General features: G+C 41.6%; 3 protein-coding genes across 5 annotated transcripts; 1 reads left to right on the plus strand and 2 right to left on the minus strand.

Annotated features, from left to right (window-relative positions):
* Positions 1–34,873: 34,873 nt before the first annotated feature.
* On the minus strand, positions 34,874–36,738 carry sdhaf3 (succinate dehydrogenase complex assembly factor 3). The gene is made up of 2 exons (XM_026156273.1): positions 36,428–36,738; positions 34,874–35,649 (listed from the first exon to the last, which is right to left on the minus strand). Exons 1-2 carry the CDS (start codon positions 36,602–36,604, stop codon positions 35,455–35,457), a joined length of 372 nt encoding a protein of 123 aa, XP_026012058.1. The 5' UTR covers positions 36,605–36,738; the 3' UTR covers positions 34,874–35,454.
* Positions 36,739–42,996: 6,258 nt separating this feature from the next.
* On the minus strand, positions 42,997–45,714 carry rpa3 (replication protein A3). Its single transcript, XM_026156598.1, has 4 exons — positions 45,551–45,714; positions 45,342–45,416; positions 43,257–43,368; positions 42,997–43,176 (listed from the first exon to the last, which is right to left on the minus strand). The coding sequence occupies exons 1-4, from the start codon at positions 45,647–45,649 to the stop codon at positions 43,094–43,096; spliced, it is 369 nt and encodes a 122-aa protein (XP_026012383.1). The 5' UTR covers positions 45,650–45,714; the 3' UTR covers positions 42,997–43,093.
* Positions 45,715–45,791: 77 nt separating this feature from the next.
* umad1 (UBAP1-MVB12-associated (UMA) domain containing 1) lies at positions 45,792–56,423 on the plus strand. 3 transcript variants are annotated; one of them, XM_026156596.1, is made up of 5 exons: positions 45,792–45,971; positions 48,530–48,618; positions 52,914–52,999; positions 53,407–53,571; positions 54,614–56,423. In XM_026156596.1, exons 2-5 carry the CDS (start codon positions 48,537–48,539, stop codon positions 54,665–54,667), a joined length of 387 nt encoding a protein of 128 aa, XP_026012381.1. In that variant the 5' UTR covers positions 45,792–45,971; positions 48,530–48,536; the 3' UTR covers positions 54,668–56,423. The 3 variants fall into 3 exon arrangements, with proteins under 3 accessions (XP_026012381.1, XP_026012379.1, XP_026012380.1); XM_026156594.1 differs by having other exon boundaries at positions 53,407–54,681; XM_026156595.1 differs by lacking the exon at positions 45,792–45,971 and adding an exon at positions 46,003–46,169 and having other exon boundaries at positions 53,407–54,681.
* Positions 56,424–67,341: the final 10,918 nt, after the last annotated feature.

The following is a 67,341-nucleotide window of genomic DNA, read 5'->3' on the forward strand; positions in this document are numbered from 1 at the left end:
CTCATTAAATCATATCCTCCTACAGGAATTCACATCAAAATACTTTTAGGCCTATTTGTGTAGTTCTGGCATGCAGTATGGTAATGCTTTTAATCTAGTGTTTCTTGACAAAGAGAGACCATTAAAGTACTTAATGTCATTAAAATTAAAGTGTGGTATTTTTGGGATACAGCATCTTTAGCCTCAAACTGGCAGTGTAATTTCTGCCACTATCACGATTATATCAAGCATATATAAACCACTTTAAGCCTTTCCATCACATTGCCAGACCAGCCTTTATCTTTTAGTAAAAAACAACCTGTTGCTGGTCAGAGTACACAGTATAGTATCACTTAATGCATGTGACACTTTTGTGCTTCATTTTGCTTTGCATCACATTTTGTAAAGCTGTCTTAGCTGTCAGGTGTAATCTGGCTCTTTAGTTTTTGATAAGACAGAAATAATAAATTTCTATCTGTGAGATTTTCACTCCGGCTTGATGTTGTTTCATCAGTTCAACATCATTTCAAAGGTCCTAAAGTGTTAGCATTTTCCCTGTGTCAGGTCTCCTATGGTTATGGTTAATGGGTGCTGCACATTCAACCTGCTCCTGAACATGTACAGAGGTTCAGTGTAAGTTTGTTTCAACTGGGAGCATCGCTTTAGCATTTTTTTTATTAGTGATGTGCTTTTTAACATATTCAACCTGTTTCCCAGATGCTAGTAAACACAGAATGAAGCTGTGTTGTAAAACACAAAAAAGCACATCTACAATAAAATGGAGGATAATGTGTTATGATAATGTACTTTTCAAAAATTAATCGATGCTAAAGTGATACTCCCAGTACCAAACCTCTCATAGAATGTTACTAACAGAAGTATGGGAAAACTCCAGAATCCATTCTTGCTGACTTCTGGTGATATAGCAGTGTTTACATCAGAGGTCAGGGTTTATATCAGGGAGCTAGATCACTGAAACTCCCCTTTCTATCAGTGTAAAGGAGCTAAACAACATTTAATCCCTGATAAATCCTGTCTGATTCTGCCCCCCAGGGCTTGTGTTTTGAAACCCCTGGTTTACAGGTAAGGAGAATAAATGGACACACACATTTATACAGTGATTTTAATAAGTCAGTGAGTAAGCACTCAGAAATGTTAATGTGTGTTAATACCTATGTCCATGTAACGATGTGTTTTACTGTTATCGTAGTGCTAGCCTAAAGTTACTGCACAAAGGTAATAGAGTGGTTACTATTTCAATGATGATATGACACAAATTTTAGCTTCTGTCATCGCTCATTGAGTTACTAGTTATTTAGGTTACTGCTGTAACTAGTAGTGCAGCAGCCACAGATTTCCAATAACAGTCCCAATTAGCTTCAATGCATCAATTTTTAATATCTGCAAATACCAGTGATTCATTTAAACTGAATCATGTTTATATTGACCCAGCGTTAGGGTAAAAGTAAAATAAAATTCCAGCTGTCTGAATAAAGTCTGGCCTCTGATCCTGCATGAGAAGTGTCTGGATACCCTTTGGGCCCTCTTTTCTGTGGGCACACTTGGCGCCCCTAAGAGCAAGCAAGCGTTAAAGTTACATTAACATTTATATTATCTACTTCCAGAGCCAGGGGAGCAGGCAGACTGTTACAGCAGCTCCTACTCAATACTGAGTTTCAATTTTTAATTAATTTATTTTTTTTGGACATACTGTGCATTTCTGTTTCTTCTGGTTTGCTTGTACACACACTGGAGTGGAGCTTTTTCTGAATCTGGACCACTTTGTTTTTGTTTTCTTTTTTATGGTCCTTGTACTCAGACACCGTGTGAGCAGCCATGCTTCAGTTGTTTACACCAGAGATCAGCTGGTAGCTCTCCGTGCTGCATGTTTCCTTGGGTAGAAAGAGACGTGGGACCCACGTCTGTCACAGGGCGGCCCGGAGGCTGGCATGAGGGAAAGGACCCAAAAGCAGATTCAGTAAACTCAGCAATGACTTCACGGTAAGAAAAGAGGAGGGTATCTCCAAACACAGCATGCCCAGGCCCTTTTCTGATCTCTGGGAATTTGAATCATGTCTCTGCCACACCAAATACAATAAAATGCTGGACTTAATACATGCCAAGACCAAGGAGGCATACAGTTCATCACCTCTAACTCCCCCTGGGGACTCAGATCACGGATGATCTGATATCCTCGTGTTGGTGTTGTTCCCAGACCATCATGAAAATGTTGTTCCAGGTTCAACATTGCAAGTGACCAACCACATTGTTGTGACGTTATTTTTTTGCGCGCCAAGCCATTCGTGCATTTATGAAATTCCAATGTTGCAAGGACAATATCAATTCTGCTTACTGTTTATTAAAGGGTTACGGTTAGGGTCCGTTGATCGGCGGACAGAGGCGGTTTCACGCAGCTTTAGTACAGTTTTTTGTTTTACGCCGGTTTTTCCCGAAGTCGCAAAAGTATGACGTCACAACATTCTGATTGGTCACTTGCAATGTTGATCCTGGAACAACATTTAGTATGATGATCTGGGAACAACACCAACACGAGGATATCAGATCAACCTCAGATCACAACCTGCTTCATCCCCAGCCAATGTATACACCCCTTGTACGCAGAGAACCAGCTGTGACATGCAAAGTGAAGAGATGGTCTGAAGAGACTGAAGAAGCTCCGAGGGACTGCTTCAGCTCCACTGTGTGGAAAGAGCTTTGTGCTCCTCACGGGCAAGGACATTCACAGTATAACAGATTGCATCCATGGCTACATTAACTTCATTAACACTGTGCCCCTCTGCAGTAACAAGCACTGGATTAGCCATGAAAAAAGACGAAGAGAGTCTTTAGATCAGGAAATAAGGAGGAGCCAAGAGCTCTGCAGAAGAAACCAAGAAGAAGATCGGGGACGGAACTAAAAAGATCTACAGGAAGAAGATGGAGGACCAACTGCTGCAGAACAACATCAGTGGGATTTTGAAGAGGCTTAAAAAGACTCCATCCTACAGGCCCGCTCCCTCACCATCATCCTGTCCCTTTCAACACGTGAGGTTGGAATGATAAAGGTGTGAAAGGGTGCAGGTCCAGATGGCATCAGCTCCAGGCTCCTGAGATGCTGCACAGATACATGTTCAACATGTTCAACATGGTCCTGAAGCTGGGGAAAGACCTCCTGTGTGGTACCTGTACCAAAGTCTACATATCCAAAGGACCTGCACAGCTACAGGCTGATGTCTGATGAAGACCCTCGAGAGGCTGGTCCTAAATCATCTCCGCTCCCTGTTGAGGTCTTCGTTGGATTCGTTGTAGTTCGCCTACCAGCCTGGCATCAGGGTGGATGATGACATCATCTACCTCCTGTACCAAGGTCTGACCCACCTGGAGAAGCCTGGAAGCACTGTGAGGATCATGTTCTTTGACTTCTCCAGTTCTTTAACACTATCCAGCCTGGACTTCTGAGGGACAAGCTAGAGCTGTTAGGAGTGCCTTGAGGCAACCATTGTTATGATTTGGCACTGTATAAATGACACAGGGCTGTGGCTCTGACAGGCTGGAGTGCAGTACAGGGGCCCAGCAGGGAACTGTGCTCATAGCTTTCCTGTTCACCCTAAACAGTGCAGACTTACACAGGTGAGGACGACTCAGAGGACAAAGAGTGGATTCAGGACTTTGTGGACTGGTACCAGCGGAACCGTCTCATGATCTCCATCATCCTGGGAAAACCAAGAAGCTGGTGGTGGATTTCTGCTGGTGCAGACCCACCACACCAACACCAGTGAACATCAAGGCACCTGACACTGAGATAGTGAACTCTTATAAGCACCTCAGTGTTCACCTGAACATTAAGCTGGATTGGAGTCACAACACTGATGCTTTTAAGAGAGGTCAGAGCAGACTCTACCTGCTGAAGAGACTGAGATATTTTAGAGTGCAGGGGCGCTCCTAACGACCTTATTTGACTCTGTGGTGGCGTCAGCCATCTTCTATGGTGTTTTATGTTGGAACACCAGCTTATCTACAGCTGAGAGAAAGTGATTCTATAAGCTCATCAGGAAGGCCAGCTCTGTTTTAGGATGCCTCCTCAACCCGGTGCAGGTGGTAGGAAAGAGAAGAACTCTGGCAATACATCACTCTTGGACAATGTCCCCCACCCCATGCACAAAGCTGTTGCAGACTGCTGGATCCTAGGTTCATAAAGGAGCGTTATCGCAGGTCCTTCCTCCAAGCAGCTGTTAGACTTTATAACCATCACTGCTCCCAACAAACACAATAAGTTGTTTACATCCCTGCTGTTGCACAGTTTTTCCAGTTTTCTGTAAATAGCTTGTCATTGTTGTTTTGAAGCACAAATATACAGCACTTTTTGTACATCTTTTTTAATGATCTCACTCAGCTCATTTCTTTGAATCTGAGTAGGCTATTTTTAATAAATGCACCGGGGTTTTTTTTCTTATGTTGTAAAGTTGCCCTGCAGAGTCTATTATTTTTTTGTGTTTTATTTTTTCTTTACTTTTGTGTGAATCTGCATGCCCCATCTGTCTGTCACTTTGCTGCTGTAACACCTGAATTTCCTCACTAAAGAACAATAAAGGATGTTCTATTCTATTCTATTCTATTCTATTCTATTCTATTCTATTCTATTCTAGCAAAAGACTGCCAGACTCTTGGAAATACTGTAAATGATCAGTGACTTAGTTAACAATGATAATTAACAGTCCTCAACTTTAAACACTACCTCTCTGTCTGTGTGTCTATGCTGAACCATTTATAGTCAGTGTAGCACTGCCTACGCTATGGGAGCAACCAATATGATACCACAGATGCAGTGTTTGCTTTCAACAAACAATGCTCTACTGAACACACTTTGACAGATGATTGTTTTTCAGCTTCTTCTCTAGAATGTACTTAAAGGAAGGCAAGTGTTTGTCCTTTTGTGTCCTGGTTTGCCCTTAGGTACAGTGAATGATATTAAAGGCATTAAATGTTGTCATTTGGGGAAGACAAGAAGCAGAAGTACTTTCAAGAGGTTAAAAGCACCTTAACCCTGCAATCAGAGAACTCAGAGTTTGTTTTTTTAAAAAGCATCTGAAACCGCTCAAGTTTAGAAAGAAGCTTTACATGCTAGGTGTTATAAATAACTAGTATTCAAATAGTTCAGTGGCTTTTATACCAACCCTGAGATAAATTGGCACCATGAGCAGGATGCACTGTGCCTTTGGCCTGTGGCAGCTGGGATAGCTTCCAACCCCCCAATGCGACCCTGAATTGAATAAGCAGAAGACAGATTCAGTTAAAGTCAATTAAATTTTATTTACTGTATATACTTTATTTACTGTATATATCACAACAACACAGAAGAAAGAAAAAAAAACCAATAATCAGATGACCAAGCGCTATGACCAAGTGCTTATGTTAATAATAACTGTAAGCTGTAACACCTGCAAACTGTAACTTTAGGCAAAGCTAAAATGCCACTAAGTTGGACACCAAATCTTTTCAAAACATAATTTAAAATGAAGGCTATAAAAGCAGTTTTCTCTCTCATATGCACAATTTGTGCACAAAAACTCCCCACCCCCCACTTGCTCTCATACACACTCCAGCTCTTTGCACTCCCTACATCAGGGGCGTCACACTTAAATGAGCCGTGGGCCACTGCTGACACTGTCATCTCATGTGAGGGCCACTTTAGTGTTCAAGTAGTACAAAAAAACCCAAACAAACAAGAAAACACCCACAAATATTTCCAAAAATGTCGTGTTTTGTTTGTTTTTTAAAATTTCAAATATTGTATAGCAAGACAAAACCGCAAATGTGAATGCAAATTATTTTTCTCACTCTTAGCTAACTGAAGCCTTTCATTGAACTACCAAATAAACACATTGGTCCTCTCTTTCTGACACATGGCAGCACTTCTGCTATCACTGTATTCATATTTAACAAAATAAAAATGCAGACATAAGTGTGCACGTTAGTTTTTGACTCTCTTACTGAACGAACACAGCCAATCCCTCAGCATGTTTGTACTCTATGCTCAGCAGCCTAAGCAGAGAAGCCCAGACCTCCCTCTCCCCAGCCACCTCCTCCAGCTTATCTGGGGGAATACCAAGGCGTTCCCAGGCCAGCCGAGTGATATAATCTCTCCAGCGTGTCCTGGGTCTGCCCCGGGGCCTCCTCCCGGTGGGACATGCCTGGAACACCTCACCCAGGAGGCGCCCAGGGGGCATCCTTGTCAGATGCCCGAACCACCTCAGCTGGCTCCTTTCGATGTGGAGCTGCAGCGGCTCTACTCTGAGCCCCTCCCGGATGGCTGAACTTCTCACCTTATCTCTAAGGGAGAGGCCAGCCACCCTTCGGAGGAAGCTCATTTCCTCCGCTTGTATCCGCGATCTCGTTCTTTCGGTCACTACCCACAGCTCGTGGCCATAGGTGAGGGTAGGGACGTAGATCGACCGGTAAATTGAGAGCTTCGCTTTTACACTCAGCTCCCTCTTCACCACGACGGACCGGTACAGTGTCCGCATTACTGCAGCCGCAGCCCCAATCCGTCTGTCGATCTCCGGCTCCCTTCTCCCATCACTTGCGAACAAGACCCCAAGATACTTGAACTCCTCCACTTGGGGCAGGAACTCATCCCCAACCTGGAGTGGGAACTCCACCCTTTTCCGGCTGAGAACCATGGCCTCAGATTTGGAGGTGCTGATCCTCATTCCTGCTGCTTCACACTCGGCTGCGAACCATTCCAGTGTGAGCTGGAGGCCCTCACCCGATGAAGCCAACAGAACCACATCCTCCGCGAAAAGCAGAGATCAGATTCTGAGGCCACCGAAGTGAAAGCCCTCCACCACTTGGCTGCGCCTAGAAATCCTGTCCATAAAAATTATGAACGGACCTCATCAACAACAGGGGCTCTGCCACCAAGGAGTTGTTTAACTGCCTCAGTGACCTCGCCTCCGGAAATTGGCGGGTCATTCCCCTCATCCCCAGACTCTGCTTCCTCCTCGGAAGACGTGTCAGTGGGATTAAGGAGGTCCTCGAAGTATTCCTTCCACCGCCTGACAATTTTCTCAGTCGAAGTCATCAGCTCTCTGCCAGCACTATACACAGTGCAGGTAGACCACTGCTTTCCCCTCCCGAGATGCCTGACGGTTTACCAGTCTTTTTTTTTTGCAAGTCTTTTTCCATGGCCTCTCCGAACTCCTCCCACATCCGAGTTTTTGCTTCTGCCACTGCCCGAGCCGCATTCGGCTTAGCCTGTCGATACCTGTCAGCTGCCTCCAGAGTCCCACAGGCTAACCAAGCCCGATAGGGCTCCTTCTTCAGCCTGGTGGTTCCCTTCACCTCTGGTGTCCACTATTTGGTTCGGGGGTTACCACCACGGCAGGCACCAAACACCTTGCGGCCGCAGCTCAATGCAGCAGCTTCGGCAATGGAGACGCTGAACATGGTCCATTCGGACTCAATGTCCCCAGTCTCCCTCGGAATGCTGTTGAAGCTCTGCCGGAGGTGTGCGTTGAAGATCTCGCGGACTGGGGCCTCTGTTAGATGTTCCCAGCACACCCTCACTACATGTTTAGGTGCACCAGGTCTGTCCAGCGTCCTCCCCCGCCACCTGGTCCAACTCACCACAGGTGGTGATCAGTTGACAGCTCAGCCCCTCTCTTTACCCGAGTGTCCAGAACATATGGTCGCAGGTCTGCTGATATGATTACAAAATTGATCATTGACCTGCGGCCTAGAGCGTCCTGGTGCCACGTGCACTTATGGACACTCTTATGTTCGAACAAGGTGTTTGTTATGGCCAAACTGTGGCCCGAACCTAAGGCGCAGGGAACAAACCCTCTCATTCACCGGGAAAAACCCCAACGTACCGGCAGCAAGCCGAGGGCATATTAGAATACCCAACCCAGCCTGCCGCCTCTCACCAGGGGCAACTCCAGACTGAGACAGAGTCCAGCCCCTCTCCAGGAGACTGGTTCCAGAGCCCAAGCCATGCATAGAGGTGAGCCCGATTATATCTAGCCGGTACCTCTCAACCTCACGCACTAACTCAGGCTCCTTCCCCACCAGAGAGGTGACATTCCATGTCCCAATTGCCAGTCTTGGCAGCTGGGGATAAGTCCGCCAGGGCCTCCGCCCCTGGCCGCCGGCCGGCACACAATGCACCCGACCCCTATGGCACCTCCTGCGGGTGGTGGGCCTGCAGGAGGATGGGCCCATGTCCCCTTTTCGGGCTGTGCCCGGCCGGGCCCCATGGACTAAGGCCCGACCACCAGACGCTCGCCCTCAGGCACCCTCCCCGGGCCTGGCTCCAGGGCGGGGCCCCGGTAACCCTATCCCGGGCAGGGTAAACTGTTCCCTCGATGTTTTTCACATAAGGGTCTTCTGAATCGCTCTTTGTCTGGTCCCTCACCCAGGACCAATTTGCCATAGGAGACCCTGCCAGGGGCAAAAGCCCCCAGACAACATAGCCCCTGGGATCCCTGGGACACACAAACCCCTCCACCACGATAAGGTAGCGATTCACGGAGAGGTATTAAATAATGTTTTACTTTTTAAAGAACGTATTTTAACACTGAATTCAACAACAAACAAATTCTTCCTAACAAAAAAGTCACTTCAATGACCAAATTGCATTATATTTCTTTACATCGATATTTGGGCCACAAGTAGAGTCGATCTCCCACCTCTGACTTATCTCCCTGAATCGCTAATTCTGCCTCCTCCCCCTCCAGTCCTGCACCAGCTGCTGCAGAGCTTGTGGTGGCAAACATATAGGTAAGTTTTGTGCATTTCACTGCATCCACCTAAAGGCCTTTTTACCTTTTTTCATTGAGCTTTCCTGCACCCTCATTTGGATTGTCCATAACCACTCCTGTCCAACTCTGGTCAGCTCAAGTGGCAAAATTTGATAACCTTAGTTAAAAAGGGGAGGGGGGACGAGCCGAAGAGGGCTGAGAGATTTCATTGGATTAGCCCAATGTCCTTCAAGAAAATCAACCAGGCCAAGGCCAGTCCAGCCCTGTTGTAGTAGAATTGTCTTGGTGTTCCAGCAGTAGGCCTGTGCTACACAGACCTATCAATACTGTTATTTACTGTAATGACATGTATTCTCTACTGTTGTAAAATTGGGAAATGATCAAACAAAAAAAGGTTTTCAGGGAATACTGTTAAACGTTCAGTTTGTATGCTGTCTGTCGGAACAAAACCCAGAGTGTAATGAAGGTGAGGGTTGGCTTTTTTACATTTGGAGAGAATCCAAGTGAGTCTAATAAGAGATTACATCCAGTGTTGAGGTTGTCATTTTCAGCAACTACATGGATGTTAAAAGCATAATTATTTTGTCTGAGCTGATCACTAAATCAGACAAAGTCTGAGAAATCAGAGATTTCGGCAAGGCTTAGAGTTAGGCTTTTAAATGAATAAAAATTCTGTCTGGGTCTAAGGTTGAGTGCCACTCCCCGCCCACGGCCTTTCCTTCCAGGATAATGAAAGTTAGTTTAAATTAATCATCACCTGCAAGTCACATTAACATGATCATCCTGCTGTAACCAGCTGTCTTTAAGTAAAAGTAAGTCAATATGTTGATCAATTATTAAATCACTATCAACAGAGATTTTCAAGAGAGAGACAGTCACATTTTCAAGGGCTTTAATTAGTAATTAATCAATCAGTAATCAACTCACCTGTTTGTCATTTGGTGCTCAGTTGGCACACTTTAAATACAGAGGATGCTCCTACAGTCATGGCTTTAGTGTTAAACTGGTTATGGTTAATATTCACCTCTGTCTGCTTACATGTTTTTTTGTTGTTCCCTTTCTGCTCCCTCATTCTCTCTTCCATCCAGGAGCCTGATCCGTTTGTCTCGTGAAGGATTCTGTTGAGAGAGTTTGGAAAGGAGTCTGTTTCATGGTTGTGCTTTGAGAATAACTCTACAAGACCACCTGTTTGCATTATTGTATATAGAGGCTCTGGATTGTTTTCCCTATTTGATAGACACTGTAAATAGTACCTGCACTTCACTGTAAATAAATTCACTGAACTGGCAACCTGAGTCTCACCTTTGAGTCCTGCTCAGTGGTTATGACGCCTTTCTTATTGTTACTTGGAGCTGGACTGGTTTAAACAAGTTCACTTTTAACTAGCTTATTAGTTGCACAGACGTTGTAAAGGTGCTAAGACAAAGTATTCAGCAGCCAAACATCACAGGACAGCAAATTCCAACACAGATTCAGGAACAAGCATGACCCAAGCATTACTTAGGCTCACTGCTGGGTTTGCCAGCTGAATTCAAAAGGTATAACCAGGTGTTGTATGAGATGTTTGATTGATTTCCCAAAACTTGGTTTCTATAAAGTTGGTATAAAAGCTGGAATTCAGTGAGTCAATCTAACCAACATCATCATACCCATTATGAACTTCCCTTGTTTTCTATGTAAATTGCATGCACAGATAATTATGTCATTAATTAAGCAAAAATATGCCATATGATTCTTGTTTTCAGCACTTTTGACTGAGAGGCAGTTAATGAAGAGTGGTCAGGCTTTAAAAACTTTGCAACCCTTAAATAAATGAAGGACTCAATCTAAAATGTTTCTTCTTTTAGTCAGTTGAATTATAAAAAGATTGCAAAAGGATCTAATTTTACATTTACTTAGGTTCTATTTACATTTTATGAAATATTTGAATGTAATACACCAAAATAAATCAGAAAGGAAGAAATCAGTTAATACAACACTTTAGTCATTGTTTAGTGTATCTTAAAATGCAACGGCATTTATAGGATAGATGTGATCATGACACAGGTGGAAAATATGCTACTTAAGTCATCCTTCCACCCATATAATACCTTCTGGAGCCATAATGCCTGTTGAAGGAAGCTGCCGGAGCTGCTCAGAGGAATTACAGAGCCCTTCAAAGGGGTGCAGCTAACAATCAAACAATGCATTCATAAATATTTTCACAACATGGAGTCTGAATAGTAGTGTGGTTTTTTTGTTTGCTCGTTTGTTTGTTGGGGGGGGGGGGGGGGGTTGTTTTTAATTGCACAAGTCTTGAACAATTTAGACGTTGGCTAATCAAAACTGCTTACTCTGACAGGAGCTCATATTTGTTGGTATAAACATGTAACATTAATAGAAAAACAAAGTATTTTCTATTTCCTGTGACTTTCATCTGTAAAGCATACAGTTTATTGCATGCAATAGCTACTGTTTTATAAAATAAATCTGATTAGTAACATCGAATGTTGCTACTGTAGGTCGTTTAACACAGTGGGTTTTGAAGTTTGCCAATTCATGGTTTTCATCAGTTTTTGGTCTACTGTTGCATATTTTCAGGTACTTTGACACATTGGCATCTGCTGTGATGCTTACACCTATGACTAAGTCTTACAGGTGTTAGCTTTATTTTGACACCAAGATAGTTTACAGAGTTTAATTGCAGAGAAATAATCAATTCATTTTAACCTCCTAGGACCTGCCGTCCACATATGTGGACATCACATTTTGGGACGTCTAGACCAAAATACTTAATTTTTCTCTACAAGCTCCTGATATTCACTTACGAGGACATTATACTGCCACTGTTCTATCAAAAGTTGAAACAAATGTCCTCATATGTGGATCTCATTTTTTTCATAAACAAAAATTAGTTTAAAAAAAAAAGGTAATTCTTTGTTTTTACACTCTTTAGGTCCCAATCAACCCAAATAGCAAAGAAAAATTAAAAATGAATGCCATGAAAGAGTTTGGGTCTTAGGAGGTTAAGCATGTCTTTTTTTTCAAGCAGAAAACCCATGGGTTTAAGAGGTTAACAAGAACATGCTGCTAAACATGTCCTTCCGGGTCTGATTGGGGATGAGACCTGAGAAAACTACAGTCTGGCATTGTTTTGACAATACCGATCGAGTTTAAATTTTTGTGACCTCCATATGACGTAACCAGATGTCATTACTGCTAATGTGAATTATTATTAGTTGCGATGTCATTGCTGCAGATCCTAGTGGTGTGGATTAGTGAGTCAATGTCTTGTTCAGTCCTGGCATACACCCTGATGTCATCCATGCAGAGGGGGTGGCTTATAATTGCACCATTTCCGTAGTCGGTATAGGTAGGCAGTCTTGTTAATGATCTGCCTGACGGGGTTAAGGTCTATGTAGAATTTTCATTTTACAAAATCTACATTTATCCTTCGATAGCATACTGATGGTATCTGAGATTAACAACCACTTTCATTAGGTAGATAACTCACCAGTTTTATTAAACCATCGTTTTGTGCACACTGTATTTGCTTAGCGCCCTCGTCTTGGGTCCACTTACTCTGCTTGTCCACCACTTTTATATCCATCACGAGTTTGTCCATCTATATCTAGAAGTCCCACAGTATCTTAGCTCAGGCATTCTCAACCCTGGAGGGCTTATCCCATTTTGACATCAGCGCTTCATCAACACAGATGATGTGCTAGTCATCATCTTTGACTAGCACAGATCTTCCTGCACACTACGCCAGCCACTTGGTTAAGGCGTCCCATGTATGCCCTGTCTGCTGCATCTTGCACCCTGTCTCTATTGATTTTGTGGTTACAGCTCATTCCTGGTGGCCATGATTGGTGCCTATGTGCTGTCTATCAGTCCAGCTTTGTGCACCCATTGGTAGGATTTCTCGATGTAAGCCACTTCTTCTATCTGCCAGTGGTGCATACTGTGTTGGCGCCTGTGCTTCCATGATTGCTCTTCTTCTTTCTCAGGTTTCTGCTGTCTGAGGTATTCACTAAGGACATGATCAGTTGGGGCCATCTTCCCAATGTTCTCATGGATCTTTGTTTCATCCTCAATAGGGGTTCTGACACTCATTAGCCCCAGCCTCCTTCCTTGTGCTTAGCATACAGTCTTGGTATGCTTTGGTGTGATTTGGAGTGATGCACTCCATGCATGGTAGGGAACTTCCTTGTCTTGATGTCAGGGGCTTCCATCTCCTCCTTTGGCCAGCTTAGTATCCAGGCAGATCTTGTTCATCCCATTCACCTGACTCCTCAGGACTTCCCTTACCCTCTCCAGATATTTGGTGGTTGCAGCTTTGCCTCTTCATAGTCCCATTTGCCTGTGGGGTTTCCAGTCACTTGTAGCTGTCCTCAATATCTGCAATGTTGCCTTCTGGCAGTGCAATCCCCCCACTTCTGACTACCTTCCCTCTCTTTGTTAACATCCAACTACACTCCTCTAGTCCGAATGACATTCCAAAGTCTTTGCTGTAGATCCTAGTACTGTGGATCAGTGAGTTGATGTCTTGTTCACTCCTGGCATACAACTTGATGTCATCCATAGCCACTCTTGTTAATGACCTAGCTTCTCCATCATCAAATCCCGAAGTTGATGGGAACTTGTGGAACTGGCTTGAAGCTGGCCTCTAGTGTTGCTTGCCACATCTCCATTGGATTCCTGATTAAATGAAGGCTCTTAGGGTCTGTGTTGTCTTCGTATAGCTTTGAATAATTACACAGTATCCACTTGTGTTTTGCGAGCGTCTGCTCCAAACATTTTATTATTTCATTCACAAGTCAGTCTTCTTTTATAGAGGCATTCATGAGCCCTCTCAAATACAGCGCCCCCTACTGGCAAAACCCCATTGGCACATGAACATCCACACATCACCACATCTCCTTTTCTCTGACAACATAGGTCCCACGAATCAACATATACACATATTTGTATTACAACAATATTTTTTTTTCTCTCAACACCATCAGAACATAAGATAAAAACAAATCCAGTCATAGCTTTGCAGATTAAGCCATATTTTTCCTCCTGAAATGTCTCTTTAGTCTTCAGCAAGTTACGACGGTTCCTTCTGAACACATGACCTTCTTCAGTTCTTACGTCATATGATCTCGGACCTGCTTCCTGAAGAACAACGGCTTTCCTGCTCCATGCATTCTGATCTTGGATTCTCACTACATCATCCTTTGCAAGCAATCCAAGTGCTCTTGTTCCCTTGTCGTATTGCAGTTTTTGCTTCCATTTCAGATGCTCTTGCTTTTTTATAATTTCTTCACTCTGCTTGCTTTCTGCATAGCAGGGCAAAGTTGTGTGTAGCTTACGATTCATCAGCAATTCTGCAGGGGATAAACCACAGTCAAGAGGAGCAGTCCTGTAGCTCAGCATAGCTAAATAAGGATCTGATTGACTGTCTGTAGCCTTCTTCAGAAGCTGCTTGATGATATGCACTCCTTTTTCAGCCTTGCCATTTGCCTGTGGATGTTGAGGACTTGATGTGACATGTTTAAAGCCGTATTCTCTTGCGAAATTCTGCCATTCTTTGCAATTATAGCAAGGACCATTGTCACTAATGACAGTTTCAGGTATTCCATGCCTGGAAAAGATAGACTTCACATGTGTGATCACATTATTAGCAGTTGTACTTGTAAGCAGAGCAATCTCAGGAAAGTTAGAGTAATAATCTATCACCAACAGATAGTCTTTCCCATTAAAATGAAATAAATCTGTTCCGACTTTCCTCCAAGGCGCTGTAGGAAGTTCAGGAATCATCATGGGTTCTCTTGCCTGTCTGCTCTGAAACTTGTTACATGTTTCACACTTTCCGATCATGGTCTCAATGTCTTTATTAATACCAGGCCAGTACACAGTGTCTCTAGCCCTCCTTTTACACTTTTCTATTCCCAGGTGTCCCTCATGTATTCTTTGAAGTATCAGCTGTCTCAGACTATGTGGTATCACAATCCTATTGCCTCTCAACAGCAGTCCATTTACCACATTGAGCTCCGATCTAACATGATAATACTTTGAACAAGACCCTTTGGGCCAGTCCCCTTGGATATTTTCGATCACCGTTTGCAGCTCCCTGTCTGCAGCTGTCTCCTCACATATTTGTTTTATCTTTGCGTCAGACACTGGCAGAGACTCCACTATCATATTAACATGATCGTCTACTTCTTTCTCAGTGGAGCTTGCGTGACACACCTCTGATGCTCGCGACAGTGCATCCGCTAAAGCTAAATGCTTTCCTGGTGTGTATATCAAGTCAAAGCTGTACCTTTGCAGTTTCATCATGAGACGTTGAATCCTCGGTGACATCTCATCTATTCGAGAGTGGAGCTGCTGGCACTAAGAACAAAGGGACAGACCGGCATGCGACACAACATCCCGGCCGAGCTAAAGAGGAGCTACAGAGGCTGCAAAGCTGGAGCGAGGAGAGCGGATCACCGGAGGCGATTCAAACCATCAATCCCGACAGTGATCATGGGCAACGTGAACTCGTTACAGAATAAGATTGATGAACTGTGCGCTCTGAACAACCACAGACTATACCGTGAGTGCAGCTTGTTTATCTTCACGGAGACGTGGCTAACCGAGCTAACACCGCAGGCTAACGTAGACCTATGCGGTTTCACACCCGTGAGAGCCGATAGGGACACGCAGGCCAGCGGAAAAAGCAGAGGTGGGGGACTCATTGTCTACGTTAACAACAGATACTGTAACCCTGGACACGTCTCCGTTAAAGTTTCGGTATGCCGTCCGGACCTGGAGCTGCTAGCTGTTAGCTTGCGGCCATATTATCTACCTCGGGAGTTCAGTCATGTGATCTGTGTGTGTGTTTAAATCCCTCCGAGGGCCGACCCAACAGCTGCCTGTGAGAAAATACACACAGTCACAGCAAGACTTCAGACACAAAACCCCGAGGCTTTCATTATTATATCTGGAGACTTTAACCATGCCACACTGGACTCTACTCTGGCTGCTTTTCACCAGTTTGTGAATTGTCCCACAAGGAGCAACAGGACAATTGACCTATTGTATGCTAATGTGAGAGATGCATACAGAGCCACCCCCCTCCCCCCACTAGGGAAGTCAGACCACAACCTGGTTTACCTACAGCCACAATACACACCCCTCGTCCAAAGGCAGCCTGTCACAACGCGCTCCATCCGGAGATGGACCCCAGAAAAGGAGGATGCTCTGAGAGACTGCTATGACACCACAGACTGGGATGTGCTCCTGAGCCCACATGGTGAGGACATAGAGGGGGCGACACACTGTCCTACAGACTACCTCAACTTTTGTGTGGACACAGTCGCCCCTGCTAAGACGGTACGGTGTTATCCTAATAACAAACCGTGGGTAACACAGGAAGTCAAAGCTGTCCTCAACATGAAGAAGAAGGCTTTCAGGAGCAAAGTGAAGGAGGAGATGAAAGCAGCACAGCGGGAGGTGAAAGGCTGCCTGAGGGAAGCAAAGGACACCTACAGGAGGAAGGTGGAGCAGGAGTTGGAGAGGAACAATATGAGGGAGGTCTGGAATGGTGTGAAAACCATCACAGGCCACAACACCAAGAAAAGCACAGTGGGGGGGACTGTGGAGAAGGCAAACGAACTCAACAACTTCTTCAACAGGTTTGACCAGCCCACAACCCCCCCACCCTCACCCTCACCCTCACCTTCACTACAGAGTCCTCTCCCCACTCTCCTGCCTCCCTCGCTTCCCCCCCTTCCTGACACCATGACACCCCCCTCCTCCAATCCCTCTCTCAGCAGCAAGACATCTCCCCCCCTCCCCTCCTCCCAAACATCTCCCAGTGTCACAGTGGATCAGGTCAGGAGACAACTGAGGAAGCTTCGCCCCAGAAAGGCAGCAGGCCCAGACAAGGTGTGTCCTAGGATGCTAAAGGCGTGTGCTGCTGAACTTGGGGAGCCGCTACAACGAGTCTTCAACCTCAGTCTGCGACTGGGGAGAGTGCCCGCCCTATGGAAGACATCCTGCATCGTCCCGGTCCCTAAAAAGAACCGGCCCAATGAGCTGAATGACTTCCGACCGGTGGCACTGACGTCAGATCTTATGAAGACTCTAGAGCGGCTCTTCCTCAACCTCCTCCGACCACAGGTACAACATGCCCAGGACCCACTACAGTTTGCATACAAGGCGGGTGTCGGAGTGGAGGATGCCATCCTGTACCTCCTACACAGAGCCCACTCACACCTGGATGGGGGAAAAGGCACGGTCAGGATCCTGTTTCTTGACTTTTCCAGTGCCTTTAATACCATCCAGCCCTGTATGCTTCAGGAAAAACTGAACAGGATGGAGGTGGACCCCTGCCTGGTGGCCTGGATCTCCGACTACCTCACCGACAGACCACAGTACGTCAGGCTGAAGGACATCACGTCTGACACTGTGGTCAGCAGCACAGGAGCACCACAGGGAACTGTGCTGTCCCCTCTTCTCTTCACCCTGTACACCTCTGACTTCTGCTACAACTCTGAATTATGCCACATTCAGAAGTTTGCAGATGACACGGCCATCATGGGGTGTATCTGGGATGATCAGGAAGAGGAGTACAGAAGTCTGGTGAGGAACTTTGTCGCATGGAGTCACACAAACCACCTGCAACTCAACACCTCAAAGACTAAGGAACTGGTTGTGGACTTCGGGAGGTCTAGAGCAGGTCCACTGCCGGTTCAGATAGAGGGGGAGGAGGTGGAGGTGGTCAACAAGTACAAGTACCTCGGGCTGTGGGTGGACAATAAACTGGACTGGTCATGCAACACAGAGCACCTGTATAAAAAAGCCCAAAGCCGACTGTACTTCCTCAGGAGGCTGAGGTCTTTTAACATCTGCAGGAAGCTCCTGAGGATGTTTTACCAGTCGGTGGTTGCTGGAGTACTTTTCTATGCTGTGGTGTGCTGGGGGAGCAGCACAGCAAAGAGGGACTCATCCAGGCTGGAGAAACTGATCAGGAGGGCTAGCTCTGTGGTCGGCATGAAGCTGGACACTCTGGTGACAGTGGCAGAGAAAAGGACACTAAAGAAACTGATGGACATTATGAACAATGCTGGGCATCCTCTGCACACGGCCATTAACAACCAGAGGAGTCTGTTCAGTGACAGGTTGCTTCTCCCCAAGACAAGAACTAACAGACTTAAAAACTCCTTTGTCCCACACGCCATCAGACTGTTTAACTTCTCTCTGGAGGGGAGAGGGAGGGGAAACAGGAGGACAAAGGAGGGGGGAACAACTAAGCTGTAGTGCCTCTGCACCTCACTGTGCAATACCTTGTGCAATACTCTTTGTAAATAGTCAACAGTGCAATAGACTCAATACTTGAAATGTGCAATTCACTTGTATTTTTATTTTTTATTCCTATTTATTCTATTTATCCCCTTTGTATATTTTATTTATATTTGTCTCTGTATTTATATATGTATGTGTGTGTGTGTGTGTGTGTGTGTGTGTGTGTGTGTGTATGTGTGTGTATATATATATATATATATATATATAACAATTCTGTAACTGTAACTTCGGTCGTTTCTGTGCTTTTTTTGGAAATCGAATTTCCCAGAGGAACCCACCCGAGGGATTAATAAAGTTCTATCTTATCTTATCTCGTTCAGATGTTTCTTAATGATTGACACCAAAGGACGATGATCTGTCTCAACTGTAAAGGTAGGAAGACCATAAACATAACAGTGAAAAATATCAAGTCCATATGCCAGTCCGAGACATTCTTTCTCAATCTGAGCATATCTGACCAGATATGCTCAGATTGAGATATGCCAAATGGCATTCTGAGGAATCTATACCTGCCAAAAGGTGTATTGAAAGTACAGTATTATGGATCTAGAAGCATAAGCAACTGGTTTCCAACTCCCTTCTTCAGCCTGAAGTAAAACAGCTCCAAGCCCATCCTTTGAGGCATCTGTTGAGATTTTCAGACTCTTAGTTGGATCATAATATGCAAGCACTGGGCGCGTTGTCAGTGTGGTTTTTAAATCATTCCATTCATTCATCCATTCATGCCTCGCTGACCATTTAAATTCTATGGAATCACGAAGTAACTCCCTTAGTGCTGATGTTCTCACTGACAAGTTAGGTATGAATTTTCCTACAAAGTTTATCATTCCCTCACCCTGAGCACACCTCTCTTATCTGTCGGGCGTGGCATTGTTGCGATGGCTTTTACTTTTCTTTCATCTGGCTCAATACCTCCAGCAGAGAATTTGTCTCCCAGAAATGTTATTTCCTTCACACCAAAATGACACTTGTCACGATTTAGCTTTAATCCATTCTCCCTCATCCGCTGCAGCACCTTCACCAGTCTTTCATTATGTTCTTGTAGGGTGGAGCCCCATATAACCACATCATCAACATAACAGCAAACACCTTGTAAACCCTCTAACATGTTGTCCATGGCACGATGAAAAATCTCAGATGCTGAGATTATGCCAAATGGCATTCTGAGGAATCTATACCTGCCAAAAGGTGTATTGAAAGTACAGTATTTTGAACTTTTCTCATCCAGCTTTATTTGCCAAAAACCCTGTGCTGCATCTAGCTTTGAGAAGTATTTGGCGCCCGCCATTTCACTTGCAACCTCTTCACGCTTTGGTATCTGGTAGTGCTCACGTTTTATGGCTTGATTTAAATCGCCAGGGTCCATGCATATTCTCAAATCATTGTTTTTATTCCTTTTATCCACACACACCATTGAGTTTACCCACGCAGTCGGTTCTTCCACTTTTGTAATGACCTGCAACTGTAACATCCTGTTAAGTTCTTTCTTCAAACGGTCCTTCAGTGGAGCGGGGACTCTACGTGGTGCATGGATCACTGGCTTTGCATCCTCTTTCAGCTGGATACTGTAATTGCATGGTAGACATCCCAAACCTTTGAAGATATCCTCATAATGCTGTACAATGGAGTCAACTGCTCCTCGCTGTCCACTTTCTGTTTCTGGACAGCTGATGTGATACACTCTTTCTACTAGGTTCAATCTTTTGGATGTCACGCCACCCAGCAGTGATTCACGACCTTCTGGAACAACATTAAACAATACATCATAATCTTTATGTTTTATTGTCACTTTAAGCCTGCATTAACCACTGCTCTCAATATACTGTACTTTCCATTGTAGTCTTTTAGAGGTACTCTTTTCTTTATTATTTTGGGCTTTGGTTTCATGGCATGGATCTCTGTCATGCTGATTAGGTTCGCCTGCGCAACTGTATCAATCCTTAGTGCCACCAAAGCTCCTTGTATTGGGAGTGAAACAATCCACGTGTCTTCATAATCTGAGCATCGCTCACTGTCCTCTGCTTCGTTATGCTCACTTTTTACATCCTCAAGTGACACTATGCCCACAAAGAAAGTCTCGCTTAAGTCAGTCTCTTCAACTACATGCACTGATTTGGGTTTGGCTTCCGACAGACATTGTTTGGCAAAATGATTTTTTCCATCGCATTTCAAACATCTTTTGCCATAAGCTGGACACTGTCTAGGTTCATGTCTGCTACCACATCGCTTACAGGAGTACACTGTATCCTCTTTGCTGGGCTTCTGCGACATATTCTTCCTCATTTTTTTTTAACCACAGCTATTCTTGCACCATCATGTACTGCAGCGACGCTCGTCTCATTAAATGTCTTTGCATGCTGCAGGGCTAACTCACTTGCATGACACAGTCTTTCTGCTTCAACCAGAGTTAGCTTGGAATCTCTGAGCAGCCGTTCTCTAGTCCGTTTATCATGGATCCCATACACAATTTGATCACGAACCATAGAATCTTTCAGCTCTCCAAAATCACATGACTGTGCCTTCAGCTTCAAATCAGTCACAAAGCAATCAAAAGTCTCTTCTGGTTGCTGCATCCGAGATTGGAAAACATACCTTTCATATACTGTGTTCTTCTGTGGTGAACAGTGTGCATCAAACTTTTCAACCACTCTGTCATACTTATTCCTGTCACCAACTTCCTCAAACTCAAACGTGTTGAAGACTTCAATGGCTTGCGGACCAGCTACCGTGAGCAGCAATGCAATTTTCCTGGCATCGGGTTTAGAGTCCAGTCCCATGGCAGCCATGTACAGCTCAAACTGCTGCTTAAAACACCGCCAGTTGCTGTCCACATTCCCCACCAGTTTCAGTCCTTCCGGAGGCTTCAAACTTTCCATCTCAAACAGAACTTTGAGCTACTATCGCTTCCGCTCTCCCACTTTTACTCCTGGTACCATGTGTTGTCTTCGTATAGCTTTGAATAATTACACAGCATCCACTTGTGTTTTGCGAGCGTCTGCTCCAAACATTTTTATTATCTCATTCACAAGTCAGTCTTCTTTTATAGAGGCATTCATGAGCCCTCTCAAATACAGCGCCCCCTACTGGCAAAACCCCATTAGCACATGAACACCCACACATCACCACAGGGTCTTGTACAGTTATGTGAGGCAATAATGATATTTGTGTGAGGCAGGCATTTAGATAAAAGCTAAGACAGGGGGGGCAATCTCAGTCCACGAGGGCCGGTGTCCCTGCAGGTTGTAGATGTGTCCTCGAACCAACACAGCTGATTTAAATGGCTAAATTAGCTCCTCAACATGTCCTGAAGTTCTCCAGAGGCCTGGTAACGAACTAATCGTGTGATTCAGGTGTGTTGACCCAAGGTGAGATCTAGAACCTGCAGGGACACCGGCCCTCGTGGACTGAGATTGCCCACCCCTGAGCTAGGAGAATACAATATCAGTAGGTGATATTGAGAAATCCCCCACAGTGGCTGGACAGAACTGGACTGAAAAACAGCCCAGAGGCACTAATCATGGCTCTAAGCAGAACATCCATATTTTCTACAAGATCCATACTGCAAAGCTCTTTACCTTAAAATATGAAGTCCCTCAAGGTGACTGTTTTTGTGATAAAGTCATCAACATTTCTTTCAATAAAAAAAAAATTTTTCAGTAAATAAATGTTTGGCCTTGAGTTTCATCGTTTTGTGTCTTTGAGTTTCCATCTTGTTTTATTAAAGCTTATTTCTACATGTAATCTCAGCGGAATTTAATATATTTTTACTTTGAAAACAACTTAGAAGTACCTTTGACTGAATAGTTTGTTTCTGACACAACGTTTTTTTCTTTAAAAATTTCCAAAGCAAGACTCAAGGTTATGTGGTCTTTATAACATGACAGCGTTCAGGGATTTGTTCATTGAATATAAGTTTGACATGTTGACTATGCAGGAATAGCACGCTTCAAGGTTACACTGGCAATATTGTGTTATTGAAATTGGTAGTTACTGAAGGTGAAAAATTCTCCATTACACTTTTAATCCCACTGTGTCAGCAGTCGCCTACTTGTGTGAGGATCAGAGTGGTGGAAGAGAGTCTTGTAGCTGCAGATGCATTGATAGAACAGATGTAATTCAAACCACTGTACCCACCACCTATTGCTCTGCGTTCTTCTTACTCTTAGGGATATAAGGCAGTGTTTTTTTACACAATATTTTTGTGTAGGAAACTATAGGAGCCTTTATTGGGCTACCAAAACAGATCACTGACACCTTAGTTGTAGCACTTAACATCAAGAAAACTATAATGATGCTATTTGATATAGATATGCATCCAGAAAGTGTTCACATCATCCATATTTTGTGATTCTGCACACAATACCCCATGCTGGCAGAGTGAAAAAGGTTTGCTGGAAATTCTTGTAAATTTATTAAACATAAAAACAAAAAATACATAGACGAGTTTTCAAAGACTTTGCCATAAAATTGAGCTCTGGTGCAGCCTGTTTCCACTGATCACCTGTCATCTTTTTCTACAATTTGATTGGAGTCCACATGTGGTAAATTCAGCTGACTGGATATGATTTGGTCCCATAGTTGACAGTGCATGTCATACAAATGTACAATGACTTATCTGCAGATCTCTGAGACAGAATTATATTGATGCACAGATCTGAGAAATGTACAGAAAATTTCCTGGTTTCAATGACTTTTTGTAAATGTTCACAAAATCACACATTGCACAAGCGTATTGGTAACCAAGTGTGAAAAAGAAATCTTCCCTGTAAAAGTTACATGTAACAGAATAATAAACAAACTAAATCCAATCTATCCCTTCATTATATCTAGACGTGTCTAGGTTGGGGTGTGACTTATCTAAAAATAGCTCAACATTGAGAAGCAGGTGAATGGGATTAATGAGCTTCTGAGAACAGAACATACTTATAATTGCAGCTCAGTTTTATTCATAGTGATTTATTAAAAGAAAAGGAGGGGGATCCTTGTGTAGCTCGTCTCATTTCAGTGGAAGCTTCTTTTATTCCATAAAGAATAAAAACATATATAAAAACAGAGGGGCTGTCCTCTTTCTTCCTTAAAAAAACGTAGATAAGAAGCAGACGTTGAAAGGTAATATGAGCTGTAAAATTTCAAACGCATCCCACACTACCAAAATTTGCATATTTTGCATTTCCATGTATGACAGTAAAAAACTGAAGATATTCACAAGAAAAAAACTAAATTCATTACACACTGTTGTGTGGCCTTAATTATATTTGAAAGCTTTCAGTTGTTCAGCAGCACAGTGGCGGTTACCACTGAGTGGAAAAAGATGTACCACCTTTCACAACTGGGATAAGGTCAAGAACTGTCAACCAAACTGCTTTACAACTACATGTCCAATGAAAATCTGAAAAAGTGTTCAACTTTCTTAATATGTCCATATTATGTTTCTTTGGACTAGAAGAGCTGTCATGACAAAACTCAATTGATGAGCATTTACGTCTTTACAGTGTACCAAAGCAGTAAAGCCACACAACCTGCAAAGAGGAGCTAGCTTGTTGGGGATGGCAACTGATAGTGCGGTCAAGCTGAGGGCTTTCTATGCATGAATCCAAGCGATGAATTGTAATGAAAAGAATTTTATCATTCATTTAACTTAGTAATGACATTTTGTGAACTCTTTGTTAAAGACCCCTTTTAATCTATTAATAAAATACATAAAATTAAAAGCAGTTAGAAATTAATTTTGACTTATTAATTTTAATCACCTTCATCATCATGTGTGAAGTACAGAACATGGAATTAGAAAATATTGGCCTTGAGTTTCATCAAGTATATTTTAATATACTTCTAGATGTAGGCCAGTGTTGATGGAGGACACCTGGTCCTCACAGGACTACCACTACAAATCAATGAAAATATTTGAAATGAGCTCAATCTTAAACATATGCAGCAGTAATTTTCCATTCAGCAATGATGTGGAAGATTTTTCTGCAGAGTTATTTTTACTTTTGATATCAGTTTCATCTGTAGTGAGGTATTCTCATGATGTTCTATTGATTCTTTTCTTAAAGGAAGAGTTTGAAAAAAATGCATCCAACACTTCTCATTTTTAGCTAACAGTAAATAATTTTGGTAATATAGTAGATATTTAAAGATTATATAAACATATACATTTTTGTCACAGTGGACTGTTTTTTTGTATGTGTGTGTGTGTGTGTGTGTGTGTGTGTGTGTGTGTGTGTGTGTGTGTGTTAAATATTAATACAGAGTCACATGCATCAGAATAATGCATATTGTGCTCCAGTAATGAATTGTGCAATAAAACATGCATTTGTAAATTCATTTACAGATCATGTAATTCTTTTATTTATTTAAACAGGACTATGGTCATTATTTAATAATATAATTTAAAATTATATCACTAATTCAAATGTAATTGTTATCTATTAATAAATATTTCAAATCAAAAATGGAAATCACAAAAAAGATTTAAATTCATAATAAAAACTTCAAAAACCATTTTCAAATCCCAGATTTTAAAAAACCTGAATTTCAAACGACTTACAGAAATAGAAGTAACTAGTGTTGGAGTCAAATTGTTAAATGTTGTCATTGTGTTACTTAAATTTGTAAGTCTTAGTTCAAACTATAGGATCAAAGATATTATTTTGTTTCTATTACCCTCCCCAGCCTGTTGGTGGGGGAGGCTGTAGTGTTTTATAGGGGCACATCCTATGTGAGAGTTGTTTTCTTGTTTAGTAAACTTCCCGCCTTTATGACCCTTTTGGTGAGCAGGAGGTCACACAAACACACACACACACACACACACACACACATTCTCGCACAGGCATACACACACATGCACACACGTGCTTACACATACACACATGGTACCTTATCTTTTATAACCATAGGAGGGTTTTACAATGGGTGGTGCTTGTGTGTACTGTAACTGTTTTCAATAAAAGGCAGCAAGTGGAGGCCGGGGTCGAAGTGGTCTGACCAAGGGCAGAAGGGCTGCTCTGAGATCCTTGTGCAAGTAAAATCGATCGATCGCTGATTGTCTTGCTTCCTTGTCGTTAACGGAAATAAGTTTCTAAACCAGCGGGGCCTGTGGAAGCGCAGACCCAACAACTAGTGAAATGTTTTTCTGTATGCTCCATAGGCCTATAAGGCCTTAAATTCTGTAGATCAGTTCTTTTGGTTCAGTTACTAATATAAGCATTAATAAAACTCTTTAATTTAACCATTTTGCCTCCCTGTCTCCTTTCGACCCGGACACTTTTTGTTACCTTCCCTCATCCCCTGGACATTTTTAGGGAAACGAAACAGATGTATATAGTAAATTATGTAGAAATGATTATCACAGAGTACAAAAATTTAGGTTATTTAATCCCGGATGATGTTTAGGCGATGTATCCATTTACATTATTGTGTGTGTTTGTTGACAAGAACTTGAACTTCTCTGGGAAATGAGGACACACCCACATCTGTTCTGTACCATAGTAATGGAGGATGTTACAGCTTTCACATCCCTTTGAGTGAGCATTTTGGCATCTAGCATGCACACAGAAAAACCTGCCACCTGGACTTCAAACGAGGGGCGATCGTGGCTAAAGTGTTGGCAGTTCGTCTTGTAATCGGAAGGTTGCTGGCTCGAGCCCCGGCTCCGACAGTCTTGGTCGTTGTGTCCTTAGGCAAGACACTTCACCTGCCTACTGGTGGTGGTCAGAGGGCCCGGTGGCATCGGTCAGTGCGCCCCAGGGTAGCTATGGCTACAATGCAGCTGCCATGTGTGAATGGGTGGATGACTGAATGTAGTGTTAAGCGCTTTGGGGTCCTTAGGGACTAAGTAAAGCGCTATACAAATACAGGCCATTTTACCATTTCAAACAGGAGACACACCTTCACTTACTGCGTCCTCTGCTTTTACCTCTTAATCTCTTTCTCCTTTAACCCACAATTCAAATCACTCCAAAGGAGTCATGTAAAGTTATTAAGAAGGATGTTTGTAACTTCCTCACGTGTGTACTTTTACTCATTTCCTGAGTTATATTTGAGAAAATGATCTTTAAAGAGTGGGTGACTACATGTAGTGATGCTAGCGTTAGCAATTTTCGCCAACATGGCGGTCAGGTTGAATCCAGAGGCACACACTCAGAAGTTCAGCTTGAATTCCTTTTTATTCTTCAGCTATCAGTGTTGGGCAGAGTGTAACACCAAGGCTGAATGCTCCTTGTACAAGCACACACTTCTTAGTAGTATAAAATTATCAATCAGAGAGTTTCTGACATCTCTGTGGCTAGTTTGCATTGCTTTTTGAAGGACCAGAAGAGTCACGGAAATACTAATCTAATAGTTAATCAGTTATCTCATCCAAGAGCTAATCCTGTGGTTAATCCCAAAGCAAATACACTTACTTATATGATAGCTAATCCATGCGCTAACAGGAAAGAGAAATGCAGTAAGAAAATAGATTTGAAAATTAGTGAAATCGCCATTTTACATGTCAGAAATAAATCTTTGATTCTTGAATCCAGACCTGGTCCAATGTTCCACAGCCCAGACAAAAATCCCTTCAAACCCCACACTTGCCCTGCCACTACTCATCGACTCATCCAAGTGACTTCTTCAGTCTTAGCTCAATACAGGTTTTCCCAATTACACAGTACATTTGCACGATGACTAAACGAGCACCACTGACAAACAAGTTTTCTGATCATTAATATGCAAACTGTCGTGACCATTGATCAATGTCAATTGATTAATGGTCATGACAATTTACATCTTTCCCCCAGGCTGTTTGAGTTGGTTTATCTGACATTCACACCATTACTTAAAACATTAAATAATGTCCTTAAACACTGGTTGGGCCCTACCACTATTGCTTACAGGCATTGCTCAAAATGTCTGTACTTCCAAATGTAAACTACAGAGGTCCTTCGTTTATCGTGGGAGTTATGTTCCAAAAATAACCTGCGATAAGTGAAATCTGCGAAGTAGCCAACTTTATTTTTTACAATTATTATAGATGTTTTAAGGCTGTAAAACCCCTCACTACACACTTTTCTCAGACAGGCAGGAACATTTTCACACTTTTCTCCCTTGTTTAAATACTCTCAAAGTTCAAACCTTCGTAGAGAAATAAGTCCAGTATTATAGAATGAAACCAAAGGCACCCTTTGGCGGTGCAAAACGTTTCATCGACATGTGTTGTGTTTGTTGGGGAGAAAACTTACAAACATGCACTTCAGACTCACACTGCTAGCATCAAAGATTTATGTAAATTTGACAAGCATTCTGTACTATACAGGAGACACAGCACAAGATTGGTTGACAATGGTCTACAGCCAATCAGGACACTGTAAAAAAAAAAAATCGGTGAAACAGTGAGGCCGCGAAAGGTGAAACGCGTTATAGTGAGGGTCCGCTGTACTAGAGTTGGATGTCTCGAGACCGGTGTTGTCTCGAGGCCACTCTTACGTGGTCTTGCTCTTGTCTTGGTCTCGCTGTCTCGGTCTTGCTTTCTCAGATCAACATAGTGGTCGGGAGATTTGGAGTCAACCATCGGCGGAGCGGGGGGGTGACTTACTGGCCTTAAGCCCGGGTAATTTTTTACTTTTGGAGTGTAATTTGTTTCATAGTTAGATGCCTGACTGACAACTGTATAAAACAAAAACTACACACATTATTCGAAGCACAAACCGCACAGTTGTAAATTCCCCCTAATTTTCGGTATGATCCGAGGTCAGGCACTATAGGCGACTGAACACAGCACTTACACGTGTGAGTGAGGCGGGGGGGGGAAGCTGCTGCCTGCGAGTTTGCTGTAGGAGAAGCGCAGCCAGGCAGACAGAGGAGAGCTTAAGTTTGAGCAGGTACCAAAGCAAATCATTCGTACTGTACAAATAATGTAAATATGGTGTATCACAAAAGATTGATATCAAACTGATCACTTGACCCATATTACGTTACTTGCTCTTCGAGTGAATCAACAAATGGCGAAATGAAAAGCCGAACAACAACAATGCTGTTTCTTTAGAGAGTCTTAGCTTACGTGTGTGTTTATTTCATATTTTCAGTTGTTTCCCTCCACGGCTAAATAAAGCTCTCTAAACCAGTTTCAGTTATGTACTGATGAACACAACAATGGACGTAATGGGCTTCTTACAAAGAAAAAACTCAGGTAGAAGGTTTTTTATATATTATGCTTTGTATGTTGTTCAGTATATCTCTATGCAAAACAAGAGGAATTTCAACACACAGCAGTATATTCACAGTTTAAACCAGATATTTACACTTTATGGAAAAAAACACTGTTAAACATGAATTTAGAGTAAACTTGTTTTGTTTTGGATAAATAAATATTGAAATATCTTTTGAATTAATTAAATGTCAGAATAAAGAGAGACAGAGCTGTCAATTTTTTTTATCTCTTTCATCAAATTTAGGAGTACATATACACTAAGTTTATTGTTAATTAATAAGAAAACTCCAGACGATTCCATTCTGAGCTGAAGAAGCTTCTGATAGGTTAGTAGAGTCCATGTGAGTAAACTGGTGGCACAGCTGTGGATGCATATAAGGCAAAACACAGAGCCTGTTTCTGTGACATGGGAAAATCCAGAGATATCAACCAAAACACCTGGAAAAGAATTGTGGAGCTCCATAAGTGTGGCTCAATTTGAATACAATTTGGTGCCATTTGCAATTAAGAAATACAGAAAGTTTCTCTCTTTACTCTTAAAGTTAACAAATATGTTTTTATATTTATCAATCTAAAAAAATAAACATTTAGTCTGATTTGACGTTACAATTAAAAAAGTGTTTGTGTTTTTATCTGAAGAGTAATAAATATCTGGTTTCAACTGTATATTTGATGATGTTGGTGTTTGGCTTGATTGTCAGAACAAAGAGGGAGAGAGAGGAGCAGAGAGAGAGAGAGAGGAGAATGAGGACAGAACAGAGATGAACAAGAGCAGGTGAGACACACATGTTAGTCAAATGGTTGTTTGCCAAAACTCATCAGAACATGTATCTATTACCTAGTGCAGAGCTTCCCAAAATGTGGGGCCCGCCCCCTAGGGGGGGTGCAGAGCCATTGCGGGGGGGGGGGGGGGGGGGGGGGCGCAGAGCCATTGCGGGGGGGGCGGTATGAAAAGGGGGGGGACCACCTGGACACTGCTAGCACGGGGCGCCCACACAAACGCAAAGCAGGAGATGAAGCATCGCTGAATATGTTTCCAAACCAACTTCATTCTAAGCCAAAGACTAGAAAATATGGTGAAGCAAATCTTCCCTCTGGCTTCACCTGCACAAGTGCCGAGGTAGGTCTCCCTGCAGGATTGGTTTTCCCTGCGTCGGGAGCAGCGCTGGGCTGCTGGCTGTTTAAATCACGGACAAACAGGATCCCACATTCTTGATTTTTAGTTCACAAATACTTGTTGTAATGACTAACGACTCCTGACATGTTGGAGATGTTAGCTCTTTATACAGTAAAGTTACAGCGGGATACAAATAACATCAGGCTGATCCTGCCACGATTTGTTCCCTCGGTTCAAATCACAGACAAACAGGATCCCACAGCTGTTTATGTTTTTAAACCCATTTTGCACAGAGAGGCATTTTTTGAAAAATGTATTGATAGTAATGTTGAATATTATTCCACAGGAAAAAAACAACTACATGTAAAATAATCACACCGTGACGCCTCTGCCTTTGTAAATGGAGGGACAGTAACTGTGTGTTTATATTTAAGTGTTTAAAAACTGAAGATAGTCAGGTTAACAGTATTTTGTCTCTATCTGCCATTCTGCAATTCATCTCATGTAAACAATAACGTGGCCACAGCGTGACGTGAAAAAAGGAACATACCTTTGACATTGTGTGACGAACTCTGTATTCCTCGTCCACACGTAAACGCAAAAAACGGCGTTTTTAAAAAATCTCAGTTTTCGGTGATTTGAAACGCTGTTTACGTGGACGAAAGGTCCAAATGCATAGAAACAGCTGCATTTTCAAAAATACCCGTGTAGGTGCGGATATAGCGTAACAGAGTTAGTAGTTTATTTTATTACTACCTGTAATTTATTGCAGTTTACTTGTATTTGCTTAATTGTTTACTAAATGTTTGAGGTGTGAAATAAACCGCAATGAAGCAAAATATGTGTGTGTGTGGTTGGAGGATGTGCTTGTGCGTGCGCGTGCGCGTGCGGGGGGGCAACATTTTTCTTGTAAAACAAAGGGGGGCCTAGCAAAAAAAGTTTGGTAACCACTGACCTAGTATATCTTTTTAGATGCCATTTGTTACTTTTCAAATTCTATATTTATTAAGTTATGCTGGCTTGTTTGCACAACAAGGCTAAATAATTATATAAACGTTTCTCAATCTAAATATTGTACTTTGGTAGAATTAAAAAATAAGTGTTGTGGTAAATGGTAAATGGCCTGTATTTGTATAGCGCTTTACTTAGTCCCTAAGGACCCCAAAGTGCTTTACACTACATTCAGTCATTCACACACTGGTGATGGCAGCTACATTGTAGCCACAGCTGCCCTGGGGCGCACTGACAGAGGCAAGTGCAGGTCTATGATGATTTTTAGTGCCACTATCATCTAGTTCTGATTGTGGTTCTGTTTTGGTTAAGTCCTAAATAGTCCTGATTTTGAACTGTTGTAGTCCTGTTTTAATTCCGGATCAGTTCTGGGTCTGGTTGAATCGGGGTTTAGTCCCTATGTCTTGATACAGCCTTGACTTTGTTCTGCCTTGCTGCTTAATTAAAAAACTAGTTTAAGGTGTCCTGCATATGTGATATATATTTTTTCCTATATGAAGTCATTCTTTTTTTAAACAAAGCTCAAAACACAGCCTAATAAATCTTTCAGTCATTTCAAAAGCATCCGCTTTAAGAGCCGTGCTTAGAGAGTGCTTTGTAGTGAATCAGAAGAGTCAGAAGCCATTGAGCGAGAGCCGGCTCCTCACTTAATTTCCTTTCGCTGCTCAGCTCTCAGTGGCTCAGCTATGCTCCAATCCCTCCATATTGTGGCCAATCACATGCGAGGATATAGGATAATATCAGTATGTGAAAAACAGAGAGGGTGAGAGACGCAACAGTCAGGTGGAGAGTGCGTCTGTCCTCTCAGTAAGTGAGTGAGACAGTAGACAGCGGTGAGGAGGGCTGTGCGAAAGCAAAAACACATGAATATGCCTGAGACCCGTAAATGAAGCAGCATCTGGCTGCAGTTTAAAGACTTTTTGTCTCTGTCCTGGTTTCGTCTCGACTTGGTCTCGGTCTTGGTCTCGGTTTAGGCGGTCTTCACTACAAGCCTACACTGTACTTATTTTCTATAATTCTGACCCATCCAGCAATGAGCTGGTTCGCTCCTCTAGATTCAGTCATTTCAACATTCTACTTGAAGAACAAGACACCCATGAGTAAAACTGGCAACTATACAAAAAACAAAAACACAAAGAGTCCTAGAACTCCACATTTTTTATTCTTTGGCAAATCAACTGCAGTACATACTCAAATGGATCCATCTTCCCCCATCATATATTACTTGGTCAGACATACAACAAAAGCCTCGTGGAAACATTTTCTGGAATATCTAATATTTAACTTAAATCAGTTTTCCATTATTATTATTAATCACTCCTGTTCTTCCTTCTTGGCTTGTTACCAATGTCATTATTGTTGTTGCTGGTTGTTATTATAATCCTTAACACAATCCAATATTTGAATTATTAATTTTTACTACAAACAGCTATGCTAAAAGAAAAGACGATGATAGTGGCAATGACAGCTTAACATTATTGCCATTTTTTTGTGTTGCTTACATATTCCATTTAGTGTTGTTGTATTATTATATATTGTCATATTGTGTCACACACACAATAGCTGATTAATTAGAATAAAGATTCTATTCAACACTGGACACAGGTAATCACAGAGGATTGATCCCTGTAAGAGAGGAGAAGCGTATTACTCCGCTGAATTTGAACAGGTAAGTCAGGAGGATATTTTTTTAAGGAGTAAACATGGCAGATTTTCTTACTTTTGAAATTTTAAGAGCAGTGATTCTGGAAGCATGCATCCAGGTGAATGTTTGGTGGAGAGGTGAAGTGAGAAGCCAAGATGTCCTATCCTTGTTCTTTTCAGAGTCCGGAGGATTCAGGAGGGCAGGTGTAGCTGAGATATAATGTACTGAGTGAGTCACAGTGAACTTTCTCAAACTTTACTATTTAAATAGAATTTTTTTAATACTAAGGGTCCACATGTCACTGTTGTTTCCAGTGGGACACTGCTGTTAAGCATGTTGCATGTGTGGGGGTTCCCAGCCAGATTGCATGGACTCCACACTGGTAAGGCACATTCTCTGTAGCTCCTTACATTTGGTGTATTTTACTTTACTAAGTATTAGTTCTTAAGGCTAAAGGTCCCCAAAGTGCTTTTGATTACTTTGAATGAGAAAAACAGCATTCAAAACTGCCATCATTGTATCATGGACAACCCCTCCCACCCCATGCATGCCTCCATGATGGACTATCAGAGCAAACGCAGCAAAAGACTCATTGCCCCGAAATGCAGAACTGACCACCACAGGAAATCCTTCGTACGGGTGGCATTAAGACTGTACAGCTCTTCCTCACTCTGTAGCGGATTTTCCTGAGGATTAATACCAAAGTTATTCTGTTCCCATAACTATTTATTTTTCAAAATATAGTCATATAGTTACTTCGTTAGAGTTATTTGATATTATATTTTGCACTATCCTACGGTATATTACTGTATACTACTAATATATTCTTATTGTATATATTGTATATCTTATTCCTCTGTCTCTCTTGCTGCATTCAGCACGTGTATGATAAAAGAATTTCCCTTGGGATAAAGTTCTTATGTTATCTTATGAAGAGAGGCCTACTGCTGTGTGTGTCGGCTGATTTTGCTGCTGCATTTTGTCTTTTAGGTATGTGTAAAGATCCGAGTCACATATAGATTTTATGTGTATAACGAGTTCGTTCTACGGCTGCATGATAAATAGTATTTAACATTTAGAGAAAGTTCTCATAGCCATCTCCCAGGCGTAATATTATGTAGAGCTTCTTTCAATACTACTGACATTTATTTAGACTCTTCTTGTCTTCAATTGATCTTTCTGAATTAGCAATTACTTCTTCTAAACCAAATGTGTCAAACTCAAGGCCTGCAGGCCACATTTATTTTTAGTATTTAGTATTTATTTATTTATTGTCATTGTCAAGAACAATGAAATTGCGTTTGGGGCTTCCATACAACCCAAAAAAAAGAAGAAAATAATAAATACCCCTTAAAACCCAAGTGTACATATTTAACCCAGTGTGACTCCAATGCAATAAGACAATCCTTAGCAATAATGTTCGTAGAAATTCAGACAAAGACCTGAGAAACATGACAAAATACAACAATGCAACCCATACATTTATATCCGACCTAAAGTGTGTAACTGAGTTTGACACACCTGCCCCAAACCATCACTGTGTCCTTTAGACTCCATTCCTGCAAGACTGCACAAAGAAGTCCTGCCATTAACAAATGTTTCAATCTTAAATATGATCAACCTATCTTTATTAATAGGCTATGTACCACAGGTCTTCAAGCTGGCAGCAGTTAAAGCATTACTTAAAAGGCCATCAGTTAACCATTAGCTAATTATAGGCCAATCTCCAACCTTCCTTTCATATCAAACATCCTTGAAAGAGTAGTTGTCAAACAGCTAACAGATCATCTGCAGAGGTTTATTTGAAGAGTTTCAGTCAGGTTTCAGAGCTCATCACAGCACAGAAACAGCTTTAGTGAAGGTTACAAATGATCTTCTTATGGCCTCTGACAGTGGACTCATCTCTGTGCTTGTCCTGCTAGACCTTAGTGCAGCGTTCGATACTGTCGACCATAATATCCTATTAGAGCGATTAGAACATGCTGTAGGTATTACAGGTACTGCACTGCAGTGGTTTGTATCATATCTATCTAATAGATTTGTTCATGTAAATGGAGTCTTCTTCACACACTAATGTTAATTATAGAGTTCCACAGGGTTCAGTGCTAGGACCAATTCTGTTTACATAATAAATGTTTTCCTTAGGCAGCATCATCAGAAGCCATAGAATTACATTTCGTGCTATGCAGGTGACACCTAACTTTATCTATTCATGAAGCCAGATAAAATACACCAATTAGTTAAAATGCAGGAAAGACCTGGATGGCCTCTAATTTTTTGCTTCAAAATTCAGATAAAACTGAGGTTATTGTACTCTGCCATAAAAATGTTACAAATATAACATCTAACCAGATGCTTACTCTGAATGGCATTGGCTTGGCTTCCAGTAACGCTGTGAGGAAACTTGGAGTAAAAACTCATCTCACAGCCCATTGTTCGCCAGTGGTGATAGTTTCAGTAATTGTGCAAAGGTATGTTTTATAAAGCTGTGGAAACCTGCAGCCAGCTGAGACTAAAGAATTCACTTGGATAAGTGAGGAAACATTTCTCCCACTGAAAACATCCAGATGAACAGAATCAACTTTTTGGGATTAAAAAGTACGCTTGTCTTGACTGCTTGGCTGTCTCAGTCCACATCCTTGGGTTGCTTTTTCTGTGCTGTGTCACAGATGTTCAAAATATTTAAGAGATAAACAAGAAAACTGCTTAGTTTCTATTAGAGCTACCAATTTAGATAAACACAAACCTAGTGCAACTAAATTAATAGTGCTACAGCAAATGTAGTAATATTTACATAGCATTTTTCTAGTCTTACTAAGCACTCAAAGAATTCGATCCTACAAGCCACATTTTCATATTCACACAAATAGACTTTAATACATCACTTTACTCTATGCCTTTTAGCACTTGTGAAAAATCTAACATTCACACTCACAACTCTGATGAACTGGGAAGAATTTAGGATTCAGTACTTTGCCCAAGGACAATTGAGGACCAAAACACTGACCCCCCCAATGAGTAGATGACCCTACTCTAAACATGCTGGAGCACATTTACGTGGCAGACATTAAGAGCTGTCTAGAGATTTTAAAGGGCAGAAAATGCTGAAGAAATGCAGGGCAAAATGCAAACGGTCACTGGACAGCTGTACTGTGATACGGCTGGATGTGGAGTGACCATTATGCTTACATTACTAGCGTGCTAATGTACTTCAGGAGGAGCATGACATCACTTTTATTTGCACCAAAAAAGGGTCACACAAAGCAACACAGAATTAGTACACAGCATTTTAACGTAATCAAATATTCTTAAAAGACTCCTTAGAGCACCACCCTTTACCTAAAGCACTCACGAGTTTAAATTCATCATAGTCATATGTTGTTTGTTTTTGTCTTCTTTCTGTCCAAGCACTGCTCTCTGGCCTGCAGCTTCACTTCCTGTCCTCTTGTATGTCAAACTGTCTTTTGGATTTGGTGGATTCCACCATGAGTTCATACAGTTGGCTGATCTGTTCATCCTGGAAATCATTGAGCTTTTTCTGTGACAAGTGGTCTCCAAACTTTGCTGAGTTGTATCTTTCCCCAGCTGACTCCAGAACCTGAGTCTGCAGAGTGTTCTTGTAGTTCTGCAAGGGAGATTGGGGATGAAGGAAACAAACATCAGGTTTGAGCATTTAGCATCTGCTCTCCCACACACTTATTAAACATTGTGGCTGCTAGATTTCATTTATTGCCATGAAATGAAATATATGCATTAACATGAATGGAAAAAATCTTTATTGGGAATAATTATATTCAAATGATCTGAAATCCTGTCTTCCTTTTTGAATCAGTGAGAAACGTTTCATATATTTTTTATTGTTTCTTTGGATTAGGGCCTAATTTAAATCACACTAAATAACTACTAATCATCAAATCATTGCTAAAACAGCATCCAGTGGTGTAGGAAAATGAGGAAAAGAAGTAATATTAGTCAAATGACATGTATTTAAATGTTCTTGAGCAGTAACGGATATTCATGATGCACTTTTTGCTATGCTTGAGATCCTTGAGCTCAAGGTCACAGGTCATAAGTCACCAGAGGTCGAGAGGAGATCACCCAGAGTAAGTGAAATAGTTATAGCACCTTCTGGTAACTTTTTTTTTTTTAATACACGTAGAATACTGTGAGAAGACAAATTATTTCATATTTTGTCATTTTCTGTCTCTATTTTCAACAATGCGTTAACATAAGGATGATAATTTATTCTATTTGCAAATATAACCAAATGTCTATTGGACTATGAAGTAAAATGGTGAAAATCTGCAGATAAAGAAGACAGTCGGCACCTGTACCGTAATATCTGAAATATAGTGCAACAAAAGTCTAGCCGCGGCTGGCTTGACCGCCGTGACCCGCCTTACCTCCCACTCTGTCATGAAGCTCTTGACCTCCTTGGGTCCTGCACTCTTATGTCTTCTAAACTCGTCCTTCACATATTGGTCACCAAGGGCTCGGAGCTCTATGGGCAGGAAGCGGTGCAGGACCAAAATTCTCTTGTAAAGTGAACGGACTCTGGAGACGTGAGCGCACACCGCCATCAAGTGCACAGAAACCGTATCTAACACGGCAGGATTAAAGAAATAAAGGAAAACGGCGACAGACAGGACACAGTACCAGACCACAACATTCCCAAGTACAATTACTCAACTGAAGTCCGGAAATTGGTCTTCTTCGTTTAGTCAACAAAGTAGATGACTGGCGCATTTTCGCCCCCTCCTGGGTGCAGTAGACTATTTCAGCCGAAAAACCTTTTTATTGGAAAGTATTTTCATCTCTTAACTTTTAAAAATTACTTCATCAAAATGAAAACTTCATGTTTGATTATGAACGAGAGAAGCAAGCAAGATCAGCAGCCAGTGTGGCTGATTCTTTGTTGCATCATGAAAAGTCTGCTATGAGAAAACTCTTATCATCTTTCTGTAATTTGAGGATTTTTTTGTTTGTTTGTGTGCGTTTCTTTATAGGCAGTCCAAATAGACATTATTCATTCTCATTTGATCAAGTCCCAGAAACTACTTTCTTGTTGTTATTTCAGTTTTGGGCATTTAAGCTTTTATGTCTACAAACATCTATGACATGTAGTTTAGGTCCCATCTTCAATTTACAAAATATGTCTCTCTTTGAATTCCTGGCTAGAGATACAAAAGACATGATCATTTTTCAGTTTCCTCCAAATGACTCTCATTAAAATCACTGTAGTCACTGTTTAGCTTTTCTATCAGCCTCTTCAATCCACTGCAGTTCTTGATAGAGATTAAAAAAAAAAAAAAAAGTTGAATATCAGTTGACAGCTGGATTTGAAGGAACTTAGCCTCAAAGACCTGGAAATTCACTTGATTGCGATACATTTAGAGGAGTTAGAGTTTTCACTGAGTAAATATCATCAGATTGTCCTCAGTGTCTCTATTATCAAACCAAAGGCTTTAGAAAGGTAAAAATCTTCCTCACAACTGTAAATCTCTCATATAACTGAAATTTGGGGACACATGCACACATACTCTACTGCTAAGTTTTTATTGAAAATTATGCACTTTAATGTCTCATTGCACTCTGAAATGAAAAGCATAAGCAATAAGCAATTTGAGTTCAAAAAAGAAGTAATGTAATTTATAGACCAAAATATATTCTGAACTTTTGACTCATCAAAGTAGCCACTTCTTGCAGATATAACAACTGAACACACACGTGGCATTATTTCTACAATAGAAAGTTCTTCCCAAATCTGTTGCAAAGTTCCCATAAATGTGGACCTTGTAGTTTGCTTTGCTTTCACTCTGAAACTGTAAATAAAAGTCGCCACTTTCAGGGATTTAAATAAAGCTGTCAGACCAGAATATGGATCACAAGTCCCCAAAATTCATAGTTTCTCTTCATATCTTAATTTTTCCTCCATGGATAGATGAAAAGAACATTACTTTAGGGTAGGGTAGTGCGTCGGGTATGTGTCTGAAACCTATGAATAATTATACAATGCACACTAGTATTCTGAGTCTTTAATTGAGCAAATCAGACTTAGCCCTTAGCGAATACACAATACTAGGAATAACATGATTTATGGGTTTGAAGTTCAACTAAATAAAAAAAAACATAATTTGCAGTTACGTAATATTCTGAAGATGTCACTTGGATGAGTGACGAAATGTTTCTCCCACTGAAAACGTCCAGATGAACAGAATCAACCTTTGGGATTTACTGGATGATCGATCATGCATCAAGACATTAAGACTTTTACATTTGCTTGATACAAATTGAATGCAACTTAATCATTTTACATTTTATTAACTTTGAACTCAAGAGACTTCTAGTACAACACTTAATCAATATGAACACTGTAAGTATGATTTAAAAAATTAGTAAAAACACTTCTTATGATGCAGTTAAATCAGCCCAGTTTTGGACCATGTATAGCACCACTATTTTATCTAATTCAAATCTTCTATTTATATGTTACACAATTTAAAACAGCAATAACCTTAAACCAAGAGTCATATTTAATTATTTTGAAACTAAGTTTAAGTTTCCCATAACTCTGTATTTGATACGATCAGTATAAAAAGTATTTATTGTTAAGTTACAAGTAAAGTCTCAAACAACACATTTACTGCGACACATCTCATGTCAACGACCCCTCCCTCCCAACTTTAATAGCACACTGTCATACTCATCCAGTACACTTTATACACTCACACTCACCAACAGACCCACTCAAGATATCACTTTCAACAATGAGTGACGTGGGGGGGGGTGTCTTCCTGCATCCCTGTTTCATACACCCTGCCCGGGACGAAGGTCCACTGGTGGTTTGGGTGCTGCTGGACGCTGGCTGGTTATTTGAGCACTTAGTGCCCTGTTCTCAGGTTGTGCCAGGGCGGCTGGCTCTGGTTGGCTCCTTGTTATCTCTCTCACACAATTTGGCCGTGGGTGCCCTCCCTCATTTTCCTGCTGGGATTAGATGTGCAGTTGTTGCTGAGATGTACTGTTATGTTTTCAGTAGTCCTGGGGGCTGCGGATGACCCGGATCTCCTGGATCTGTCTGCCTCTGGCTCCTGGGGAGCATTATTGCAGCTTCCCATGATCATTTCCAGAAAAGGAAAAAACAAAAAACAAGGAAAAAAGAATGACAATCAAGCTGCATTAATACACTGTTGCCAAAACAATATTGCAAATTTAATACAAACAAACAATAATTCCATCCATCCATTTTCTTCCACTTATCTGTAGCCAGGTCACAAGGAGAGCAGCCTAAGCAAAGAATCCAGACCCCCTGTCCCCAGCCACCTGCTCCACTTTACCCAGGGGAACTCCAGTTTGTCCTGGGTCTCTGGGGCCTCCTCCCGGTGGAACATGCCTGGAAAACCTCACCTGGGAGGTGCCCACCCCAACTGGCTCTTTTTGACGTGGACGTGCAGCAGCTCTACTCTGAGCCAGCCAGAAGCCACCCACCCCCAGGTGAAGGAACATTTCTGCTGCTTGTATCCGCAGTCTTGTTCTTTCGATCACTACCCAAAGCATATGCCCATAGGTCTGGGTAGGGACGTAGATTAACAGGTATGGAGGTGCAAAACATTGTCCATTCTGACTCAATGTCCTAAGCCTCCCTCACTCCCTCCCTGTTGAACTTCTTTCGGAGGTGGGAGTTGAAGATTTCCTGAACTGGGGCCTCTGCTAGGCATTCCCAGCACCCTCACAATACATTTGGGTGTGCCATGTCTGTCCAGCATCCTCCCCCCCCACCTGACCCAAAAGCGTGTGAACAGAAAGCAGCTGCCAGTTTTAAACAAAAACATTAATAACACAACAGCAGCAGTGATGATGACTCTGGCAGTTTAACATGGAGCTGGAGTCTGTTTACACGCAGCAAAGAGGAGGAGCCGTTGCAGAGATGAGTGGAAGAAAAACGTGTTTCTAGCATTCTTCCTGTGATCACCATTTAAACCTTTCAACCACATTTTAACCAATTTTCACTTGATTGTCAAAACTACAAAAATCTGAATCGCTGTCCAAATACTTACGGGTTTGAGTTTGGGTGTCATACTTGACAGTACTCTCTCATTTCAGTCTCACATCAATTACATAATCCTTTCTGCATACTATCACTTACGTAACATTAACCGACTTCGTCCCTTCCTTACTCCCCATGCTGCTGCCATCCTCATCCATAGTCTTATTACTTCCCAGATCGATTATTGCAACTCCCTCTTATTTGGTCTCCCCAGTAAGTCCTTCCATAAAATTCAACTTCTTCAGAATTCTGCAGCTCGGGTCATAACTCGTACTCCCTTAAGAGACCATATTATCCCATTTCTTCAATAGCTTCACTGGTTGCCCATAGAAGCAAGGATAAACTTTAAAATCTTACATCTCATATGTAAGTGCATCCATAACCTTACCCCTCATCTCTGTGATCTGCTTCATATCACCACTGTTTCCTGCTCTCACAGATCTTCGTCTGTCACTCATCTTGTTGTTCCTTCTGCTCGTGTCATCACTGTGGGGAACAGAGCTTTCTGTCACTCTGCTCCTCGGCTCTGAAACTCACTTCCTTCAGTCTTAAGAAATATATATTTATATATATAAATATATACCCTGAAGCTCCCAGGTCTCTGGTACAGGACCTGAGCTTGAAGGATTGACCGCCCACAGGGGTGAGCGGGGAGATATATATATATATATATATATGTACACTCTTATATAAATATAGATAGAAATATAGATTTCCTTTTTAAGTCACAGCTCAAAACCTACCTGTTTAAACTGGCCTACTTGCTTTAATACTGATCTTACTTGCTGTCAAATCGGGGCCGATGGCGCGATATGGCAGCCTCGCTTCTGTGAGTCTGCCCCAGGGCAGCTGTGGCTACGACTGTGGTTTGCCTTCACCAGTGTGTGAATGTGAGTGAATGAATAGTGGAATTGTAAAGCGCTTTGAGGGCCTCGAAAAGCGCTATAAATGCAATCCATTATTATTAGAACTGTTCAGAGAACAGTTGTTCTGGAACCAAACAACCAATATGTGTTCATATTACAGGTCTTCACTTTAGCTTCTATGCTCCCATCATTTGTTGCACCCAAAAAATATTTTTCAACATAACAGAACCCGTTATTTTTAGGTACTTTTGGCCCATGCCTCTGTAACACTTCTCTGTTCAGGGTAAATTCTCTGATTATACTGTCCTCTGCTGCCAAGTACGCTCATAACAGAAGTGTTTACTGTTTTTGGCTGCTGTTGGGGGGGGGGGGGGGGGGGGGTGTAGAAAGAAGGCAAAAAAATATTTTATTTATCCTAGCCTAGCTTTGGAAATTTGTTACAACAGTAATTTTAGTAATAAGGAATGTAGAGCAATACAGAACTTTGCTAAAACTGAGACTAAATGTATCGCAGCAGCAAAACATTTAAAATGGCTATTCCACTCCTTTCCAATACAATTACCTCGACGCAATTTCTTTTCCTGTTAGCAACTGGGTTTGTTAAGCCCAGGGGTCGGCAACCTGCGGCTCCTTAGTCCTTATACTGCGGTTCCGCGTGGTTTGGGAAAATAAATTAGAAGTAATTGGCTGTATTTTATTTATGTTAGTTCTGTTTTTTTTTAACTTGTAGTTCTAAACTGGAAGATTATTGTGATATTGAAATATAAAAATAAAATTATATTCTATTATTTTTTCATCGCTCAAAATAAGCGTCACACTCGCGGAAGCCGAAACGGCGTGCCTTTATCGAGACTTTCAACCCCAGGTAGGCCAGTTATGGATCTTCGGATCCACATTATGTCAGCAGCTGTTCTTCACCGTGAACTATGTTAAAAACAAACACGCTCACGCCTCACAGAGGACAGCTTACAGTCCTGCGTAAAGATGAAGTGACTTCGTACAGCCCCGATTTGCAGACGCTGTGCGCAGAGGTTCAGGAGCAGAAGTCCCATTGTAAACATATCACGGCAGACCCGACGATGTTTCCATGAACACGCTTTTCAGCATCTCTTTACTGACCACTTTTCACACACGGTTGCTGTACGCACACAGCCGGCTGTAGCTTTTCAGCTCACAGCCCGACACACACCAACACAACAGCAGAGAGAGCACAGACTTTAAGGCGACGAGGCGTGATTGCGGGTGCAGCTCAGGTGCGTCGCCTCCCCTGCAGCGGCGCTGCAGACCACGCCCCGCCACACACATTAACCAGGTAAAATACATTTTTAGGCAGAATGTTTTTTTCTTCAATTATTTTTTTAAAGTCAGGTCAAGGCTCCAAAAGCCGATATAAGGGTGGCGGCTCACAACAGTTTTTGTTTGCTGGATCATTTTAGTTCAGCTTTCCTTTTGTTATATTTCTTTCAGTTCAAAATGTGTTAATTACATAAATAAAATGTCATTTTCTCTGTAGCACTTCATGGATTTCATAAGCAGCACACCTTAGTTGTTCACACAAAGCATAAATGTAAAAAACAATATACACAGTGTTATCTTCATTTTAGATGTCAAAAAGTATTTGCGGCTCCCAGTGTTTTCTTTTGCGTGGAAACTGGCTCCAAATGGCTCTTTGGGTGTTAAAGGTTGCTGACCCCTGGTTAAGCCATTCAGCTTCTATATTTTGTCTCTACATTTAACCTTTTTATGACTCTTAGTTCTTGTGCTGCCAAGAAAATGTATTACAAATGAATTATGAAGTGTAACGCATTCTACTCTCCGATTGGTTTGAAAGCTCAGCTAAACATAATGTGAAACTAGCTGAAACTGACAAGAGTAAAATTAGCCAGCTGAACACTTCCCATTCAAGTGTCAGTGCTGTAAATTCCAGTCTGTGCCACTGTGGACATGAAATTCTGCTGTTGCTGTCACTCTATTGTGTCTTTTAAATTTGTTTATATGTGAGTACATAAAGTATTACCCACTTATTTTACAGTTTATCATAAAAAAAGAACCTTCAGTGACATGTGATTAACAAAGGTTTTCATTTTAATGCAAATATTTTGTACCACACTATTCTCTCCAACATGTAAAATGAGACACAAAAACAATGAAGCCAATCTTCATCCACTTGCAGCCACTTCAAACGGGTAGTACTGAGGAAAGTCGTGAATGACCTTCAGGGCTTCATTATACAGCTCCAAATCTGTGGGATAAGCAGACACAGCACACTGTGAGTCACAGATCAGGAACAAAACTTTACTCAATCAGTCTAGAGAGACGTACCAAAGGGAATGCCTTTGTCCTCTCGTAGGATGTTGTATGTGGTGGTGGTTATTACTCCTTTGCTGGACACCATACCAATGACCTCCACAATGCCACTCAGCTCTTCTTCAAGCTAAGAAAAGAACCAAATAGTTATTGAAAGTTTCTGAATGAAATTTTAAACCAGCCATTTTGCCAACACTCCACCTTCATTTTGCATTAATATTTTAATCCCCCCTGTGTTTATTGAAAGTCAACAATCTCTGCTCAAGACTTTCAATTCAGTTAAATTTATTTATATTTTAATATACTTTTAAAACAATATAGATGTAGGCAGATTAATATAATAAAGCAAAGCTACATCTTTAGCAATCAAGGCTTGGTCTGTACTCATTTGTCCAGTAATCCTTAATGCTCTAATTGAATTTCATTCTTGCCTGAAATAGGACATACTTCTTTCCCCTGCTAGAGTAGGTTTCTTAACAGAAAACTCATTGTTGCAGCCATGGGCAGCCCACACTGACCCCTGTAGACTGTTTTTTGTTTTAGTCTCCTTGACTCCACTGTTCTCTTATTAGTTAGCTAACATAAACTAATGTGAGTCTATCAACTGCAACCAACTACGGGTGGGCGGATATATCGAATATGCTTGATGTATCTTAACTGATTTGTTTGTTTGTTTCAATTTTTATATGTTATAAGCACAAAAGAGCACCCTTTTTAATTTCAGTTCTTTTATTTTGTCTCGTGAATTCTTGCTTTTTTTTATTGATATGCTCTTTGTTAAATGCAGTGTTGGGCAAGTTACTTTGCAAAGGTAATTAGTAATAGTTACTTCTTTAAAAAAGTAAGTGAATTAGTAACTCAGTTACTATATTCTAAAAGTAACTAATTACTTGGTAAAGTAACTATAGCATTACTTTAAAAAAAAAAGTTTAACCCTGTGGGGTCCAGGGTATAATTGGCTGTTTCTGACTACTTTTCATTTACCTCTAAATTTCACCTTTAAAAACTGTTTATCTTGACTTGTTTGGTATCATTCTTTTCAGCACAACCTCACATGTCTGAATTTACAGTTAGTTTTTCCATTTTGGCATTCTGTATTAGCACAATAATCTAAAAATCTGACTTAAAAACATAAAATCCGAGTAGAAGAGTTACGTTTTTTTACTGTTTAACAAATCATTTTCATAACTTGAAATGCAAACAGAAATTGTACATTTTAAAAACCTATGCACAGTTTTTGCAAACAACAAAGTTAAATGCAGCTATTTACCTAAAAATGCAGCCAATGCATTTTTCTAACAACCATTTCAAACTATTCAGAACAATCAGGTATTCTGCATCAAATAAGATGGGACATAAATTATTGTTGCCTCTTCAAAATATAATTTCTGTCCACTATAAGATAAAGGCCCATATGGAAAAGAAATAGTAAAAACTTATGATTTACTCATGAAAGTGGCCACTTTCTCATTACTTTCATATATTGTTTTAGTAAGTATCCAAAACATACAAGTTTCATTATATAATTTTTCAAGGGATCTTATATCTGTTTTCACTCTTGTATGCTTTTCATACAAGTTTCACACAAGACAGATACAAACTTTATAAGATTTATATATTTTTTTTCCATATGGGCAAGCTTGCAGTTATCAGGCTTGTGATGTTCCCCACGCTCTTATTCCCATCACTGATTAAATGTGTAGTGTTGACCACGGAAAGAAACATACTGTGACTAACTACATAACTATGACAGAATAAAGTTATGAGTGCTGTATTTGGGAGGAAATCTATCTAGGAATTGATCATTAACACTGAAATCTCCCCTCATAATTACAGTCACAGCTGTATAGTTGAGCTTATCCGACACGTCGTTCAGAATACTGCAGCGACTCCCTGTGCGGGCAGGCATAAATAGAAGTGACTGTGTGATGACGATGCGGCGGCGAGCGAAGCTCCTACGCGGAGAATATGACCAACAACAACGGTACAAGCAAACAAGAGTGGTCCACAGACCAGTTGTACCACATACTTCGTACCACCAGCACCGCTCACCCTGAAACGTGTAGGCAAACTGATGCCATAAATTATGGCAGTACTCACAGGTTCGTTCAGTTCTACCGTAGCGCTCTTTCCTTCTCCATCAGACACACTGAACGTTTTTCCTGTTGGGTGAACCTGGTCAAGAAAAGCAAAACTAATACTTTATGTCCTTGCTGTTAACAGAGTGGGCCAGTGCATATATGCAGGTGTAGGTTAATCCATATTTATAATTGTTAAAAATAATTTAACTAGCACCAGCCAAAACCCACCTTTTCAACGCGCCCAACGAAGCAGACACCTCTGCCAATGTGCTGTGACAGCATAGAGCAGTTTATTCTTGGTTTAGAAGCGTCCAGTAGACTTGCCATCTTTACAGTTAGCTTCTTTCACGTTCCTGGACCTTCGACAGCGCAACACAGCGCGGGAAACGCGTAGTCCTGACCTTTAGTACAAAGGCGCAGCTCAGGCGGGCGGCTTACCCACATTACATGAAAAAACGCGGCACTTGAAATTACGGCCAAAGGGGAATACAAAACAAGCGCCTCTCATTTTTCCAAGCCATATCCGTTGTGCTCTAACATTTTCTTCCGCGGAAACGACAACGAATCATTCCGCTACATATTGCTGACAGCACGAATTTTACAAAAAAAGAACACTGATAATTTCTACGTGGACAAGGACCGCTTTAAGGTCAGTGAATTCACCGTCATAATAACTCGGGTGATCCTAAAGGGCGAAAATATGATAGAATATTCTGATATTTTTTGTAATGCTGAGCGAAGGTAACACGAACAGGAAGTAAACGAGTGGCACCAATAACTGGCAGTAAACACTAAAGGAACAAGAACTGACTTTATTAAGGCTTTCTGAATTCGACAAGTAACGATAGTAAGAGTGCCATTTTCACTTTCTATAGAGCCATGGCTGTTGTTTGGGCTCTCAAAACACGACCGAAGGGTAGACAGCGACCAGGGTCACTTTAAAAGAAATGTATCACTAATAAGTTGTGATGCATTTCTACATTCATATGCCCATGAAAACCTTAAATACGCCCGTTTGTTTAAAGTGATTCAACGTCGTTCGCCTTGGCTTTCTCTTTGACTAAATTATGTGTAGAACGGATTTGACGTTTATCGTCAGTTTTCAGAACAAAGATGTGAAGTCTCAACAAACAAGGACGTTCTGTGAACGTTTTTTTTTTAGCGAAACTCCATTCTTGATAATATCAGGCAATAGTCCTGTAGAGCACCGAGACTGTAAATATGTAGTGAGATCTCAGCAGAATACACATTTCACAAGTCGTTAGCAGACTTCTGTGAAGTTAAAGAGATGCGTCTTTCAAAATGGGATTCCACACATTGGAGATACCGAATGAAATATACTGTGGTTCACTACGCATAATGTATTTTTATTTTTGTGGTTCCAATACAATGACTGGAAAAAAATAAACTGGATTGAGACAAAACAATGGCCCAAAGATGGGATCCAGAACCGAAATACGTTACCTGCACTCACTCTTCAGCATAAAATCATTTCTTAATATATTTGTTTAATATTTTCCTGGTTGCTTCTCTAAATGTTTGCTGCAGTTCAACCAGCATAAACTTTGAACAAATGCAAGTGCAATATTTCTGTAATTTCTATTAATGAATTTATTTGTCACTAACAGATATTCACAGCACTGATCACATGAAATGTCAGCCTATAATAGTTATGGTGTAACAACACAGTGGTTTAGTAGCACAGTGTGGCTGCTCAAGTCAAAGAATGGATGTTGATAAATTATATATATTATATAAAGGCGGGTAGAAAGATATATTCTGTGTGGCAGAACATCTAGGCATGGCAGAACGATAAGTGAATGACAGAACCGGATGCATATATCGTGGCGAAGTTACGGTGTGGTGTAGTAGATGTCTTTATGAGGAAGTATTTTTAGATGACTTGCTGAAGGACTCATTTCTATCTCGTGTTCTTCCTGTCACGCGGCTCCTTGAGATCTTCTGTAAACAGTGATATACCTGATATGTATGGGATACATAGTCAGACCTCTTCAATAGCAGACCATTTGACTTCAAAGTAGAAAAAAAGAACAATATTGGTTGCATTCCAATAAGAATGGATTCTGCTTTTTGGATCAGAGCTAGTTTTAAAGCCTGCTGTGTTAGGGTGGACAGCTACAAGTAACAGGTATAGCCTAAAAGGTAGATCAACTGAAGGTTTTCAGTTTGAATCCAGTTTCAGAGGCTAAATGAAAAAGAAAAATTGTGTTTCTTAACATTGGAATGGGTGTGACAGCAGAGGATGCTGGGTATAGAGTGAGATAGGGGCAGATGATCTGTTGTTAAAATCCCTAAAAGAGGGAGCAGCCAAAAAAAAAGAAGGCGACCATTAAGCTGGGATGAGGAATACATTTTTTTACAAGTGCAAATAGTGTACTCTGTAGTGCTATTTGTTTGCTGGAATTCATAGGTGCCAACAGAGAGACATTTATCTTTAAACAAATATTAAGGATTCTGTGCTGCTGCTCTCACAGTGGTAAAAGTCACAGATAGGTACACCTTCAGGGCTGCACCAAAACACACAAAGTAAGGAACACATGACAGAATCATCAACTTGTTAAATTAGCAGCACCAAAAATAGTTAAATTTAAGCAGTTTTCCCTTAAAATGTTACCCTTGTTGTTCTGAAGGTAATGCCTGTGAACTCACATGTTGGAATTCCAGACCTGGCACATCCAAACATATTTTGAGGGTGTGCTGGGAGACCCTTTTCTAGACTAAAAATTGGTACACTACCTGACTGTGGTAGAAGTGGTAGAACTTACAGATTTAAATGTCTAGTAGCAAATTCAGTGATTTCAAACAAAGAAAAAGGGGAAACTGTCTCCTCAGTTAACTGAGTTATTCAAAGACATGGGTATATTTTTTCATGACATTATTACATTTATCACTTGCATTTGCATACCACACAAGAAACTAAAGCACAATCCTAAAACTTTTCTCAAGTTATGTAAAAACCTGAGAACATTCCTAAGGGTTCCCTGAAGCTTCTACAAAACTAACCTTCAGATAACAACCTGAAGGTTGCTGTTTCTGTTTACTGACATTTGAACTTCGAGTGAATCAGTCTGTTGTTATGCTTTCTCGACAGTAAGCATGATAAAATGAATGAATGCGAAACGTATAATGCACTGGCTCTTCATCTAACCTATTGCTTCTTCTGTTTTTGGGTTTTTCTTTACACAGGTTTATCATGTGGAGCTTGTTTGGACTGCGTAAGGACTCAAAGAAGTCAACCCCAGACAAGGAAGTAGATGGAGGATTTGTTATTGTTGGTAAGGAACATATTAAAATGAAACTATATATAAAGCTGAAGTTTACAACTTGTTTTACAAATTTTTAAGAGTTTTTCTTAGTGATGTATGGTTATCTGCACATTCACATACAGGTATGCACCTCTGACAGGAAGCACTGTAATGTTAAAATGAACTCACAACTCCAGAATGTCAAATCAAATCAAATCAAATCACTTTTATTGTCACATCACATGTGCAGGTACACTGGTACAGCACATGTGAGTGAAATTCTTGTGTGCGAGCTTCACAAGCAACAGAGTTGTGCAAATACAATAATGTAAACAAGCAAAATACAAGAATGACTACATTCATTCAAACTAATAAATATATGTCCAATATATAATAGTATATGCATTTCTGGATGAATGTGGTTGGAGTTGTGTGTTTTGTTCCTTTCAACCATCATCATACCCTGTAGCATGTACTGCATGACAAAAGACCAGTGGTGTTGTGCATTGCTCTTATGTAGAGCCTACACACAGTTTTACTGACTGGTGTCTCAAACTTAAATGAGTTGTGAGCCACTGCTGGCACTGTCACCTCTTGTGAGGGCCACTGTTCAAGTGGTACAAAAAGCAAACAAACAAGAAAACACCCACAAATATTTCCAAAAATGTTTTGTTTGTTGTTTTAAAATTTTAAATATTGTATAACAAGACAAAACTGCAAATGTGAACGCACAGAACGCACAATTTAGATAGATCTCTAAATTGCTCTTTCTCTCTAAGGTGCTATAGAAAGTTGTCTTCCACTAGCTTTAGGCTTTTCTGAAAGCTAATAGTGTCACATTTCAGTCTGGTTTCAAACCACATCATAGCACAGCACAAGCACTTTTAAAAGTTTTTAATGGTCATTTATTAATTACCGACTTGGGCAATTCTCACGCTTTTAGACCTAAGTGCTGAGACAGTTATCCTAATCTCTAGACTAGAGAGCTGTGTTGAGTCACTGCTTTTGATGGTTTAGATGTTATTTAACAGACAGAAGCTTTCTGTCAGGTTAATTGAGTTTTCTTCAACACCTGCTCGCCTCACTTGTGGGATCCCCCAAGGATCCATTTTTAAGTCCAATGCTCTTTTTAACTCTTAATACTCCATTAGTTTAAAAAAAAGAGAGAAAAAACAGAAGTGGTACCTTTTGGACTTCCTGACACTCACTCCTCTTTTAAATGTCATCCCCTATTGTTCAGTAGACCCACAAAACCCCTATACAGAAAGTTGATTCCAGCTGTCTCATTAAAACATCTAATCCCTGATCCTGTTATCCGTACCCAGATAGTGCAGGTTTCTGGAGTCAATGTGGCTGAGGCCACTTGCTCAGCCTGACTCCCTTGACGTCCAAGTGTCTTCCCTGCTTGGCCTGATATGAACAAACCAGAGTAGCCTTGCAGGTCAGATCTTATAAGTAACACCTGTTATTGCAGCTCCCGTGTCGTTTGTGGCACTTGTTAATCTGAGTTGGTTTTAGAGGCCCATACAACAGGCCCAAGGGAAAATATTACTTGGAAAGGCTTGAGCAGCGAATCAGAGCATTTGGACTAATATAGATTAATACTTAGATTTATACCTTTATTGTTCCACAAAGGGTCAAAAAGGGAATGTCGACAGTTTAGACTTTAATTGCAGGTTTTTATTAAAGCAGCTGGGCGGGAGCAATAAAATAATAAAAAGAAAAACATTAAAAAAATAATCAAATCACTTAAATTCTATTAATTTAATTAACTCACTTTAAGGTTATATGCATGTTTTGTTCTTGTCTTTGAGGGGAGAGAGGTTGGTGGTGTGGTGGCCACTTCCAGCACTGAAGATGTGTTCCACTTCACTGCTCTGTGTTAATGGGAATAATCAGTAAACCAGGTTTCCTTGATAGATTCCACATCTTCTCAAAGATGGTAACAAAGCAGGTAACAGCTTGGAAGTCTTGAGAAGCTGCAACTTCCACTTAGAAAACGATGGAAGTTCAAATCCTTCTCAGAATTATAATCCAACCCTGATGATGATCATAATGATGAAATAGGGCCAAATGCAATCTGTGAGTCCACCGTGGACAAACTCCCCTTGGCGCCTTTGTTGGAATCTCCAACGGTAAACTTCTGGAATCCAGTCCTTTGAACTGCTCATCACGCAGGGCTCCGGAGACTGACCCCCAACGCCTCCAGGCATCCCAGTTTATACTTGTTATGTGCCCCACTCGCCCCACCCTTCTCTCTCTCTCTCTAATATCTATTTAACCCATCAGTTGTTTACATAAGATTCACTAATCTTCAGCCCCACCTTATCTCTCTCTCTATCGTTCTCTGTTAACATGGAAAATTTAATTACATTTGATCATTCAGTCACATATCAATAAGATTTACTTCACATTTCATTCAGTTCAGATTTTATTAGCACGTTCTTTAGCATACTCCCTTTATGTCTAAATGCTTTAAAAATCTGTGTTTGTTAACCACAATTTACTCAACACAATATACTGAGTACAATCCCCCTTTCACTAAATCACACACTTTAAAAGTCAGACATCCAGAAATCAGCGCGTTGTGTCCTGTATGTGCTCTCATTCACTCTCTCTCTCTCTCTCACACACACACACACACACACACACACACACACACACACACACACACACACACACACACACACACACACACACACACAGCCACTCTCACATCTCTCAAGGCTGTTTCTACACAGGCTGTCAGTTAGGTCTGAGTTAGGCGTGTCTCAAAAAATCATTATTTTATTTTCTTACTTTTATTCTTATTCATCATTTTAGCCAAACTCAAACATCTTTATATTTAACTGATTATGTGCTGATCAGTACTGAGCATAATTAACTCTCAGCAAATTCACATAATTCACATCATAATTCTGTGTTTAACCCTTCCAACATTTAACACTGTTTTTCTTGTTCCAAAATATAATGATGGGTCGGCCACACAGTTCTTATCATCTCAAACTCAGACATGAGTAAAAAGGGCTGATGATGGATCAAGTCTATACACACAAAATCTAGACAACTAGAATAGACATTTCCTCTACTCAGACTACATTTCTCTACTAACAAGTTGATCAGACTTGTATTTTTTATTTGTCTTTGATTACGAATAATCATGATCTGCTTAGCTCTGTTTTAGCACTCTGACCACTTTCATCAAATTGTTATCCCCTCAGCTTTGATAGTAAAGGCAGCCAGGGGGATTTCAGTCTTTTCCAAAGTTGGCCCTTTGGAAAAGCAGCTTCACATTTGATAAACAAAGAAATGCTGCTGTTAGTGCCAGTTTCTCCCAGCTAAGGATCCAGATTCAGATGACATATACCAATTAGTTACACTACATGAATGTCTTAAAGACAAAGAGAGGATGATTTCTAATTTATAAATTAGAAGTAATTTATATAATTTATAATTAATTATAAATTCAGATAAAACTGAGGTTATTGTATTTAGACCTAAAAAATCTCAGAAACACAGTGTCTAACCAGGTATTGCATTGCCTTGGCTTCTAGTAACACTATGAGACATCTTGGAGTAGTTTGTGACCAGGATAAGTCCTTTAATTTGCTTATTAAACAAATTTGTAGGACTGCTTTCTTCCATTTGCACAATATCATCCTGTTCATGCATTTTTACCTCTAGTTTGGACTACTGTAATTCTTTTTTGTTTGTTGGTTTTTAAAGAAAAACTCTCCATATAAACTCTCTGAGCAACCTTTAGTTAATTTAAAACGATACAGCAAGAGCACTGACAGGACTCGACACAGAGGCCATATTTGTCTCATTTTGGCTTCTCTTTATTGTAGTTTTTTGAAGATTGGTGGATCTCTGTCTAGCTTTACTTTTCTGTGACGGTCTTTTTGTACCAATCACGTTACTGACCTGTAATGTGACTCTGTGCTATACACTGGTCTCCCAGTTTTGCCGACTTTTAAGACCTCTTGCTGCCATCAAATTCTGAATTCCCTTATTTGTTACCTCAAAATCAGAGGTCCAGTTTTCTGAAAATCTTCTGAACGCGTTAACTCAAGAACGAGGGAATGTATGATTTAACTTTTTAATTAATTAATTAATTTGTTTGTTTTATAATTGATACCATAGCTGTTAATTGTGTTTGCTGATTATGATGTTTCATGTTCACATGCATCTTGAAAATGAGGTAAATAAATATTTATTAATGAATAGAATATATATTTTTTTTGGGTGAGAAGCCTTATTTCTTCTTGTTTCTTCAGTATTTGTTTCTAGTAAACATTAAGCTGTCTGTCCTGTTTGATCTCCAGCCGAGACAGTTGAAGAACAGAGACAGAAGCTGCAAACCATGAACGTCACACAGCCCTCAACAAATGTCATAGTGCAAGCATCAAAGGTGAGCAGCATGCCACGATCACTCTTCAAGCCCTTTAACACTGAGCTTAAGCAGAAGCCTCATCGCTCGCCTTCTGATCATTTCACATTTACTTCCCAAGCCTCACTACTTTAGCATTGACTGCTTTATGTCTAATTGGGCACTTTGCTTTAGACTCTAATTATACTTGTAACTGCATGTTTGTGAATTACTGTTTGCGCCATTGTCTCACTGTACAGAAAACTGTGAGATGCATCTATTCAGAGCCTCCACATTAACACAAATGTCTGACACAACCCAGTAATCTAAATCTTATCCAGCAGAATAAGACATAAATTGAACTTCAGGGCAGAATTCGGGCAGAATGTTGCACAAAACTGGTTTCAACATTGTACACTCACAAGGAACATCTCTCCTTTTCTTCATAGTCGTCCTGCTCAACTCCAGATCCGCAGTATGACACAAAGTTCCCAGCAACTTCTCACAACACGGGGACAACGATGAGACCTCGAGCAGTGGAAGCACATTCGACTCTTCCAGATCTCCTCGGGGATGTCCCCTTCACTTTGGCTCCTCATGTCCTGGCCATGCAGGCAGGATTCCCCCTCATCCCTGATATATTGCTGTCCCGGGACATAAATTATAATCTAGCCAGCTTTCAATACGACTTCACTTTAGAGAATTCTATTCTTCACAACGCCTAGTTTCTTTGAACTGCAATATTCCATAGTTCACACTATGGGGAACAGAGCTGGTAGGCTGCCATAGCTGACTTTATAACATATTGAAGAGAACAAATCAAACCTCATCTAAATGACACAAAATTAAATTAATTTAAATGTAGGGTTACTGAAATATAATGAATATATGGTCAAATTGTACTGTTGATCCCAAAAAGGTCACAGTTTTATAGGAAATGAAAGGCTTTCTTAAACTCTGTGTGTTGCTCATGGTGTGCTGCTTAACTTAAACGCAGACGGACAGTTTAGGTTGTGATTGCCTAAAACATGGTAAGACATTTTTTCAAGTTACACTCTGTAGATATAATGAAGTATAGGGTTACTGTGATTAGCAAAAGGAAAACTCCAGGTTATTACAACTCTGGCCCCATTGTCAGCGCTTCAGCTATCCCTTTGAGCAGTTAAGATCATGTTTTTTTCACCTCCATGTAGCTGTTTCCAGCCCCACGGGCTAAGGCCCAGCCAGCGGCCACTCCCCGGGCCTGGCTTCAGGGTGAGAGCCCAGAAACCTCCCCCCAAGTGTAGACTTGTTCCTTGGTTTCTTTGCTTAGACAGCAAAGAAACCAATGGTTTCTGAATTGCTCTTTATTGGTCTCCTCACCCAGGAACAATTGGGAAAGCGTATCATGGCAAATTGACCCAACCACATAGCTCCTAGGATCACGACATACAAACACCTCCACCACAATAAGATGTCGCAATTTCTGCTCTAAAATGAAGAGATTCTGTGTCTATTTTGTTTTCCTTATAAACATGCAATGACCGTTTTGTTGGTCATTGCATGTTTATAAAGTTTGCTGTACTGCATAACCAGTAAAGCAAACAGTTTGGGTTTTTTTGCTATTCTGCTGTTTTTCTTTTTCTAATTTTATTTGTTTCTTCTCTTTTGTACCAGAGAATCTGTTTGAGGCACATTGGCTCATTCCGACTGTTGGAACCGCTGCTGTAGGACATTTCTTCGTTATGGTTTTTCTTCTTCAGGAAGAAAAACCATAACATAAAATGGGTACCTCCAAGCATCCATTACCAGGCCACCTGCTGGCTGGGGCTCAAAACAGATTCCTTAAAAATCAGAGCCACTACAATTTTTGAGAAACCAGCAGTCTCTCATAAAACAGACTGCTGCTGTCTATAACTATGTAAAAGTCATTATATAGGCAGACAACAAACAGACATGCAGCAGACAGCTTGCAACCATTCACGGTTGTTGTAGAGCCATAGCTACATACCTTATATCTTTAGCCTGGATTCCACTGCAATGAAAATAGAATGGCTGCTGTTAATGCGAATGTTCGCACCATCTTCCACGTGCAGAGTTCCTGCACAACTGCCTGACAATATGTGACAGTCTAAGTGAGGACTGACATTCTGTAAAGATCGAGATACACTTTGGATTCAGGTCTCAGCACATCTGCTCTGAGACCTAAACCCACTGTTACTGGTTCCTGTGCCATAAAGGGGCAACTTCTGCCTTGGTGTCTTCCAAGAACTATCCATTATTTTGACAAAGAACTGAATGTTACATAGTAGCAGAATCCACATCACTGGTAAATTTACATCCCCATAACAACTGATGTCACTGATTCCAGTTTAGTGCTCAGCAACTCTGTGGTTCCAGGCCAGTGCCAGCTGCTTGGTGTGTTTTCTGGCACTGGATCCAGCCTTTAATATCCAGTTAAGTAAATTATCTTTGGATATGCCCAGAACTGCCTTCTTGCTTCACAAGACTAATGTCCCTATTTTTCCTCATCAACATTTTTAACATGTCAAGTTTGTTGTTGTTGTTGTTGTTGTTGTTGTTTTTCTTTTTTGCTTTTTTTTTGGGGGGGGGGTTGAACATTTGCATGGTGGCCCCTGTTACAAAATTGGCCTAAGTTATGAATTCGATTTTTCCTCCAAGAAAGAACTAATTTTTGTATTTGTCTGTTTGCCAACAATTCAAACACTATGAAATGTAAACCCTCGTCATGTGAGGATGTTGAACTTGGTTGAAAAGGCACTGACTTGGTCAGTAACATGGTCACTTGAACAGATTCTGAAATTCATACCCTAGGTGCAGTTACTAAAAAATCTTGAATGACTTTCAAGACCTTTAGGTCAAGCTCTCAGTGAGCTTGACCTTAAGGTCAGAGGTCAAGTTTTCTAAAACTTCGGAAGGAAGTCACCTGGGAAATTCAAATTCATACCATGGATTCATCTAATAAAACTCTCAGATTGAGTCTCTGTGACCTTAACCTCAACGTCAGATGTCAACTTTTCTGAAATTCTCTTGGGATTTTCATTATCATGGATATTTTTACTAGGAGGCTGAGAGGTAGACCTGGCAGCCCCCAGTATTTTTAATCCAGTAAATGTACATGCTAATGGTACCTTGCCTTTCCTGAGCTAGTGCACATTTTACTCTGCAAAACATCTTGTGAGCATTGAATATATGCTATACACGGGTTAATTGTATCCCACTTTTTGCATTTAAACATTCACTGCTGTAATCAGCATTAATATATTGATACTTGTACTTCAGATGTCATGAGGATTCATGCAAGTCATGGGTGACACTCAAACGTTACCTTTAGGTAAATTCATATTAAATTATCAATATGCTGAATTCACAGATGGGTTTCTACAATGGATGTAGTTTCAACATCCTGTAAGCTTTTTAACCAGTTACTAGTGGCACTCCGTCACTGTGTGTGTGTGTGTGTTCCTGTCTAGCTATCTTTGTGAGTACCAAAATCTGCATTCTACTATACTTTTGAGAACCAACAGTCACTTGTGAGGACACACACACCTCACACATTTTAAGGCCTTTTTGATGCTCAAAATGTGGTTTTAGTGTCAGGGTTACAATTAGGTTATGGTTAGGGTTAGGCATTCATTTTTAATGGTTAGGGTTAGGGTAAGGGGCTAGGGAAACCATTATGTCAATTAAGGTCCTCACTAAGATAGCTGAACGGGCGTGTGTGTGCTGTGTGTGTGTAGCAGTGGTCAGATTGACCTCTTAAGTTGAGGTTTGCTGAGATGGAATCTTTTTTTGGCCCATCCTATTCCTCGAGGAATCTGTTGGTAATGTGTGGCCTTGATTGTGACTGGGGACATTTTTTTTTCACCATTAAATTGTTGTTGAGCATTGTTTACCTTGTGTCCTTATAGTTATTTTGTCTCCTTTTTTAAAATATCTGGACATTTTATTGCTACTCTTTATATTGCTTTCTTTGGGGAATGTCATAGTTTCAAAAATAAACTTAGAACTTTACCCGTCTTCATACTGACCTGCTTACTTGTTTGGTTTTGGGACCTAATCTTTCTCGACCTGGAACTTGATTACTTTACTCTATAAAATGTCTTGTGAGCCATGAATGGAAGAAGGTACAACATGTATCACTAAACATCACACACACATCTCCTTGTTCAGCTAGCAACATGCCTTTCTGTTCTGCCATGTTGGGAGATTAGTTGGATGCATTTGTTGTCACAGAGCTTCAAGTGAATGTCTAGTCCATCCATTCATTCGTTCCATTTGCCCTTATGGGGGTCATGAGGGGGCTGAAGCTTATCCCAGCTGCCATAGAGTGAGCGGCAGGGTACATCCTGGACAGGTGTGGTAATCTGACACAGAGAGACAGGTAACCATTCACACTTGCATTCACCTCTTGGGCATTTAAGAATCATCAATTAACCTAACCCCACTGTGAGAGGAAGCCGGACTATCTGCAGACAACCCACACAAACACAGGGGAACATGCAAATTCCACACAGAAAGGCCCGGTGAGATAATAATAATGGATTGCATTTAGCGCTTTTCGACACCCTCAAAGCGCTTTACAATGCCACTATTCATTCACTGGTGGAGGCAGCTACAGTTGTAGCCACAGCTGCCCTGGGGCAGGCTGACAGAAGCAAAGGCTGCCATATCGCAGCATCGGCCCCTCTGGCCATCACCAGTAGGCGGTAGGTGAAGTGTCTTGCCCAAGGACACAACAGCCGAGACTGTCCGAGCCGGGGCTCGAGCTAGCAACTTTCCGATTACAAGACGAACTGCCAACTCTTGAGCCACGAGATGGTGGACTCGAACCTGAGAACAGTGCTAACCACCATGCCACCGTGCAACCATGCAAATGAAGAGAATCTGGTAAATCTTTGCTAGTTATAATAGATGTAATTTATCAACTCTGTTTTTGTTGGTTTCTATCGTATGTCCAAAGAATGTGAATCCTGCAGCAATTTGAGTGCGTGTTTATACTGGTCAGGGATCCCTTGAGACAGAACTGTGGCATCTTTATACATTTCAGAGTCAGCCTCTAAGAAATCCTTGGAACGTTTAAACCTGCATTGCTTCTGTGTGTGTGTGTATTAGTAGGCTTTTTAATGCATTCCCTATATGTGTGCGTGTGTGTCTTATTTTCATTTTTTACTTTTTGTTGCTATGCTGGTGACCCTTCTCTTTCTCAAGTTCTGCCCCGAGTCACTCGGCCTGAGTGTTGTGCTTTTCAGGACAACCTTTAACCCAGTGATTTGTGTCCCACACTAAAAACAGACTTCATTCATTCTCCCTCCACCTTCTGCAGCTGTCTGTCTCTCCAAAATCCTTCATCTCTGTAGCCATAGGCTGGTGAAGTTGCTATATAGCGTGATTTTGGCATTTGTATATGCTGCTGGTAACCCTGTAAGGCTGAGGGTGATGCCATTTTCTGACCACCTGCCATTGACTCCTGATGAGGTGGTGTGTCTCCACTTTAAAATAATCAGTCTTTATTTTAGTTTCTGTTGGTTTAAATTCCACTTCAGGAATAATGAGTGTTGTGGTTCATTCATTCCTGGAAGAAAAGGAAGTAGCTTCTAAGTCTGCATTAAAATCAGAGCAGTTCCTCTATTGTGCTAGCTGGGGGAGATTGGTTGATGTTGAAGCTTGTTTTTCAGGTTTAGAGTGGGGTTGAGGTGAAGCTGTGGAATTTTTACCAAAATCTGCCCTTGGATGTAAGTCTGACGGTGCTGATGGTGCTTGTCTGTCATTTTGCTCCAGCCTTTGTTCTCAAGGAGAAGGTTGACCCAGGGCCGGGTCTATCTGCTTCTGACACTGAGACGTTTGATTAATATCATTTTTCATCCTGCCTGTCAACACTTTCTCTCCCTGATTCCTGCTTTGTCATAAGAAAATAATCTTTCTAACTGCATTAAATGACAATATTCATTTCTTCTAATTAATTTGCTTTATACATATCTTGATTTTTCACTTTTTTAAGTTTCATTTCCCTTTATTGGATTATTTTATCTTATACTGAAATACTTTGTTACACTTAATTTCTGTTGGCTTTTGTAATTTGAGCTCCCCGTGTTGTTCACGTTTAATCTCAGAGACCGAGATTCTCAGTGATTCTCAGTCAGTCATGACTTATGTAACCCACAATGCCACTAACATGAATCTGCCTGTGGTAACATTAGCCTTAACTAAAGCTTGGTTTTAATCTTTTTGTTGTTCTTATTTAATTTTTCTGGATAAAGTTTGGAACGATGTCCCCTTGCTAGAAGACATCAGTTCAGCTCTGTTGTAAATGGGTCAATATCTACAACACTGTAGAAGAGATGGATAATATCTAAAATATTTGTTTTAAAAGCCCAGAAAATAAATAAATGAATAAATAAAAATAAAAAAACGTGGGAAAGAATAGCTTTAAATTTTAAATTTTTGTACAAGAAAAAAAGGTTGGAAACATTTTTAGCCATGGAACTGGAGCATTTAGTTTTATTTGGTTTGCCTATTTTTACTCAAGCCTCATTGGATTTAAATCGTCATTTCTGTTTCATGCATGTTTTGCAGATTGTTTAAAAGGTATTTTATAAGAGTGCTATTTATGTGTTTTTACTTCTCTTGCCATCATATTCCAATCTTATATGCAATAGCAATTACAATGTTCAAGAGGGCTAAATCGCAAACTGCAACTTTTAAATATCATGAACTGTGATCTCTGTAACATTTTATTTATTTTCATTTGTTTATTTCATTTGCAATCGGTTCCTCTCAAAGGAACAAGTACATATTTATTTGATGAGTAACTCAAACCCATGCAGACTGCCTTGTTTTCTGAGATTTGGTGAGATAGTTCTTTGTGTATAGCTAGAGAACTGCCTCCACAGGTGACTACATTACATGAAAAATGTAGATTTGGATATACACTTCTTTTATATATTATCAGTTCTTTTTTTTCTTTTTTTTTTAAAAAAGATGTAAATAGCAAATTTTAAAATAAGTTCATACACCAATAAAAATACTTTAAAAGGTCATTCTGATTATGATTCAGATTTCAGGATGGACTGCGAACACTTGCACAATCTAAGCTCACCCAGAGACCTTTGACCCCCTTCAATCCTCACAGCTGACCTTCTTGACAGCCTCTTCACCTTTCTCAAGTTGGCAGTAATAGAAGGCATGCTAAAGAAGTTTTCATTCCTTTCTGGAGAGATACCGAACAGAAGCAGAAGTTGCATGTAGGGTTTGACGTGTTGTGTCAATCAGAATCAGAGAAACTTTATTAATCCCAGAGGGAAACTGAGTTGTCATAGCAGCAAATATACAACAAACATCACACACTCTTATAAAATGAGTGTAGAAACAGAGATATTGATAGAAGTTAATATTGATAGTCTTAAGTTAAAAGTACGTGTTTTTTGTTTTGTTTTTAATGACATTTTTGACAGTTGCTCCAACTGTTTGCTTAAATGTTACTGTAGGTTATTTTTCTACAAGCAGGTAAATGGTCATAAATTGAATGCCAAACTAATGAGAATGTGGTTAAGATTTGCAGGGCATGGCATTTCTTTCTAAAAGAGATCTTAACAGTGATATTATATTACACAAGTCAGGTCCAATACTGTATGTTAGTGCAACTAACCATGATTTTCGTCTTGCACTCAAATCAGGCTTTAACTTACAGCAAAATGTATACAAATCAAATTTCCTATGTCATTTTGTTTCTGTGTTGAGGATACCCTCTTTACTGTGAGGACATCCTTACTCCTGCATTTTACTTGTTCCAGAATCTTGTAGTGAGATGATGACAATAACATCTTCTGAGAACCTTATATTCAGTAGTTCTGAGATTAAAGTAAGCATGTTCCAATTTCTTTTTAGATTTGATTTAAAAAACAAAAAGCAAAACAAAATCAATGCATTTTTTTCAGTGAATCAATATGTAAGTTGTTTTTTCTTTTCTTGCTTGTTTGTGAGTTGTTTTTGTTCTCTGGTGTTCTGCTTTAAAATTGTTTATAGAACTCTTGATTCTATTTGATACAAAATCCCACTGTTTAATGTATTTACTGACTGTATTAACACTCATGGTGTCAGTTTTAGTCTTGTTAATGTGTCAAAGAGGCCACATCAGTTGGTAAAATGACCACTGATTTCTTTATTTCTTATTGAGTTCTACATAGTCAAAAAACTTTAGAATTTTAGTAGTATTTGATTTCTGAGTCATTTAACACTGTGTTTTAACATGAAATGTGGTTGTAAAATGTAAAGACAAAGGTTTGGAGCTCATATAGTCAGTGTTGGGAAGGTTACTTTTAAAATGTATTCCACTACAGATTACAGAATACATGCCCCAAAATGTATTTTGTAACGTATTCCATTACATTACTCAATGACAGTAACGTATTCTGAATACGTTGGATTACTTAATATATTATCATGCTTTTTACAACTTCATGAATGTACTATTGCTGTGTGATTTATTACGATTACTGAAGGTCCGCAACACCAGACTGCAGATGAGCTGCACACAGGGCTGGACTGGGACAGAAAATTGGCCCGGGCATTTTGACTAGAGACCGGCCCACCATTATAGGAAAAATCATAAAGCCTTTGAATGAAAATAAACACTGTTGTGACAGTAATGTACACTGTTCTGATGGTATATATGTATCAATCTATCAATTGTTTGTTGTAAGACTCAGATAATTATTTTTGTAAAAGTGAGACATTTTAAATGGGAATAAGAAAGTATTTCCTTGTGCCCCCCTTCCCCTTTTAATGCCCTACATGGACCCCTGGCAACACTTTGCTAGACCCGCCCCTGCACAGTTACCAGCTGTCAGCTACTTAGAAAAGGATCCTGGTGTTATTTGTCTCTCAGAAACAGTTCATAACTTCCCTTCAACTCATTCATGTCACCTAAAAGGTAAACCGGTTTCTCCATCACCTGTTCAGCTCTGATGATCCAGTAAGGACATCTCCTGGTTTCATCTTCATGTTTCCCTCTCACCAGATAACCAAACCATATCATGACCAGCAGGTTTACAGCTGTGGCTCCAGCAAACATCAGCTGATACTAGAAATTAATATTAAATAAATTCTAACAACAGCTGATCAAGCTTAAACGTGCTGCTGTTGTTTAGCGCGACATCCGCTGGTTTCCTCTTTCTGCCGCAAAGTGGGCAATAAATAAACAAGAGAGAAAAGCCGATCAGCTGATCATTGATCAGTTTCATGATTGAAGTAGAAACAGGAGAGGGAGGGTGAGAGGATGAGAGAAGAAGAGCCAGCTGTGCAGCATAAACACAGAATAACTCCAGCTTTGTGTCTTTTTCATTGTAGCTGAAGTCCGGGACAAACTGTTCCTTTTCACCTCAATACGAAACGCATGATATTTTCTCTGAATACGAGATGATTCCGTTTTTACGGGACAGTTTGAAACTCTAATAATTAACCTTATGAATAAAATAAAGTTCAACATCAGTAACATAGCACCCACCCAGCTGTATAGAAACTCCATCATGTTAGCTAGTACGCAGTACGAAAAAGTCAGCATAACGAAAATAAACTCCACCTAAACTTGGTTCATATCTGACCCAGATGGACTGCAGGTCATAACTTCTTACCTGAAGTTCAGTTCACGTGATACTCAGCTCGGTGGCCGCTTCGGGTCTCTCCTCTTGCCTCCCTTTTCCTTCGTCCACCTGCTGGCTTCCACCACTTGCTAATGTTATTGAATCTGTGGAAGCGCCGCGATAGCCACCACACGAAGTAACGAGTAACCATCCATCCATCCATCCATCTTCATCCGCTTTATCCGGGGCCGGGTCGCGGGGGCAGCAGCCTAAGCAAAGAGGCCCAGACCTCCCTCTTCCCAGCCACCTCCTCCAGCTTATCCGGGGGAATACCAAGGCATTCCCAGGCCAGCCGAGAGATATAATCTCTCCAGCGTGTCCTGGGTCTGCCCCGGGGCCTCCTCTCGGTGGGACATGCCTGGAACACCTCACCCAGGAGGCGCCCAGGGGGCATCCTTGTCAGATGCCCGAACCACCTCAGCTGGCTCCTTTCGATGTGGAGCAGCAGCTGCTCTACTCTGAGCCCCTCCCGGATGGCCGAACTTCTCACCCTATCTCTAAGGGAGAGGCCAGCCACCCTTCGGAGGAAGCTCATTTCTGCCGCTTGTATCCGCGATCTCGTTCTTTCGGTCACTACCCACAGCTCGTGGCCATAGGTGAGGGTAGGGACGTAGATCGACCGGTAAATTGAGAGCTTCGCTTTTACACTCAGCTCCCTCTTCACCACGACGGACCGGTGCAGCGTCTGCATTACTGCAGCTGCAGCCCCAATCCGTCTGTCGATCTCCGGCTCCCTTCTCCCATCACTCGCGAACAAGACCCCGAGATACTTGAACTCCTCCACTTGGGGCAGGAACTCATCCCCGACCCGGAGTGGGCACCCCACCCTTTTCCGGCTGAGAACCATGGCCTCAGATTTGGAGGTGCTGATCCTCATTCCCGCTGCTTCACACTCGGCTGCGAACCGTTCCAGTGCGAGCTGGAGGCCCTCATCCGATGAAGCCAACAGAACCACATCATCTGCAAAAATCAGAGATGAGATTCTGAGGCCACCAAAGCGAAAGCCCTCCGCCACTTGGCTGCACCTAGAAATCCTGTCCATAAAAATTATGAACAGAACCGGAGACAAAGGGCAGCCCTGGCGGAGCCCATCACCCACCGGGAACGAGTCCGACTTATTGCCGGCAATGCGAACCAAGCTCTTGCAACGGTTGTATAGGGATCGAATGGCCCGTAGCAATGGGCCAGACACCCCATACTCCCGCAACACCTCCCACAGGACACCCCGAGGGACACGGTCGAATGCCTTCTCCAAGTCCACAAAACACATGTAGACTGGTTGGGCAAACTCCCATGCACCTTCAAGTATCCTGGAGAGGATAAAGAGCTGGTCCAGTGTTCCGCGACCAGGACAAAAACCGCATTGTTCCTCCTGTATCCGAGGTTCGACTAGCGGACGAACTCTCCTTTCCAGCACCCTGGCATAGACTTTCCCAGGGAGGCTGAGGAGTGTGATCTCCCTGTAGTTGGAACACACCCTCCGGTCCCCCTTCTTAAAGATGGGGACCACCACCCCGGTCTGCCAGTCCACAGGTACTGCCCCTGATCTCCACGCAACATTGCAGAGGCGTGTCAACCAAGACAGCCCTACAACGTCCAGAGCCTTCAGGAACTCGGGGCGGACCTCATCAACACCAGGGGCTCTGCCACCAAGGAGTTGTTTAACTGCCTCAGTGACCTCGCCCCCGGAAATTGGCGGGTCATTCCCCTCATCCCCAGACTCTGCTTCCTCCTCGGAAGACGTGTCAGTGGGATTAAGGAGGTCCTCGAAGTATTCCTTCCACCGCCTGATAATTTTCTCAGTCGACGTCAGCAGCGCTCCGCCAGCACTATACACAGTGCAGGTAGAGCACCGCTTTCCCCTCCTGAGACGCCTGACGGTTTGCCAGAATCTCTTCGAGGCAGTCCGAAAGTCTTTTTCCATGGCCTCTCCGAACTCCTCCCACACCCGAGTTTTTGCTTCAGCCACTGCCCGAGCCGCATTCCGCTTGGCCTGTCGATACCTGTCGGCTGCCTCCGGAGTCCCACAGGCTAACCAAGCCCGATAGGACTCCTTCTTCAGCCTGGTGGCTCCCTTCACCTCTGGTGTCCACCATTTGATTCGGGGATTACCACCACGGCAGGCACCAACCACCTTGCGGCCGCAGCTCAATGCAGCAGCTTCGGCAATGGAGACGCTGAACATGGTCCATTCGGACTCAATGTCCCCAGTCTCCCTCGGAATGCTGTTGAAGCTCTGCTGGAGGTGTGCGTTGAAGATCTCGCGGACTGGGGCCTCTGCTAGACGTTCCCAGCACACCCTCACTACGCGTTTAGGTGCACCAGGTCTGTCCAGCGTCCTCCCCCGCCACCTGATCCAACTCACCACCAGGTGGTGATCAGTTGACAGCTCAGCCCCTCTCTTTACCCGAGTGTCCAGAACATATGGTCGCAGGTCTGCTGATACGATTACAAAATCGATCATCGACCTACGGCCTAGAGCGTCCTGGTGCCACGTGCACTTATGGACACTCTTATGTTCGAACAGGGTGTTCGTTATGGCCAAACTGTGATTAGCACAGAAGTCCAATAACAAAGCACCGCTCGGGTTCAGATCAGGGAGGCCGTTCCTCCCAATCACGCCTCCAGGTCTCGCTGTCGTTACCCACGTGAGCATTGAAGTCTCCCAGCAGGACAACAGAGTCTCCAGGTGGAGCACCCTCCAGAGCCCAAGCCATGTGTCGAGGTGAGCCCGACTATATCTAGCCGGTACCTCTCAACCTCAAGCACTAACTCAGGCTCCTTCCCCACCAGAGAGGTGACATTCCATGTCCCTATTGCCAGTCTTGGCAGCCGGGGGTCAGTCCGCCAGGGCCTCCGCTCCTGGCCACCACCCGGCACACAATGCACCCGACCCCTATGGCGCCTCCTGCGGGTGGTGGGCCTGCGGGAGGATGGGCCCATGTCTCCTCTTCGGGCTGTGCCCGGCCGGGCCCCATGAACTAAGGCCCGGCCACCAGACGCTCGCCCTCGGGCACCCTCCCCGGGCCTGGCTCCAGGGCGGGGCCCCGGTAACCCTATCCCGGGCAGGGTAAACTGTTCCCTCGGTATCCTTTTCATAAGGGTCTTCTGAATCGCTCTTTGTCTGGTCCCTCACCCAGGGCCAATTTGCTGCTGAGTAACGACCCTATCTAAATCCCAGTAACGAGTAACGCATTCCTGGTTTTGGCATAATAACTAGGTACCGTGCTCGTTACCACAATAATAACGTAGTTACTGTAACGCGTTACTTAATAACGCGTTAGTTCCAACACTGGTTATTATTATATTTACATGCTTCCAGCTCCCATTTCTGCTCGATGACAACTCGTACTTTTCCACTCACCTTTTTCTCCCTCCTCGCGCTCACAGACACATAACGGGTATGGCAGTCCATTCTCCCTGCAGCACGGACTACAGGGAGTGCAGAATTATTAGGCAAATGAGTATTTTGTCCACATCATCCTCTTCATGCATGTTGTCTTACTCCAAGCTGTATAGGCTCGAAAGCCTACTACCAATTAAGCATATTAGGTGATGTGCATCTCTGTAATGAGAAGGGGTGTGGTCTAATGACATCAACACCCTATATCAGGTGTGCATAATTATTAGGCAACGTCCTTTCCTTTGGCAAAATGGGTCAAAAGAAGGACTTGACAGGCTCAGAAAAGTCAAAAATAGCGAGATATCTTGCAGAGGGATGCAGCAGTCTCAAAATTGCAAAGCTTCTGAAGCGTGATCATCGAACAATCAAGCGTTTCATTCAAAATAGTCAACAGGGTCGCAAGAAGTGTGTGGAAAAACCAAGGCGCAAAATAACTGCCCATGAACTGAGAAAAGTCAAGCGTGCAGCTGCCAAGATGCCACTTGCCACCAGTTTGGCCATGTTTCAGAGCTGCAACATCACTGGAGTGCCCAAAAGCACAAGGTGTGCAATGCTCAGAGACATGGCCAAGGTAAGAAAGGCTGAAAGACGACCACCACTGAACAAGACACACAAGCTGAAACGTCAAGACTGGGCCAAGAAATATCTCAAGACTGATTTTTCTAAGGTTTTATGGACTGCTGAAATGAGAGTGAGTCTTGATGGGCCAGATGGATGGGCCCGTGGCTGGATTGGTAAAGGGCAGAGAGCTCCAGTCCGACTCAGACGCCAGCAAGGTGGAGGTGGAGTACTGGTTTGGGCTGGTATCATCAAAGATGAGCTTGTGGGGCCTTTTCGGGTTGAGGATGGAGTCAAGCTCAACTCCCAGTCCTACTGCCAGTTTCTGGAAGACACCTTCTTCAAGCAGTGGTACAGGAAGAAGTCTGCATCCTTCAAGAAAAACATGATTTCCATGCAGGACAATGCTCCATCACACGTATCCAAGTACTCCACAGCGTGGCTGGCAAGAAAGGGTATAAAAGAAGAAAAACTAATGACATGGCCACCTTGTTCACCTGAGCTGAACCCCATTGAGAACCTGTGGTCCATCATCAAATGTGAGATTTACAAGGAGGGAAAACCGTACACCTCTCTGAACAGTGTCTGGGAGGCTGTGGTTGCTGCTGCACGCAATGTTGATGGTGAACAGATCAAAACACTGACCGAATCCATGGATGGCAGGCTTTTGAGTATCCTTGCAAAGAAAGGTGGCTATATCGGTCGCTGATTTGTTTTTGTTTTGTTTTTGAATGTCAGAAATGTATATTTGTGAATGTGGAGATGTTATATTGGTGTCACTG

The sequence above is a fragment of the Astatotilapia calliptera genome, chromosome 22 (assembly GCF_900246225.1).
Source record: "Astatotilapia calliptera chromosome 22, fAstCal1.2, whole genome shotgun sequence".
In the NCBI taxonomy this organism is placed as follows: Eukaryota; Metazoa; Chordata; class Actinopteri; order Cichliformes; family Cichlidae; genus Astatotilapia; species Astatotilapia calliptera.

Bases quoted from the DNA above. Each gene is read 5' to 3' on its own strand.
- umad1 (XM_026156594.1), top strand. From the start codon at position 48,537: ATGTGGAGCTTGTTTGGACTGCGTAAGGACTCAAAGAAGTCAACCCCA. The intron at 48,619-52,913 runs GTAAGGAACATA...TTTGATCTCCAG, and splicing joins TGGAGGATTTGTTATTGTTG to CCGAGACAGTTGAAGAACAG. The intron at 53,000-53,406 runs GTGAGCAGCATG...TTTTCTTCATAG, and splicing joins TCATAGTGCAAGCATCAAAG to TCGTCCTGCTCAACTCCAGA.
- sdhaf3 (XM_026156273.1), bottom strand. From the start codon at position 36,604: ATGGCGGTGTGCGCTCACGTCTCCAGAGTCCGTTCACTTTACAAGAGA. The intron at 35,650-36,427 runs GTAAGGCGGGTC...TCTCCCTTGCAG, and splicing joins GCTTCATGACAGAGTGGGAG to AACTACAAGAACACTCTGCA.
- rpa3 (XM_026156598.1), bottom strand. From the start codon at position 45,649: ATGGCAAGTCTACTGGACGCTTCTAAACCAAGAATAAACTGCTCTATG. The intron at 43,369-45,341 runs GTGAGTACTGCC...TTCTTTTCTTAG, and splicing joins CGGTAGAACTGAACGAACCT to CTTGAAGAAGAGCTGAGTGG. The intron at 43,177-43,256 runs GTACGTCTCTCT...CTTATCCCACAG, and splicing joins GGACAAAGGCATTCCCTTTG to ATTTGGAGCTGTATAATGAA.